The sequence below is a fragment of the Hyperoodon ampullatus genome (genome assembly GCF_949752795.1).
Source record: "Hyperoodon ampullatus genome assembly, chromosome: 7".
Taxonomy (NCBI): domain Eukaryota; kingdom Metazoa; phylum Chordata; class Mammalia; order Artiodactyla; family Ziphiidae; genus Hyperoodon; species Hyperoodon ampullatus.
In genome coordinates this window covers 23,452,031-23,524,119 of record NC_136920.1, presented here as the reverse complement: position 1 = coordinate 23,524,119, position 72,089 = coordinate 23,452,031, and positions in this window count along the sequence as shown.

Here is a 72,089-nt window from a genome sequence, read left to right as displayed (position 1 = left end):
CTAGAATACTTTCCTCAAAATGTATTTGGTCATGTTAGGTCAAATTTTTTAATCAGTAAAAATGAGGTTATCTTTAGGCCATTCAGGTGTTCTCATTGAGATGGAGCCGAATTCAGATTCTCTTGCACCACAAGGGCTGCATTAAGAAAGGTTAGATATCTAAACAAAACTGGATTTCTGTTAGGGAGAAGGAAGGGATCATTAGATGCTAGTTAAGCAAATAATTGTAACTACAAAGAAATATAGGCAGTATAATGCTCCTACCTCATAGACAAACTCACTAAGCAGTCTTAACTGTCTTTATAATAAATAAAATATCAAGTGACTTTGATTTTTCTGTAAACTTTTAAAGGTATATTCTTCCCTGAATATTTGAAGTTTTTAAAAACTTTGCTTCTATGATGGCATTTCTAATTAAATTTGGTGATACTGCCACAGTTGGGAAGAAAAGAAAGAAAATGATATTGTCTTTCTGCATAGAGGGAAGCTTTACTGTCTATCATGAAATATGCAGTCATAATACCTCTAAACGCTGTGTCTTTTTGTTTCCTACCCTCTTAGTATTCCTTGTTTTTCCTTGAAAGATTAGTAGCCAGGATGACATGGTCTAACCTACATGGAATAAACTGATTATTCTACTGCTGTTGAATTGAATATATCATACTTCTGGTAGATTAAACATTTTCAAACAAGTGGAAGGGTAGCTAGAAAAAAAAAAGCTATTGGATAGTGAGAAGTTCTATGAACAAAGGAGTAGACATATTCATTCACTGTTAAATACATCCCTCTAGGGATTTAATCCAATAGAGTTAAGGAAACAAAAACTAATGAACTTTTCCAGTGTTGCACAGCTAGTGAGAAGCCCATGTTGACTTTGTACCTTGTTTTGCCTTGTAAGGCTATGTTTTCTCCAAAAGGAACAATAACAAAAATTATTATTGCAAAGGAGTAGTCACTAATAAATTACTTTTGTATCATTCTTTAATAGTAGACCAAGAATTGTACTAAATACCCAATCATCTATGTGTAAAACAAGCTATTTTAAGTTCCCTGGAGCCAAAGCTCAAGGTGAGCATTTGTATTCAAGGGATTTATTAGGAGGAACCCCAAAGATAAATAGGTAAAAGGAGAAGCATGATAAAGAAGGGTAGGAAACCAAATAAGGCTATGGTTTGCCACAAAGCACCATGGAAAGCCTTTTCAACTGATTCCACTGGAAAATTCTGGAGTGCAATATTTGCTTCCAGAGTTGCCATGCCTTGAGGCTAGGGACCTACCTCTCTCACCCAACTTGTCAGTTTTTGTATGACGGGCTAAGGTCTGCACCCAAAGTACTTAAACTCTCTATGCCTGCAGGGCAAAGTGGCCCTAGAAGCTTGAGGGAAACCCAGAAGAAAAGAGTCACAGGTGTAGACCATTAATACAAGCTCAAGGAAGAGCTTACAGAAAGAGAAGAGGGATACAAGGGGATCTGGATAGAATATCTCCATTTTCCATTACATCAGTCTTATACAGAAGGAAGGATGTACGCATAGAATAATCAATCTAAAACTGTCCAAAAAGCTTGATTTAAAATAAACACTACAGGGCTTCCTTGGTGGCACAGTGGTTGACAGTCCACCTGCCGATGCAGCGAACACAGGTTTGTGCCCCGGTCCGGGAAGATCCCACATGCCACAGAGCGGCTGGGCCCGTGAGCCATGGCTGCTGGGCCTGCGCATCCAGAGCCTGTGCTCCGCAATGGGAGAGGCCACAACAGTGAGAGGCCCACGTACCACAAAAAAATAATAAATAAATAAATAAAATAAACACTACAGATGTGCTGATTCCTAGATTACTGAATACCTTATAGTTATTATCCATTCTGGGTTGATAATCTGTTGATAAAGGAAAAGCAGAATAAATATTTCTTCCTTTAGCAAATGGGTAAAAATTATATCCATTTGGGAGAGGAATAATATCTGGAGGGTCATTAAAACTGAATTGATTAAAACTTGTTTCTTCACCTTCAAGGGATTAGTTGAAGAACTGTAGTTGACAGCAATTAATAAGGAAAATGGATTTGGGGCCATCTTATGATGTAAAGTTGCTGTTTATATCCTATAGAATTACTTGAATTGCTGGAAATTGATAATGGGAGCTCATGTAGCCCTTTAAATTCATGGTTTGGCTTTCAAGTCATGCTGGAAGTAATGTCCCATGGTGTGCTGTTGTGAACATCGGCTGGTATACAATGATTGATGCCACACATCTACTTGGAGTTTTTTTAAGCAGTGGTTTAGCTTCAAGTTGAAAAAGAAAACCACATAAAGTTCCTTAATAAATATAGTGTGAGCTTGATTGAAACATATTGCTAATATTATTAAGTGCCCCAGAGAGTAACTGAAATATCATATTGTTGGTATTCACACTTCCATTTTTGTTGCACAGGGCATATAAAACACTTACAAGCACATTATTGTATGCAAAACATAATGCTCTTTCTGGAACTCTGGTTTTTATGGACTTCTATGGCTGAACAATTGATATTTACCTACTGAGATTGGCTTAGAAGACCCTAAAGCAGCAAAGAAGAAGATAAACTATGACTATTTGCCTATAATATGAGAGCAGCAAAATAGCTAAAGGCTTTTTAAAATATTCCTGGTATTAAACCAGCACAACTGTTTAAAAGTTCAACATTTCATTTCCATACTAAGCAACCTAGTTTCTCTCCGAGTCCTCTTTTGTAAAAAAGGTCCTAAGAGTTCTTTTGAGGAAAGTGTCTTCTGTTGTTACCATATACCTTGAAACTACTTCCTCTTTTTATCTGAGACTAATGAGTGTTATAAGTACTACCTGCATTCGCAGGTGCTAACTGGTGTTCAATTGTCTCAGATGGGCTGACACAGCCCTAACATAAAGAAGGATTTTAAACAGTGATAAAACTAAAGATGGTTCTCTTTGTTTGTGGATATGTAAGAAAACAGGTTCTTTTCTAATTCACTGTAATGTGAAGGTTTTCACATAAAGGGTTAAGCTCTCAGGTCCAAGAAGATTAATCAATCACTAGATTTGAACACCTAAGAGAAGATATGTCAGAATTTAAGCAGCTAGAGACAGAGTAAAGGACAATTCTTTTAATGGCAGAGAAAAATAACGTGGTCCAAAAATAAAACTGGCCATAGAAAGATGCATTTAAGAGAAAACAAGTGTTACTAATAAATAAATATTAACAAAACTCAAGGTAGTTTGGGAGTCTTTAGGGAACAGTGGTATACTGACTGTGTAAAAATTAAAACGGAATTCACATAGGCAGAAGAGTTCTGAAGGCATTTTTGGACGATGTAGTATTGTTAAGAAAGGTGAGGTGGTAGGATTTGCTTCTGGGGAACAATGAATAGACAGCCTTGGTAGAAGAGAATAAAACAGTCAGAGAGAAGCAGTGATGAGAGCAAGGCTGTGAAGGCAAGCTGGGCCGTATCTTTGAGGGCCCTGGGCCATGTTAAAGATTTTATTCCTAGGCAGTGAGAATCCATTGAACATGTCTGAGTAGAGGAGTGACAACTGCAGGCTTTTGCTCCACTCCATGCCAGAACAGAGACTATCAATTACCAAAGATTCTATCCTCTCCTGGAAAAATGGAAGGGTGATGGGAGAATTCCTATTGTAGGCAGAGACTGGGTGTAGAGAGGAATAGAAGGCTTTCTGAGTAGTCAATACTCCCAAAGGTTGCACAGCTTGTGCTCTTCTGTACATAAAAGGGAATAATTAGTCCCAGTGGGTGTTTCATCATAACATGTACTTTATGACTGGGTCTGTACAATGCCAGGCAACTGGTGAGCATTGTTTTATTGTTCTAACTGCTCATTTTAGTTCCTTGCAAACTAAGCTGAGGGCTAATGCTTCTACTAATGCAGCTGAGGGCATTTTTAGGTGGAATTTTCCATGTTAGCTTTCAAAATTATATAAAACAAGGGGTCTTTATTTAGCGTCTTCACATTCTAAGCACAGGGAGCTACTAATATATATATGTATATATATATATATATATATACATATATATATATATATATATATATATACATATATATATATATGAAAAAAACCTTCTTTTAAATGAGAAGGCAAAAACGAATGGCCTATTTAAGCCACAACATTAACCTTGCTTTTAGAACCTAGAATGATTTGTCTAGGTCAATGACATGCATTCAAATAATTGGAAATGCTATGTGAGAAAAGCAAACTAATATTCTGTAGTCAGGGCAGATAGGCTTTGAAGGCAGAAAAACCTAGGTTCATTTTTTGGTTCAATAATCATCAGCTGGGTGACCTAAGAAGTAACATCTCTGAGCTTTATTTTATGGATATCTTTCAGTAGAGAACTGATTAAATATTTTAAAGTGTATTCATACAAAATAAAACAATGCACCCATTAAAAATATAATATGGATGTCTATTTCCTGACATAGAATCATGGTATTTTTTTCTACAATATCTAGCAGAGTAAAACATGTTCACAATGTCACGTGTGTGTATCTGTGTGTATGTATACACATATAAAAGCATATATTTTATGCTTTTACACTGACATGTAAATTATTTCTCTTTTCTTATGGTGAGGTTTTGGATAATTTTGCTTTCTCATGTATAATTTTATGTTATTTTTTAAAATGTAAAAGACTTATATGTCTTTAAAATACATTAAAGCTTGTAAACAAAAAGACCAAAAAAAAAAAAAAAAAAGAGAGAACATGGACCAGGGAGCTTTTCCTATAGCATCTCATCTACAGGAGCACCAATAACACACAATGATCACTGAAGATACACAAAGTTATTATCCATCTTATCCAGTAATTTCAACTTTGCTGCCTGCCAGGCTGGGAGCCAGAAGTTTGGAAGGCTTGAATCTATGAAACAGAAGCTGTTTTTTCATAGGAACATTTTCATTGCAGCAAGCAGGTGTTATACAACTTATAATGTGAGGAGAGAATTAGGTTCAGAGCCACTAGGAGGCATGAGCAAAATTATATCATTGTTAAATGGTGGAGACAGGATGGACCCTAGGTCAATTTGATTTCAAAGACTGTGCTCTTTTGACAACACAGTAGAGCACAATTTGCTTTACTGTTGCCCAGTTTACAATCAAATAAGAAAAAGTAAGCAGGAATGGCTCTAGAATATATTTCGCTTAGGTGATCATATAGGTGTGATTCTGAGGAGTGATTTTTTTTGTCTCAAAATAACACCACCTCTGAATGTCATCAATATATCATTTGTTTTCTTCTCTTATGCAGAGAAAGATCTTAGAGCTGACAAGGAGTTTCTTTACAGTTGAAGTTAGAAACTTGCAAAATGAAGCAAACAGCCACTAAATTTTATGTATTCCTCCATCACAAAAATGTTTGAAAGCAGAGGTTAGAACTAGATTGGCTTAACTGTATTACAGATCCAGTAAGAATCTCAACAAAGAAACTGACACATAAGTAAAGGTATTGAGACAGTAAAAGAAAAAAAAAAAAAACCTGTAAATGGCTACACTTGTTGATGACCTGGCCCTTTTGGGATTGCACAGAAGTCTTCAAATGGCATTGAGTGGTGAAAACTGGGCCCTGATAACATTAACTGAATGAGCTTCCTGCTTGGAGATTTTATACATGTTCTGTATTTCATTCTCACAGAAACCCTGGGTACTAATTTTAGTGATTCTAATTTTAAGGATGAAGTTACAAAGGCTTTTGGAAGTTAAATAATTACTCCAATGTTTTCACATAATATCTAACTCTAAAGATAATATTCTTCCAGTGAACTAAGTTTTCTTACCCCATGAGACCTGATCTGCTTACTAATGGGTGGAAACAGTATATGAAGGTTCCCTCTCTTGAATGTGGTTCTATAACAGTACAAGTGTTATCAGAAGGGGGAGCACCAGAGTGGGTTCTTGTCTAACACTCGGAAATGAATTAAGGAGACACACACTGACAAAGCAAAAGAAGGGGTGCCTGGATGGAGAGCAGCAGGGTAGGGGAACCTAGAATTGCTCTGCCATGTGGCTTGCAGTCTCAGATTTCATGGTGGTAGGGTTAGCTTTCTGTGTTGTCTCTGGCCAATCATCTTGCTTGTGCCCATATTTAGGTTGACTCAGTGTCCTTCCTGGTGGCGGGAATATCTCTAAGCCAAGATAGATGCCAGAGCAGGGTTTCTGGGAGTTTGGTAGGACATTTTATGGGTTGGCATCCCTCCTTCCTTTGGGCCCCTCCTGAATACTCCCAGTTAGTTTTTGGCATTGTGTTCCTTATCAGTAACTCCTATTGTGAGTCAACTCATGCAAGTGGTTATTAATGCCTGGCCAAGGTGGGCGGTTTCAGTCAGATGTTCCCTAACACAAGAAGATAAAAAATGGCAGAGGCGGGCTTCCCTGGTGGCACAGGGGTTGAGAGTCTGCCTGCCAATGCAGGGGACACGGGTTTGTGCCCCAGTCCGGAAAGGTCCCACATACCGCGGAGTGGCTAGGCCCATGAGCCATGGCTGCTGAGCCTGCGTGTCCGGAGCCTGTGCTCCGCAATGGGAGAGGCCACAACAGTGAGAGGCCCGTGAACCGAAAAAAAAAAAAAAAAAAAAAAAAAAATGGCAGAGACTTCCAGCTTTTAGTTTGACAAAAGTAAACTTTTTCGTTGTATTTGATTTTGTTTTGATTTGTTTGATTTTTGTATTTTCCCTGGCGTAAATAAGAGGTAAACAAATCAGGAGATACTCTATTATACCTACCTTGATTTGGAGTTATTTTTTTAATGGACCAAAAAAGGAAATTAATGCTTTGAGGCATCACATAGTATGTTGCGATGTAAGTTCTCCATCGTGTTTATAGTTTTCTTATTATGGATATAAAAGCATGGGCCATGGTTCTGTAATGAGGAATCTACAGGGAATTCTTGAGTCTTATGTGAATAGTATTTAATATTATGAATATATCTAGCATTTTACTTTTGGTATATGTTAATTTTATTTCTTTTAACTTAAATAAGTGAGGAAGAAAAATTTGTGGTGGAAAAAGAGAAATATCTTTACTGTTAGCCTTCCAACCAAAGGAGCACTATTAATCGGAGGTGGTGGTGTTGGGAGAGGTGGCTCTTATAGTGAGAAGGCAAGTGGGAAAAGACAAAGGCCCTAGAAAATCCTCTACCTTCTCATGAACTGATTATGGACCAAAAATATTTGAGAATTTGTACCTAATACATGAGCTAATGATTTTAATGGGTAATACATGGAAGATGACTCTCTGGAATAAGAAAATTTATATAAACCACATGCAAAGCTACATAAGTCCAGTTCTCAATAACAACAAAGAAATATACAAACAAACCAACAACAGCAAACAGCAAAAACAAACAAAAAGCATCTTTTAACAGAAGAAAAATGAAAAATAAGAAGTCTAGTCTAAAAGAATGCTCTGAGACAATTGTCCCTGTGTGTCTCAGTGTGTATTTTTTAGTCCCAGTTTAGCTCTACTCTACGCTAAGATTGGAACATTATGGACTCTTCCAGTGCTTAACTACACTACCATTTTCTAATCCTGGCACTGGATGTTTCTGGATATGTTGCTGATTAAGAACCAGGCAAATACTGTGAGGCTCACTTGGTTTTCCATTTACTTCTAAATGTATCAGTCTTCTAGTAATGTTGCTTTTCATAGGTAAATGTCTATTCCCTCAAAGAGCCCATTTGCATACCTTTCAAATCTCATCAACCTAAAGTAATCATCATTTGATCATAAAATACCTTTCCAAGAGGTGAATGACACTGAGTAGTTTGTCATACAAAATGTACGGGAAATAAGCAGAGGTATGCAGTGTGTCTAAAAGACTTCTTTTTAAAAGAGTATTTTGGCTTCCATAGATTTCTCTACAATCTGCCCTTTAAAGAGGTATTTACAGCTTCTGGCTGTTATAATTTAAGTATTCTATCGCTAAATTCCTTTGTTTATGCACTACTTCATTTGCATGCATGATAGCACTCTCCAAAAACGCTCCTGAATGTGATAAAAGCACCCTAACACAATGCTGTTTCGAGGCTTGAATTTTTTTTTTTTTAACTTTGCATTATATCCTTCTGTCCAAGATTAAAGTCTGCAGTTTTAGACGTATCTACAATTTAAATATGTAGGTGCTTATTTGTAAAGAGAATACTAAAGATAAATAAATAAATGAAAAATTTAAAAACCTCACAGATATTTTTAAGGAATTAAGAGTGAACTAATATCTATTTGACAGTAAAATGAGAATACCTTATTTAGTATAACATAAAAATTCATGGGCATTAGGGTGAGACCAATACACGTCTGCATTTTGTATATTTTACTTACTAGAGCTATCACTTTGAATATGTTGAAAAAACTTTGGTCTACATCCTAATATGTAGTATAAGGATTATAATAGTTATTTCTCAGGTCTGTTAAATGTGTTATACATTATAAGGTACAAACAAGATACTTAACCCATGTTAGTTATCCTTCTAATTTAATGATTAGAAAAAGTGAATATTTTTTTTTACTATATTAGAATAAAAATAATTATGTGATGCCAAACTGTATAATGTACTCTTATTGGATAGCTACTCTCAATCTGATTATTAATTATGTTTGTTCTTCCAATTATAGCTTCATATCTTTTTGATTTCTAAAGGGAATGGCATTTTTACACAACATTGCCTAAAATATTGTGTTTAAGTAACTTCCTGGAAGTATGACATAGTTTGGTCAATGTTTTGCCATACCTGTTTACTTTTCTTTCTGAGCACAGATGTCAATTACATTTTCCAACCACCTCTATGGTTCTCATTTAGCAAGAGAGAATGTGCACAGCTGCCAGCTGTGGCCCCAAAATCTCTTACATGTAATTTTCTCTGCTCTTTTCCTATTTGTGTTGTCTGGGATAGACGTGACCTCAATGGTGATCCTTAAAGCCTGCTACAGAATATAGTGGAGACATATAATGGAAGTAACAAGGTGTAACAACCAGCTTGAAGATGACCTCCAATAATTTTCACATCCTGGTAATCAAGCTTCTCTGCAGTCCTTTCCCACATTGAATCAGGGCTGATCTGCGTGACACACAGGTGACTGCAGAAGTGATGTGTGGTTTTTTTTTTTTTTAACATTTTTATTGGAGTATAATTGCTTTATAATGTTGTATTAGTTTCTGCTGTACAACAAAGTGAATCAGCTGTATGTATACATATATCCTCTTACCCCCTCCCTCTTGCGTCTCCCTCCCATCCTCCATATCCCACCCCTCTAGGTGGTCACAAAGCACCGAGCTGATCTCCCTATGCTATGCGGCTGCTTCCCACTAGCTATCTATTTTACATTTGGTAGTGTATATATGTCATTGCTAAGCATTGCAGCTTTCACCTAACTTGCTTCTTCTGCCATGGGGATACCCAAGCAACCCCACGGAGAAGCCCATATGGAGAGAAATTAAGGTACCTGCCAATAGCCAGCATAGATTTGCCAGCTATGTCAATGAGTCCCTTGGAAGCTACAGCCGGTTTTCATCCTCAATCAAACCTACAGATGACTGCAACTATGGCAAATATCTGAGTCTTCATGAGAAACTCTGAGCCAGAACTGCCCAGACAAGCTGCTCCCAAATTTCTGGCCCACAGAAATTATAAGATACAATACATGTGTTGCTGTTGCTGTTGAAGCCACTTTAGTTTATGAATAACTTAAAGGTAAGAGTAACCTGTTATGTAGCAATAGATAATATCTGGCAACCTGAATAATAGATTTAAGAAGAGTCTCCCAATCAGGAACGGTTGCACCGGACTCAATTGAGCAAGGATAAATTTCCATTATGTAAGCAACTAAAATTTGCTTTAGCACTTTGCATTAGCTTAAATAATACAGCTAGCACCTAGAGTTTCTCAACCTCTGAACTGTGGACCTACTGACATTTTGCACAATGAATCTTTTCTGTAGGAGGATATCCTATATACTGTAGGATATTTAGCAGCATACTTGATCTCTGTCCACTGTATGTCAGTGGCAACCCCTTTTCCCAAGTGGTGACCATCAAAAATGGCTCCATAGATTGCCAAATATCCCCGGGGCACAAAATCACTTACAGTTGAAAACCACTGAGATAGAGAAAGGTTAGTATCCCTTTCAGTACTAAGCTAGTGTGATCTTGGTCAAGTCACCTAAACTTGTTTCCTTGTTTATAATACCAAAGTACATTAGATGAGTGAAATTACATTCTGAAACTGAACAAGTCTTGTTTAAAGCTCTCTTCTTTTTCCTAACATTTCAGTATCATAATATCACTGAGTAATACCACAGGATATATTTTTTTAAAAGAAACAATTGTCCTAGCTAATGCAATGGAACAAGAAAAGAAACAAAAGGTATACACATCTGGAAAAAGTAAAACTGTCTTTGCTCATAGATGATATGATATGATCAGCTATGTAGAAAATCTGAAAGAATTGACAGAAAACTCCTGTAACTAATAAGCAATTATAGTGAGGTTGAAGGATACAAGGTTAATATATAAAGATCAATGGGTTTCCTGTATATATAAGCATAGCTCAGGGATATTGCAGGTTTGATTTTACACTTCCACCAATAAAGCACGTATCAAAATAAAGTCACATAAATTTTTGTTTCCCAGTGCATATAAAAGTTGTTTAGCCATACTGTAGTCTATTAAATGTGCAATAGCATTATGTCACAAAAATAATGTGCATATCTTAGTTTAAAAATACTTTAGTGCTAAAAAGTGCTAACCATTATCTAAGCCTTCAGCAGGTCATAATCTTTGTGCTATTTCTTGCTCAGTGTTGATGGCTGCTGACTGATCAGAGTGGTGGTTACTGAGGGTTGGGATGCCTGTGTCAATTTCTAAAATCAGACAACAATGAAGTTTGCTGCCTCAATTGACTCTTCCTTTCACAAACAATTTCTCCACTGCATGCAATGCTATTTGACAGCATTTTACCCATGGTAGAACTTCTTTCAAAATTGGAGTAATTCTTCTCAAAACCTGCTTCTGCTTTATCTGCAAAGTTTATGTAATATCCTAAATATTTTGTTGTCAACAAAAGATTTCAACAAGAAATCAAGATTTCAACAATCTTGACAGTATCTTCACCAGGAGTAGATTCCATCTCCAGAAACCACTTTCTTTGCTCATCCATTAGAAACAACTCCTCATTCATTACAGTTTTATCATGAGATTGCGGCAATTCAGTCACATCTTCAGGCTCCACTTCTAATTCTAGTTCTCATGCTGTTTCTACCACATCTGCAGTTACTTACTCCATTGAATTCTTGAACCCCTCAAAGTCATCCAGGAAGGTTGGTTCTTCCCACCTCCTGTTAATATGTATATTGTGATTTCTTATCATGAATCTAGATGTACTTAATGCTAACTAGAATCGTGACTCCTTTCCAGAAGGTTTTCAATTTACTTTGCCCAGGTCTATCTATGGAAGCTATAGCCTTGAAAAATGTATTTCTTAAATAATAAAACTTGATAGTCAAAATTACTCATTGATCCATGGTCTGCAGAGTGAATACTGTGTTAGTAGGCATGAAAGCAACATTAATCCTGCGTACATCTCTATCAGAGCTCTTGGGTGATCGGCTGCATTGTCAATGAGTATATTTTTTTTAATTGGAGTATAATTGCTTTACAATGTTGTGTTAGTTTCTGCTGTACAATGAAGTGAATCAGAGTTTATTTTGAAAATAATTTTTTTTCCTGAGCAGTAGGTCTCAACAGTGGGCTTAAAACATTCAGTAAACCATGCTGTAAGCAGATACGCTGTCATTCAGGCTTTGTTGTTCCATTTCTAAAGCAGAGGCAAGAGAAATTTAGTATAATTCTTAAGGATCTTAGGATTTTCAGTGTGGAAAATGAGCATTGATTTCAACCTAAAGTCACCAGTTGCATTAGCCCCTAACAAAATAATCAGCCTGTCTTTTGGAGCTTTGAAGCTAGGCATTGACTTCTCCTCTCCAGCTATGAAAGTCCTAGACGGTATCTTCTTCCCATAGAAGGCTGTTTCATCTACATTGAAAATCTGTTGATTAATGCAGCTGCCTTCATTAATCGTCTGAGAGAGGTTTTCTGGATAACTTGCTGCAGCTTCCGCATCAGCACTTGCTGCTTTCCCTGCACTTTTATGTTATGGAGAGGGCTTCTTTCCTTAAACCACATGAACCAACCTCTGCTGGTTTCAAACTTTTCTCCTGCAGCTTCCTCACCTCTCTCGACCTTCATAGAACTGAAGAGAGTTAGGAACTTCATCTGGATTAGGTTTTGGCTAAGAGAATGTTGTGGCTGGTTTGATCTTCTATCCAGACAGTGAACACTTTCTCCACATCAGCAATAGGCTGATTCGTTTTCTTAACATATATATATTCACTGGAGCAGCACTTTTAATTCTCTTCAAGAACTTTTCCTTTGCATTTACAACTTGGCTGTTTGGCATAAGAGGTCTACTTTCAGTCTATCTAGGCTTTTCACATCTAAGCTTAATCATTTCTAGCTTTTGATTTAAAGTGGGAAATGTATGACACTTCCTTTCACTTGAACACTTAGGGGTCAGGTTGCAAGGTTATTAACTGGCCTAATTTCAATATTGCTATGTCTCAAGGAATAGGGAGGCCCAAGGAGAGGGAGAGAGATGGGGGAACAGTCGGTCAGTGGAGCAGTCAGAACACACACATTTATTAATTGAGTTTGCCATCCTATACAGCCTCAGTTAGTGGCTCCAAAACAATTACAATAGTAATTGTAAGACCACCTATAACAGATCACCATAACAAATATAATAATAATGAAGAAATTTGAAATATTGTGATAATTACCAAAATGTGAGAGACAGGAAGTAAGCAAATGCTGCTGGAAAAAATGGCACCAATAGACTTGCTCAATGCAGGTTTTCCATAGACCTTCAATCTGTAAAAAAAAAAAAAAAAAAAGCAATACCTGCAAAGCACAATAACGTGAAGTGCAATAAAACTTTTTTATTGCCTGTACCAGCAATAAATAAGTGGGATTTAAAATGAAAAACTCAATACAATTTATACTTGCACCCCTAAAAATGAAATAATAAGATATATGTCTAACAAAACAGGTACATTTTTTCATGAGGAAAACTGCAAAACTGATAAATCAAATCAAAGAAGAATCAAATAAATGGAGAAATATTCCATGTTTATGGATAGGAATACTCAATATTGTCAAGATGTGAGTTCTTCCCATCTTGATCTCTGGATTCCATGCAAGCCCAATCAGAATCCCAGAAAATTATCTTGTGGAATAAGAAAACTTATTCTAAAGTTTATATAGAGAGGTAAAAGACCCAGAATAGCCAACAAAATTGTAAAGGAGAAGAACAAAGTTGGATAACCGACACTACCGAATTGAATTGAAGACTTACTGCAATGCTGTCAAAATCAAGACAGTGTGCTACTGGCTAAAGAACAGATAAACAGACAAACAGTAGAATACAGTGCCTAGAAATAGAGCCACATAAATACAATCAACTGATTTTTGACAATAGAGCAAAGGCAATACGATGGAGAAAAGATAGTCTTTTCAACAAATGATGCTGAAACACCTAGAAAAATGCAAACAAAAAAATCTAGACACAGACCTTATACCCTTTACAAAAATTAATTCAAAATGGATCATAGACCTAAATGTAAAATGTAAAACTCTAAAACTCTTAGAAGATAGAAATTTTAGATGAACTTATGTTTGTCACCAACTTTTTAGATACAACACCAAAGGCATGATCCATGAAAGAAAAAAATGATAAGCTGGGTTTCAGTAAAATTAAAAAATTCTTCTCTGTGAAAGACACTTTCAAAGGAGTGAGAAGACAGGCCCCGACTGGGATAAAATATTTTCAAAACACATATCTGATAAAGGACTGGTATCCAAAACATCAAAAGAACTCTTAAAACTTAGCAATAAGAAGGCAAGCAACCCAATCCAAAAATGGACCAAACCCCTTAATAGACACATCACCGAAGAAGATGTACAGATAGAAAATAAACATATAAAAAGGTGCTCCACATCATTTGTTAGAAGGGAAATGCAAATTAAAATAAGAACATACCACTACACACCTGTTAGAATGGACAAAATCTGTAATACTCACAGTATCAAATGCTGGAGAGGATTTGTAGAAACAAATTCTCACTCATTACTGGTGGGAACGCAAACTGGTACAGCTACTATAGAAGACAGTTTTCCAGTTTCTTACAAAACTAAACATACTCTTACCACAGGATCCAGCAATCATGCTCCTTGGTATCTACCCAACAGAGTTGAAAACTTAGGTCCACACCTGCACAGAGATGTAATCATCAACACTTGGGAAAAATCAAGATTTCTTTCAGTAGATGAATGGATAAACACACTGTAGTAGCTCCAGACAATGGAATATTATTCAGCTATTAAAAGAAATGAACTATCAAGCCATGAAAAGACAGGGAGAAAACTTCTTTTTTTTCTTTTTTTTGGCCATGCCAAGCGGCATGTGGGATCTTACTTCCCAAACCTGGGATTGAACCTGTGCCCCCTGAATTGGGAACTTGGAATCTTAACCACTGGACTGCCAGGGAAGTCTCAGCAGGGAGAAAACTTAAATGCATATCACTAAGTGAAAGAAGCCAATCTGAGAAGTCTACATTTGGCATGATTCCAACTATGTGACCCGGAAACGGAAAAACTGTGAAGACATTAGAAAGATGCAAGGTTGCCAGAGATTAGGAGAAAAGAAAGGATGAATAGGCAGAGCACAGAAGATTTTCAAGGCACTGAAACTACTCTGTATGATACTGTAATAGTGGGTATATGTCATTATACATTTGTCTGAACCCTGAATGTACAAATCCACGAGTGAACCCTAGTGTAAACTATGGACATTGAGTAATAATAATGTGTCGATGCAGGTTCATAGGTTGTACAAATGTACCACTGTGGTGGGGATGTTGATAAGAACAGTCTGTGCATGAGTGAGGGCAGGGAGTATATGAGAAATCTCTGTACCTTCCTCTCAACTCTGTACCTTCCTTCACAGATTACATGTGTGTGTGTGTATATATATATATATATATAGAGAGAGAGAGAGAGAGATACATATATAGAAACACACAATGAAACAAAGAAAGCTATATATTTTTTAAGGCAAAAAAAAATATATATATATATGTATATTTTACCGTACATTAAAACATTAAACTTAATGTAAAATCGTTAAATCAAACATGGTAGAGGGTCCCAGTTCCTCTTTTGCTTTCTACCTTTGTGCCCTTCTCTCTCCTTTTTTTTTTTTTTTTTGCTATTTACCTTCCCCACCCTGATTACCTGATTAAATGTAAGGCTTGCAAAAACAGTTCTCAGAAAATAATTTTGCAATGGTTATAAGTGCTCTGAGCAAGGGACGTGGAAACAGCAATGGTCCACAACAACTTCTTTTGGTAAAGTAAAAACCAACCTAAGCCCATCCTTCAAAAAATCCGAAAACATTTCTAATGCTTCCGTTATGGTGCCACAGTTCAAAAGCCACACTGTGTTTATTAAAAAAAATATGACAATGACATAATATTTATTTCACCCCTCACGCAAGGATCAGTGAATGATCCCAATCTAATTTCCCATAATTCTATAAATCAACAAACTCATAGCACTAGCTAATACAAAATTCTTAAAAAGTTTTGTATTAACTTAAAATTCTTAAAAATTCTTAAAAGTTCTTTCCTTTTAATATTATTTTTCTCTTTTATTCTCTTATCAACTTGGTAGTTGTCTTACAATAGGGCTTATATCAATCATATTTCTCCGACTGATTCACTAAGAAACATTAGTCTCCCACATTTTTCAATCAACATAAAACATTCCAAAGGCATCAACCTCACGTCATTTCATGGGCCTAACTTTAGTTCTTGGCTCACACTTTGCTGAGGAATCAAGGAAAAATATTTACTGGAAAAAATATTCTTTGTGCATAGAGCAACTGATTTACTGTTGGAAGTAGACATCCATCCACATTCTATCTCAGAAAGAGTAGGAGAAAAGAATATAAATTTCAAGGAGTCAGCAAAAGGTATATGAAAGTCCAGAATCTTGGCAAGAGAGGCAGGAGATAGGTTAGAGAATAAATTTTCACATAGCACAAATATGAGAATCTTTGAGTGACTTTCTTCTACTTTCTCTAATTTTATTTCTAAAAGAATGGGGACTCTGCAGGAAGTACAGCACTGACTTCAAGAATAACTTATAAATCCCTCAGGGTACTATAGAAAAACTGATGTAACTATAGCTGAAGTAAAAGGAAAATCAGGAAATGAATCACCTTGTATGATTATAGTGTATTCTGATAAATTTGCTCTCTTTAGCTTCCTTCTGCATCATCACTTATTTTGATATCTATATCACATTTCTGCTGGAAGGTGCCTTACAAAAGAGCAAGGTGATTCAGTAATGGGAGATAAGATAACATAGCTATATCTTTGAGGGACTTTATACATAGGTAGTTTAATAAAAACTAACTGGCTTAGAGTAATTAACTATAATCAAAAATACATTTGATATGAATGGTCAGTCTGAAGTATAAAATAAATCCTACTGAAACTTCAAATCCTGACCTGACACTGTAACCAATAAGTAATATTAGTCAACTTTCTTAAATTCCACTGGTCTTAAATTCATAGTCTACGAAATGATAATTATACGCCTTAATAAATTTGATGTAAGTAATACAGTCTAATGTGAAGAACAATAAATGAATAAATCATTCACTAAATATGTATCAATTTAGTTTGTAACATTATATGCATTTTTTATACACTGCCCTCAATATACTTACTGTTAATATTGTCTCACCATGTCTACAAATAATACATAGTTAAGCGGTTACATGCCAAATTTGAAAGTTAATATTGTTCAAATATGTTTATTGGCTTCAAATATTTGTTACTGAAACCTGATTGGAAAAAGTAAAATTCTTTTGTTAAAGTAAATAATATTCATTTCTCTATTAATTTTAACATATGGGACAAAATTAATTTTTGTTTGGAAATTAATTTTTCAATAGATGGTTCTAATGAATTATTGGAACATTTTTCAAATAACAATATTTTTGAAAAGGAAATTAATTGGTGGGGGGCTGGGGTTTCAGGAGAAGCCAGATCCAATGTAATGAACTCTTAACATAATGCCAAACAAATTGTCACTATAAGTCTGACTCTTCAACACATTCAATTACTCAAATCATTTTGAATTTATTTATTAGACACAATTATTGTGTTCTTTCATCCAATCTTGCCTTCATTACAAAAATAATTACCTACTATTTGTCAGACACTGAGAGTTTATGGTGAATAAGATATAAACCTTACCCTAAGGGGCTCTAGTAATGGAGACAATAAAGACATACCATGAAATGTGAGAAATGACATTGTAAATGTGTGTACAAAGAAATATAGACCCAGAACCACTATATACCAATTAGAATGTCTAAAATTCAAAAAACGTGACAACAGTTGCTGGTGAAGATGTGGATGAACAAGAATTCTTGTTCATTTTGAAAGGGGATGCAAAATCATACAGCCACTTTGGAAGGCAATTTATCGATTTTTATAACATTAATAAGCATAGTCTTACTATACGATTCGGCAACAGTGCTTCTAGGTATATACACAGCAAACTTGTATCCTTATAATACTTGCACATGAACATTAATATGGTATAAATGGCAGCTTTATTCAAAATCTCTAAAAAATGGAAACCACTAAGATGTCCTTCAGTGGGTGACTGGATACACAAACTGGTATATCCAAACTTCAGAATATTCCTAAGCAGTAAAAATAAAGGGGGGAAATGAATAACTTTACAGTGAAGAAACCTGACAAACACTACCGATTCCTGATGATTAAGGCCAACATTAAAAGTGTTGTCATGTTGATTGCATGTACCCTTGATATGATGTGATAAAAATGACGTTTGAGTTCTGTAGTCTTTCTACTAAAAAATCCATATGTAGTCATGTAGAAAAACATCAGAAAAATCTTATTGAAGGGCATTCTACAAAGTATCTGATGTGCTCCTTAAAATTGTCAAATTCATCAAAAGCAAGAAAAGTCTGAGAAACTGTCACAACCAAGAGGAGCCTAAGGAGACATGACAATTAAATGTAATGTGTTCATATTTTGCTGATTACTTATTAAATAACTATTTGTGTTCTGGGGCAAAAAACACTTTTGTTTTATATCAATTCCATTTACTCTTATAATCACAAATGCACAACTGGAGGATTTCTGGCAATACCATCCATTTGTCCAGTGTATTCTGATATTATCCTTTGTGTATCTTTTGTGGTAGATTCACCACAGAGAGCAATGTTTTGCATCTATATTTGCATCTCTCCATGACCTCTATTTGGTTCTATCCATTGAAGGGATGAAGGATAAATTGTAGGCCATTGAGATTTTGTTAGCCAGAAATGGTTAACTGACACACATTGTAAAAATAATTATATACATTATAACTTTCCAAGTTAAAAATTTAATATTCTTTGCAGTGGTTTTAGAGTTACTTGCAAGACACTATCTAATGTAAAGACTGTTGATTTTCAGTGAAAGCCTCTGTTCATATGCTTTAAATAAAAAACCTACAGTTTTTTTTTTAAAAGGGCTCTGCATCATTATGTGTGAAATAGTCTTATAAAATAAATAGTAGTTCAAATATCCTGTTACACATTTGGTTAGGCAAATTGTATAAAGTATTTATTTCATTTCATGGGGAATCAAATGTGCCTTATGAGGTTTCTAAATAAAATGGTACGTATTTTTATTTAAATTTCAAATCAAAATATTTTTTTCTTTGTTTACCAAGAACTTAAAGTTTACTTAGCATCCAATCACTAGGTTGTTGTTTTATATGCTACCTCAGCATTTTGCAATATACTAAAATATATAACTTTTAAAAACTACCAATTTAAAATTTAAGGATAAAATCTCACTCATTTTCCTTAAACTCTCCTTTTATATCTAATGGTTATGCAACATTTTGTTTATATATTAACTTATTTTCAGATTAAAATTGGTAAAAATCATGTCAGAGCATAATTTCTAAATTTTATTTTATTTTATTTATTTTTAGTTTTTAGCATTTGCTTTTTGAAAGGGAAATTTTATTTCCCTTTGAAACATCAAGATTTGCTGTGATCACGGCTTTGAACCATTGTTGCTGATAAAGAGTGTTTAAACTCTTAAATAAAAAATAATGCCTGTTTTTGACTTTATTATCATCAGAACTTTAGAAAATCTCTAATTAGCTGAGAACCTTTTCATTCCTTCTGAAATAAAGAGGCAATATTTCATGTCACCTTTAGAGTCCTTATAGAATGAAATCATTAATAATCAATGTCCACATTTTAAATCATCACTTAAAAACTAGGGATGATAATGGTAAGAGCAAAAGCAGTGGAGATATCCATGAGAATATAGAACAGAAATGGTTGATCAACTATATAAATATGTGGCTTAAATCTGCCTCACATGTATAAAGACATATATCAAGGACATGTTTGTAAAAGTAGCTTCATTAGTTACATTTCTTGGAAAATTATTCTGATGGGTTGGGTAAATGTGTGGAGTGAGGAGAAGATAGTAAAAACTGCTATTACATGAAGTAGAAAGGGAAAATATTGGATCCTCTCCAACCACCATCTGCTGTCAGTTTCAACTTCATCTATAAAACATATTTAAACAGCTAGGCAATATGAAAGTTATATAAAACCAAGCTTGTTATCCTCAGTGTACTTCCGTTATTTATCCATAAAGTGGCGTGATAAAAATATAATCTTCTAGTATTGCTTGGAGGCTAAAATGAGTTATTATATGGAAAGGGCTTAGAAGAACATTTGTCATATAGAAAACTAGTATATTACCATGTGTTGTCCTACTCAACTCTCCTTGGAATTACTTCTCCATAGTGTAGCTCCACTCTCTAAAGAAGAAAAACATGAAGTTCAATCTTGAGAGAAAGGCTAAAACCGTGCAATATTCCCAGTAATTCAAAGTGCTCTCTGCCCCAATGGTAAATATTATGAAGAACTTAATAATATGTCTCCACTGTAGCATGCATATATCTACCTAGGCAATAAATGCCCCTTTCAATTGTGTGAACAATTTTGCAGTCCTGCATACATGTATAATAATACTAGACTTATTTTCTGCCAAACTTGAATACTTAGTGTTTCTATATAGCTATAGTTTGCAGTATAAATATTGTCCATCATCAATTTCTTTCTCAGTTGCAAAACACTAAAACTTTCTCTAATTCTAGATGGTAGTTATATAATTCTATATTATAGTTACCAGTTTTAGATAGTTATATCCCGAGGAGAAAAGAATAAAGAGACAAAAATAATGAATGGAAAGTACTAAACAACTCATAGCAATTCAAACTTAAGCAGAAAGACATACAGGAGAAATAATTTATAGGAGACATTTTTCTTGTAAGACATGTATCATTATAAGTTAAGCAGTATTCTGGTCATCCAAAATTAACTCCCTATCTTAGCTAAATATTGAATTTTTTTAGAGTTTAAGAAAATTTGAATATACCTCATATCATATCAGAATTATGAAAAATTTTTAAAAATAAATTTTCCCTCTTCCCATCAAATCTTGGTTAAGTCACCTTACTTTCTCAGTATCAGTTTATCTAGAAAGTGCAAGTTTTGTACAAGTTTAAAGCTTTGGACTTCTCTAATTTTGGACTTCTCTAATTTTATGTAATAATAATTTAGAGTCTATTTTAAGGAGCCAAGGTAAACAATAAGAACAATGAACATTCAACTATATGCACAATCTTGACATCACTACTAATTGCTTAATTGGATTTCAAGTGAAGTACACAAACAAAATTATTTTAATTTTGTAGCATTTTGATGGAATGAGACATTTAGTAATCACTTTCATTAATAAATTTATGTACGTACAACTATGTTGGGATGACTACATTCTATACCTAGTAAATTATGGCAATATCAGAAGCATGGTTTGGATTCAACCTGTCGTATCATTCAGTTGGTGGAGGTGATACAGACGAATATATCTAGGCTTTCGAATATAATTGATATGCTTTTTTGTGTGTGTGTGGTACGCAGGCCTCTCACTGTTGTGGCCTCTCCCGTTGCGGAGCACAGGCTCTGGATGCGCAGGCTCAGCAGCCATGTCTCATGGGCCCAGCTGCTCTGCAGCATGTGGGATCTTCCTGGACCGGGGCATGAACCCATATCCCCTGCATCGGCAGGCGGACTCTCAACCACTGCGCCACGAGGGAAGCCCTGATATGCTTTTAAACCTTGACTCTGCCACTTCCTAAATGTCATCTTGGGTAGGTATATCCTAACTCTGAATTTAATTTTTCCTGAAGCTAAAATGGAAATAATAGTAATCTTATTAGTTGAGGATTAAAAGGGATAAAATATTTAGTTCTGGCTCATGACAGCTCTTCAAAATATATTTACTTGTCTGCACTTAGAATTATTACAGAGTATGAGAGAATTATTATGCATTGGCTTCCATTTCCCCTGTGCCGTTCTTATGAAGTCATTTTTTAAAAAGATAAATAAAGCTATTCATCAATTGTAAGATACTGCTCCAATTGAATATACTATTTAAGAGACATAATCCCATGTAGAGTCAAAATTCTTTTACCAAATATCTGCTTAATGGGACTCATCTACCTTTCCCTGAAGAACATTATTTGCTCATTCATTTACCACTGCATTACTGTACAAATGGTTAAACTAGTCAAGCTATTATTTGATGATATAGATGATTGCATAATATACTATTGTTGTAAAAAATTGAGATCCAATAAGAATTAGAATAGGTGTCCATCACTTGTTCAGAACAAAGAAACATTTTTTCCCTCTGCTGCTATCTACATCGTCATGTGGATTTCTGTTTTAAATTGATTGAGCCACAAACGAATACTTCCCTCAGCCTTCAAAATTGCAGATTATTAGATCTGAGGTTCAGAAATAATTGCTTGAAGAGAGAGAATTTAGTTTGTCATCTATTCAATTCCATATTTTTATGACAGCCTGTTTACTTTGGTTTAGAATCAAGATATGCCTATTACCTCTGCCATCACTGTCTTTCACTTAATATGTGTGGCTGAGGATAAGAACTATCAAGAATGCAACAAAAAGGAAGAGAACCTAAACTTCTGAGTTTATTGACCTACACACTTTTCATAGATGAATGAGACAAGAATGAGTTCTGGCCACATAGCACAGGGAGATTAGCTCCGTGCTTTGTGGCCACCTAGAGGGGTGGGATAGGGAGGGTGGGAGGGAGATACAAGAGGAAGGACATATGGAGATATATGTATATGTATATCTGATTCACTTTGTTATAAAGCAGAAACTAACACACCATTGTAAAGCAATTATACTCCAATAAAGATGTTAAAAAAAATAGAATGAGTTCTGAAAATATATGCAATGAATGGAGAAACAAGAAAATAAAGAGAAAAAAAAAAAGATATTTCATTAGATTTTCAGAGACCATAGTCTATGTGGAAAGAACTACAGAAAAAAAAATTTCATCAATGGCATTTTTTACACTGGCAGTGAGGAACACAAATGAAAGTTTGAAACCTCGGGGAATATTTTTTCAGTTAATGCTCTATGGAGATAATGGGGCATTGCTTAGTACCTCCTGGTTGCAATTATGGGAATATTCTTCAAGAAATTTGGATCACTGATGTTGTCAAAATTGAACTTCATGGGCTCTTTCTAACATTACCTCTCTACTCATTATTCTCTAAATATACTAAGGTCTCTGGCCTCATATATTCAAGCTTGCAACTAAGTTGCATCAAATCACCAGAAGCAATTAAGAAATTGATCTAGCTACCCCGAACCCTAAAAGGATAAATTGTATGTCAAAAAAACAGATCACTTATTTACACTGACAAATAACTTGTGTGATGAGTTGGAAAGAAGTGTCACTTAGATAAATACACATTCCATTTGTGGTAGGAAAGCCTACTTGGAAACAAAATAGTAACAGAAAATTGCATTACAAGTAAGAGAGTTTGATGCATAAATATTCAGAATCAATGCTTGATAGTCATCAAGAGTAAAATCAAACTATTACCACCTGATATACTTGTCTCACCAATAAAATGTACCTCACTGAGTGTCTTAGAATTAGGTGACAATACACCCCAGTTTACCCAGGAAAGTCCTGCTTTATATATTTTTGTCCCAGAAAAGCTTTCACTCTCAAATCTTCTCCTGTTTGAATGCTTAAAATGTTTCATCTTTGTAGAGCTTTGACAAAATGTAATAAATTATGACTCTATATAGTTCTTTTTGTTTATAGAGATCAGGGGATCCAAACAGTTCTGTAAACCTTTTTTAAATAATAATATCTTGTTTATTAAGTATTTGAGTTTCACAAGAGAAATATGTTCCATGGGGGAAGAAATGGTCAACAGATAGATGTGCAAGATCTAACTGATCAGCCAATATTCATGTATACAATACCTAGGATGTTACAAGTTAGAAAGTATAAACCTCAAGAAAATAATAACAATGAAGGTCATATATATATTGTGGATTACAATTTAGTGTCTTTCTCAGTCCCATTATAGTCTGTCTCTATAGAAGAGAACGGAATTTTAAAAAACTATTCCTTGTGAATTTTCTTCTCCATTAACATTCTTGAGCTCACCTTCTCAGTGTTATTTTCTGCCTCCTCTTTATATACAAAAATATTTTTCTTCCTAAGTACTTAGTCCATATATCCAAATGTCTTGTGAAGACCTCTTACTGCATATCTGACAGATACCTAAACTCAACATGCTCAAATCCAATTAGTTATCTTAAGGATTGTATCCATTAATTTTGAAAAATATATAAAAAAACTATATATGTTGGTTGTGGAGGCCTCCCTAAACATATAGTGAAAAAAAATTAAAAACATAAAATAAACTCAGGAAGCAGAGAAAGTAGGGCTAAAATTAAATTAAATAGACATGACATATTTGCATGAAATAGATAGTTGGAGAGGCACAGAAGAAGAGATACTCTGCAGTGAGAACTACCATGTAGTGCTAAGCTCAGTAAACTGAGGAAGAATTATGAGCAGCTCAATAAAAACAGAATTAAAAAAAAAAGCTATTACAGATATAAAAGCAAAACATACTGAAACATGTAATTTAATAAAACATTTTGAAAATTAAAAGAAGACTTAAATAGAAGTTTGAAAGAGTGCACTACAACCCACAAAAAGGTAACAACAGTTAACAAGATTAGTTGCATAAAATTATCAGACATCTAACATAAATATTTTGTGCAACTGGATAGAATAAATTATATTATTTTATACAGAAAAGGTGGAATTACCTTATAATAAGGTAAATGTGTATGCACCAAATTATATCAATACTTACAAATTAAAAATAAACTACAGCAATAGAAGGATAATAAAAATATAATATTTACCATATAATTTAAGTCATCTTTTTCAGGTCATGAATGACCAAATGGACAAAAATAAATAAAAAATATGAGCCCTGGAACATAATTCTTTACATTGATCTAATTAAAACATTTTGACAATAGCTTCCCATATACAGAGACTATAGACTTTTTTCAAATATGCATGTAGTATTCATAAAAATCAATTCGATATATTAAACACCAAATAAAACTTTAATAAATTCCAAAACAAAGTTAATACCCAGAAACATTTAGTAATTGCAATCAAATACAACTAAAAATTAATAGAAAGAAAACAACCCAGGATATAGATCCAGGTGATTCAAAATTACTACCATACTTAAATAAACAAACAAACAAAACAGATAATTCCAATGAAATCCAAGACATAGTTAAAAAAAGGAAGTTTCCAAAATAGTTATAGTCTAGGTTACAATTCACCCAAAACTTGTCATAAAGACCATACACACAGGGAAAATAAATAAAATTGAACAAACACATCTGTGAATAATAATGCAAAAAGTCAAAATAAATACTGAAAAATACAATTCAGCATCATAGTGAAGAAGATCAGATGTCTCTGTGAGAATAATTACAGGAATGCAAGGATGATTCAATGTAAATAGATCTTTTAATGTATATAATTCATTATCACTTTTATATGTCAAAAGCAAAAATTCATCCTAGAAGAGAAACTTATGGTCATTTCCAGTAATACTTACATATATTTGATAAAATTTTATTAATTGTAATAAAAATATTCTATTGACGTTAAAAATACATGGTTAAAAATTCTTCATAAATTGAGGATAGATGGTTATGTTCTTAACTATTTATATACACCTATCATTAGGCAGGGTACTTTTTCCAGTAAAACATTATAAATGCATACTTATTTTATCCTATACCAAAATAAATTCCAAATGGAACAAAGTTTTAACTAATGTAAAATGTCACTAAAAATAGGTCAATTTTGGCACTGATGTTAGACAATTACTAAGATAAAATATTAAGTGAATAGAAGTAGCTGCAGAACCACTTATATAGTATGTTACCAATCACATATTTAAAAAAACACTCAATAGATATACTTAATAATGATACTTATAAACTGATACATAGAATATTTCTGAACACATTCAAAGATTCAGACTCAGTGGTTGCTAAGGAATAAGGGTAGGCATGAGGCCAATAAATTGACCTTTTCATTATATATATTTCTTCATCTCATGAAATTTGACCACACCTTGCCTTATAATTCAATATTTATCTTAATGTGTTCTTTTTGTATGCACTGAATAAATGAGAAATAAAATTATAAAAATGTAAAATGGCACTCTTATTTAATTTTTTCACAAATTAAACACAGTCTTTGCTTCCAGCATATACCAAGTGATCACTTCAAAAGCCACTCAACTGAAAAGTGGTACCTGGGAAGGATTACGCAAAGCACATACACACACACAGGCATGCATACATGTGTATGTGCATTTCACCTTCTCTCTCAACCAATTAACCAGTATGCATTATCCTACAAGTATATGTGGTGAAATTTTCTTGAATTTGCATGTTTTCTTTATAAAAATTATTTAAAATGTCATTCCAAATGTAAATGGCCTGGTTATCAAATTTCACAATAGACCAAAATTAGTAAACATTAAGTATTATAGAAAAGTTGGAAACAATATTGTTTTTGAAATAAATGAGAGAACCTAAAATCAGGGGAACAAAAACCTAAAGAAATTTGAGCATCATCAGATATAAAGTGGTAAAAATAAAAGAAATTAGAGTTTAGGGTGTTACCATTACCATGTTCGGAGTAAGACAGAAAAGTACTTTCAGTGCACTAGGACAACAAAAGTTGCTAGAACAGCACTCTGCAACATCAGGGTTCATTTAAAGTCTTATAAACAGCTTTGTTATAAACAGCTTTGTTATAAAAGGGAAAACCAGCAGAGTGAATAAAGCAGGATTTTTTTTTCTATTTTCCTCCTTTTATAAACAAAAGGTAGAAAATTATACACACCTTTTTTCAACTAGTGAAAAAGAAGAGCACGACGATCTCCAAACATCTGTCCATGTGACACACCACTCTGTCCTAAGAATGATGATCTTCTTTTAATCTCTTACTTGAAACTGAGAAGCTGCAAAGACATTACCACACTCACTTTCACAAAGGAAACTTCATGGTTTTTTGCAGGTAAAGTGCTATATTTGTGAAGTATTTCACAATTGATCCCAAATATTCCCCCTGCCACACACATACACATCAGCTATTTTTATTGTGTGAAAATCAATGATGCCAAAATATTTACAAGTAAATATAAAGCTTTATAAGAGAAACAAATATTGTGTTGAAAAACTAAAGAAATAGTTCTTTAAAATGAAGTGTTAATAAATGAAGATGTGTATATATCTTCCCCATATTAGAAACATATCTTGACTCCCTCATTTCCTATGGGCAAAAAAAAGTCCATATTTGTTTAAAATGGCCTCCAAGGCCTTTCACATTCTGGCCCCATCTATATTTCTAGTATGATCCTTGTTTTTTCCTTTCTTCTTATAAAGAGAATTCTGTTGTTTTTCCTTACATATGTCATGTTTTTTACAAGCTGCTCCCTTTTCCTGGAATATACTGTTTTTGTCTTGTTGGTTTGTGTGTGTGTGTGTGTTTGTACAAAATGATTTATTTTATTTATCAACAACATGGGGTTAGAAAACCCCAGCTGTAGGTGATCTTTTAGGACTAGAACCAGTCTCAGGTCATTTATGTATCTCTGCTCCCTCTCTGGTCCCTGGGAGCTCACTGTTGCTCAAGCCCCGGGCCGTGGGGCAGGTGATGGGCTCACCTCACCATCTCCCTGCTCACGGAAGGGGCAAAATGTGCCTCGGTCCCTCGCCCGGGTGCCAATCCCCAGGTCCCTTGGGAGAAGAGTGCATTCTCAGCCCAGCAGGGACTACACCTAGGGAGCAGGGAGGCCAAGACAGCTGTTGTTGGCACACCACGTCAGAGCTGAGGAGAAGCTGCATGGTAAACCCCTTCAAAGGACCGGACCCCTTCCCGAAAGTTCAACCTAACCCACGGTAGGTTAAGCACAGCCACAGACCGGCAAAGCCCCGAAAATACCTGCTGCCGGCGGGCCGACGGGTTGGTGTGAAGGAAGTGTGGCAGGAGCCTCAAGCCAGCGGTGCCAGAGGCAGGAAGGGCTGCCGGAGGCAAAGTGCTGGGGCCCATCACCTAGGAGGCCACGTTCACGTAGGCCTGTCTGCGGGCAGGAGCCCCGCGGGGTGGCTGGAGGCGTAGGTAACTGGGCAGGTGAGCACGCGCGAGGGCTGTCAGGCGGGAATGGAGAGCTCCAGCTGTGGCCCCCTCCTCCCAGGATCCTTCTCCACGTCATTACGTCACGCAGCCCGCACGCTACGCCGGATGTGCACGGCCGCTCAGCACGTTTATCCTATTGTTCAGCGCCGCGAGGCAGTGCTCACCGTGCCCCGCTTGGAGTGGGCAAACGGGTTACCACTGCCTGGCAGCGAGCTGTAGCAGGCTACATGGTGCATGTCCCTCCTGCAGCCAGCGTCGTCATTGCTGTTTCCGTCATGTACAGCTTGTCCAGGAGTGTAGCTATGCCGTCCCAGGCCCCGCAAAGGTAAGGCTCGACTTCAAGGCCCACGGCTCAGTTAAAACCCCATTCCGGAGAGGCCACATCAGTGAGAGGCCCACGTACTGCAAAAAAAAAAAAAATTCCGAGCTCAGAAAAACAGCCTCAGAGCATAATTACATGCCCTTCTCTTGACTGTCATGTGGTAATTTGTATACAATTATGCAAAAAGTACACATCACATTGAATTGATTTCCTGCATTGTTGGATTATCTCCTTCAGTGGATGGAGAGGAAATATTCTAATTCAAAGCATAAAGATTTTGTTGTTAAAGCAGTTCTGTTCCAAATATTTATCAGCCACTTGCTGGTTACGTGCTTTAGATAATTTAATCATTGTGGATCCTCTTTCTACCTCTGTAAAATATCATCAAATTCATGAGGATTAAAAAACAATACATGTAAAATGCTCAGGCCAGTGTCTGACTTTTCAGTAAACGGTAATTGTCAGGTCATTCTCTCCTCGGGAATAAGAAATGTTTTATTAATTTATGTGTCCTTGACACATCCTTGGCACATAGAGGTGCACAATCAATATTGAATGATTATTGGCATGTTGATGTTACTCTGTCACAAACTCATTGCATTACCAGATGCTGGACACCGGAGACACCTGGATATTTGCTGTTTGAACTCCTTTAACCCACTTGATTTTATGTTATGCTGAGTTGAGATTCATGACATCTCATACTGTGAATGAGGCAAGGTTTATGCCAAGATATACAGTGTCAAAACACTGTTACTGGGGCTTCCCTGGTGGCGCAGTGCTTGAGAGTCCGCCTGCCGATGCAGGGGACATGGGTTCGTGCCCTGATCCGGGAAGATCCCACATGCCGTGGAGCAGCTGGGCCCATGAGCCATGGCCACTGAGCCTGTGAGTCCGGAGCCTGTGCTCCCCAACTGGAGAGGCCACAACAGCGAGAGGCCCGCATACCACCAAAAAAAAAAAAAAAAAAACCACTGTTGCTCTTCTCAATTTCAATATTACACTAGCTTTTCTGACCTGAATTTAAAACAATTTTCAGACAAGAAAATATCGAAAGAATTCAGATACTCTCAATCCTTCTGCAAATAGCTTTTGTATTTTTCAATACCTGGTGTGAAGCAACGTGCAAATCTTTTAGAAAATTGTATGCACTTTTCCAACACCATAGGAAAACATTTGGGTGGTGCCTACATCAGAGGATGTAAAGGTAAACGCATAAACTGGCCATTCCATTTTACTAGTATGTGTATGGATTGGAAAGTAGATTTGATATCACTAGGGATTTGTTGAGTAAAATGATAAGAAACAAACACAAAAGCTATAATTAACCCTTTTAATTAACCCTCATTAACCAATGAATGCATTGCCATTCTGGGAAGGAAGGCATATCAATATTTCATTTACCTACCTTCCTTTGGAATCCCCCTCTTTATTCCTATCTTGGAAATCTTAACGTGGACACTTGAATTTTCTTGACCTTCTTCAGTTTCGAATTGCTTTATCAAGGGATTTTTTCCCTCTTTGGGAAATTTTTCAGTTATTCAAAGTCAGTAGCAAAGTAGAAATCTTATTTTACCAGCAGTCCTATATATGTATGCATGTGTGTACATACATGTGTATGTGTGGTATATATATCCAAATATAATGTCTTGATCTGAGAATTTTATATTGACTTCCTTTTCTATGTCTTTTTTCTATGACTTTATTTTCTATGTCACAGCTTGTAATTTGTAGGATGGTGTATGTGAGTGTTATTATTTTTAAATAGAAATATGTTTGAAAAACACTGGTGTTAGATTCTATAGTTAGCACCTCTCTAATCACTGTCCATATGGTGCTGATGCATTGAAATATCTATTGTAATCTTTAGGGAAAGAATTTAATGTGACCCCAACATCATATATTTAGGCACCTTTGGGGATATAAGACCACCAATACTTCCTCTTTTGGAGAATGCTGCTCTTTACCTTTGGCCATACTTACCTGTGAATGTGCTTCATTTTTCATGTTAACCAGTTCTAGTGCTTGTCTTTCAAAGTCTGTGCAGAGAAAAAAAAAATCAAACAACAAAACATAACTGAAAGGATATGTTCCTTTTTGTGCGTTTATTGAGTTTCTTCATTTCTCCTCTCCCTCTCAGTCCCCCTTAGCCCTACCCTTTCCAGTCCTTCCCTCTCCCCACCCCTCCACCTTCTCTCTTCTCTTTTATTCTCTCTTCTCTCTCTTCTCTAACCTTCTCTCCCTCTTCTCCTCCCCTCCCCCCTCCTCCTCCTCCTCTCTCTCTCTCTTTCCCTTTCTCTCTTTCTCTCTTCTTCTTTATTTCTTTATTTATGGGAAAATATAGTGTAATGATTCATAGCATAGTCACTGGAGTTAGCTTGCCTGGGATTGAATCTTACTTTTATCCATTTCTATTTGTGTGACTTTTTGCCTCAATATCATTATTTATTTAATCTATAAGTCAGGATGTTAATACTACTTACCTGATAAGGATATTTAGAGACCTGAAATTACAAGGTCACTGAGATTAGAACAAGGTTGTCTCACAGTATGTGCACGGCATGTACACATTTTATTAGGACAGTTAACATTAGCCTTTTTTCGTTCTTTTATAACCTGAGTTCCTTCTCTCTTTTAGAAAGTTCTAGAATGGGTTTCTTACTGCTTCTTTGTAAGATAAGCATAATTGGGTCGCAAGGCTTCTTAACATACAGTGATATACGATAAAATAAAATAAATATTATGGTGAGCATTCATTAAGCCTGACAATTGGGAATATTGCCTAACAATATTGGGAGAAAAACAAAAAATCTCATTATGACAAACAAACCTCTGTTAAGTATTTGAATCTAAAAATGTAAACATAAAAGAACTAGAAAATATAGAAAGAGATAGAGATATTTAATTAAATTGTGGTGAAGTCTTTGCTAAACATACATAAAAAGTTCAATGTTTATACATTTGACTACATTAAATATAAATCATCTGATTATAAAATTAATTACCAAGATAAAAGACCAAAACTGGAGAGGGGTGCAAGCACACACTAAAAAGGCTTTTCATGTTTGAAAGCTCTATTTTAAAAAGAAGCTGAAAAACCCAATAGATAGACAGGCTTAAATTAGTCTATTATAAAAGAAGATATACAAAAACCCAATAAGCTAATAAAAGCATTCCCAACATCACTAAGAGTCAAAGAAATGCCAGTTCAATCCTGGAGGTAGTATTTTTTCACATAAGACTGGAAAAGTTTTTTTGCTGGTAAAGTTCTTACCTAGTTTTAGCAACAATATGCATGGGCTATGGATGCTTTCATATCCTATTTTTGAGAACCTTAACAGGTAAAAACATTGGGAAGGTAATTTAGCAATGTATCAGTAAATTGAGAAGTTCATCTCCTTTCAACTGAACAAACTCTCTGTGAATTTATTATAAGAATCTAATTAGGGATATGCATAAAGGGGTGGCTGAAAGCATGTTCATCATGGCATTGTTGATAATAAAAGTTAGAAATGACAAATATCCAGTAATATATATTTAAATACATAAATCTCTTCATGAATCCATTAAAATAATGATGTGGGATAATACTATTGGCATCTGAAAATGTCTACAAAAGGGAAAAAGTATGTTGTAAAGAGGTATCTATAGAAAGAGTTCAAGTATGTAAAATTAAATAAATATGTGCATAGAAATCTCATAGTAGAAGCTGCATATTACACGTACTGGATATACTGGTAACAGTTGTTTAATTTCTACTGGAATTCTTTATTTTCCAGTTTTTCCAACAATGTACATTTTTCATTTGCAAATCAGAATTTTAAAAGTCTCTGTTTGTCCTATTAAGCCTAAGAGTGGGAGGTGATTTAATAAATGGGAACAAAAGTTGATATGCTCACCAGGAAGACTTGACTATTACTGGTGATTCTGCCACTTATTAACATTAAGACTTTGAACATTTACTTAGCATATCTAAACCTCAATTATAAAATAAACCCTGACTTTATTGCATAAAATATGTGTTAGTTCACTCTTCCCTTCTTTTATTTGCACAATGAATTGATTACCTCTGTAATATTCATTCATGGGCAGTGGATTTTTAAAAATATTGCTGGATATACAGTGGTCACAAGGAACAACATGCACAATGTTTTCTAAAGATTGTTTGAGAGGAAGTTATACATGTACCGAGTTTTACAAATTTCTAATAAGATGGTTTATAAGGTTACATACGTTTTTTGTTCTCTCTCTTATATTTCTCCACCATTTATTTTTGATGTAATCTCATCTGGGAAAACGTCATTTTTCAATGCATTTTCACTTTTTAATCTGTGTCATTTCAGAAGTTATATATGTGTTATTTACAGACATATACATTTATCTATTCCAGATTTAACACACTTAATTGGCATATGCCATGTGCATTTCTGACTATTTCTGAATATTTCTTTTATGAAAGATTACTTAGCTAGACAACAGAGTTCTTTCCCCAAAAAGAGAAATGAAAACATTTACATTTGAATTTTATAACCAGCCACATGCATTATGCATCCCTTATGACAAAACAAACTTGGACCAAAGATGTTTAAGCTCTCTCTAGGGCTTTAACTCAATTTCAGTCTAATAATCTTTGTATGTATAGCCTCTTCGAGCACTTTGAAAAAAAAGAACAACTTTTTGTACAGTATTCAATTCTTCTGGAATTTTAATACTTGACTTATTTATCAGTGAATTGTTGATTTCATTGACCAACTAAGTTCTTGGGCCTTCTTCACCTAAATATTGTTGAAGATAATGTTTTATAGTCTACACTAAGAATTGTTAACTCAAATATTTACATTGCCAAGCAGGAAAAATATATTTTCATACTGAACAATGGAAGTACTTGAGAATTCAAATATATGTATCGAGAGAGAGAGAAGTCAAAAGAGAATTGGAGAAGACAAAAGACACGTCTCCTTAAAGGCTTTCTGAAAAATTTTGTAATAATGTGTGCAGAGCATACCCACACACCTTGCAGGCTAGATTATTCAATCTATGCATATAGGTTTCAGTGTCTTATTACACATTATCTGTGGAGTTACCTGGAAAGGTATCTACCTATACCTATGCCACCCTCTTTTCTGGAAAATAGTTGCTTACTAGTACGTAGCTCGGGAAATAAGGAAGGACCACTTTTGTGTTTCTTCTGCTCCAAGGTTATCATATAGCCACTGCCATGTTTTCCTGTGTTGCTGATTTTTAAATTGCTTAAAGAAAACTAAATATATATATGTGTGTGTGTGTGTGTGTGTGTGTATATATATATATATATATATATATATATATATATAACTCCAATAAAATTAACTCCTATCGGATTCCTAAAGACTAATCTTTAAAACTTATACTTTTTCACAAAAAAATCCTTAATGGTTCCTGGCTTATTATACAGCTCAAAATCCTTAACACTTAGGCAGGCTTTAAACAATCTGATCTTAATTTCTGACTACCACTCTTCTCAGCATGAAGCATTCATTTGGAATCTTTGATTCTGAATCTTCTAGAATGCACCCTTGGCTCTCTTCTCTTTCCTGGATTTTTCCAAGTCAGACATTCTTGTGGTTTCCCCCTCAACTATTTCCTCCCAGTAAGCCCAGATTTGTACCATGTGTTTTCTGACTCTTGTGGGCTTCTGCCCTATATTCACATGTTATTTCCGTAACAACTAGTATACGGTTGCTAAGTGGATGCTAAACTTGCCTTTCATTCATGGTCCTTTTTGGCTCTTTAGAACAGAGTCTGAATGGTGTGTGATTCACTGAAGAATATTGATTGGTCAGCCTCTAGACTGTTTATCCAGAATGAACCAATCAGGCACTGATGCACATGTAGTTTGTGCAGAACTATGGTAGCATATGCTTTCTGAATTACTCATTTCTGAGTAATTCTCACCTTCTTGAATTTAGTATTAATGGATTAATACTCTCCCTGTATGGAGTCCAGGCTCTTTGATGCCAGGAACCTTATCTTACACTTCTTATAATGGAATTCCTTCAATTCCTTTAATGCTTACATAAATACATGGATACATATATACAAACACAAACTCCTGTAATAACTCAGACCCTCTTCTCCTATTCACCAATCTTGTAAAAAATAGAGATGTAAGAAGGAAGGAGAGAAAGGCAGTAATCGTAAAGCATAGTGGAGTAAAAATGGGCAAGGTTTGGAGTATAAAAAGAATTAACTTTTTACTCTCTTCTGTCATTTGCGAGTTTAGTAACCTTGTGCATGTTACTTAGCCCTTCCCTGTAAATATCATTATTCTAATCTCTAACTGGGAGAGAGTGGCCTCTAACTATAAAGGATTGTTATTGCTGGATCATATGATAGTTCTATTTTCAGTTTTTTGAGAAACCTCCATAATGTTTTCCACAGTAGCTGTACCAATTTACATTCTCACCAACAGTGTACTAGGGCTCCTTTTTCTCCATATCCTCACCAACATTTGTTATTTGTAGATTTTTTGATGATAGCCATTTTGACTGATGTGAGGTGATATCCTGTGCTTTTAATTTGCATTTCTCTGATGATTAGTGGTGTCGAGCATCTTTTCATGTACTTGTTGGCCATCTGTATATCTTCTTCGAAAATTATTGATTCAGGTCTTCTGCCCATTTTTTTATTGAGTTTTTTTTATATTGAGTTGCATGAGCTGTTTCTATATTTTGGATGTTAACAATTTATTGGTCATGTCATTTGCAAATATTTTCTCCCATTCAGTAGGTTGTCTTTTCGTTTTGTTGATGGTTTACTTTACTATGCAAAAGCTTTTAACTTTAAGTTCCCTTTATGTATTTTTGCTTTTATTTCCTTTGCCTTAGGAAACAGATTCAAAAAATATTGCTATGATTTATGTCAAAGAGTATTTTGCCTATGTTTTCTTCTATGAGGTTTATGATTTCTGGTCTTACATTTAGGTCTTTAATCTACTTTGAGTTTATTTCTGTATATGGTGTGAGAAAATGTTCTAATTTCATTATTTTCCACTCCTGTGTATCTATCTGAAGAAAATGAAAACACTAATTCAAAAAGATACATGCACACCAATGTTCATGCAACATTATTTATAATAGCCATGATATAGAAGCAACATAAGTGTCCATCAACAGATGAACAAATAAAGAAGATGTGATATATATACACACCTATGTGTATATATATACATATATACATGCGTGTGTATATATACATATGTATACATATTTATATCTACCACCCCCCACACACAATTGAATATCACTTGGCCATAAAAAAGGATGAAATTGTGCCATTTGCAACCACATGGATTGACCTAGAGGGTGTTATGCTTAGTGAAGTATTTCAGACAGAGGAAGGTAAATACTGTATACTATCACTGTATGTGGAATTAAAAAAAAAAAAAGAATGAATATAAAAAAACAGAAATAGAGCCACAGATATAGAGAACAAACTGATGGTTACCAGCGGGGAGAGGGAAGGAGGGAGAGGCAAGATAGGGGTAGAGGATTAAGAAGTACAAACTCCTATGTGTAAAATAAATAAGCTACAAGGTATATTGTATAGCACAGGGAATACAGCTAATATTTTACAATAACTTTAAATGGAGTATATAAATCAATAAATAAAAATATTGAATCACTATATTGTACACTTGAAACTAATATAATATTGTAAATCAACTATACTTCAATTAAAAATAAATAAAAAGCATTATTGTGAAGACTAAATAATAATGTATAAGTCACCTTGAATATCTGTTTCAAGCACGCCTTGATTCTTTTTTTCAGAACCCAGTTTTATAATCTATAAAATAGGCATAATATGCACTGCACAGATATGTCAGAGAGAAAAATAAAATAATGTAATAATGTCTTTGGAAGAGTTAAAATGTAGTTGTTTAATAAAATTTAGCTCATTTTTCCCATATAGCAAAATCTTAAGTCATTGTTATATCCTAATGACAGATAGGTATTAAAACTAAGTTAGTTTGATTATAAAGTCTCCTTTTCAAAATCTAGGGGAATGTTTTTACATTACAGAGGTCTAAATACAGTTGTTAATTGGAACTTTCTGGTAAAGATGTTATTTCACATTTCTGTAAAGTCAACACCTAACAGAATAAAATTAAGCCTGAGTTACCACCAAAATACCCACATATAAAATAGTGAAACTGAGGAATTATTTCCATATGTCTTTTTAAATTACATTCACAGAATATTTCCTGGGCATATTTATTAGATAAAATAATATTTGGAGAGTGGCAGTTATAAAATGTCAATTCTTGGTGTCAAATCATTCCATCATAAATTTCATGTGCCTAATTTTGTCACTTTTCACTTCTGGAATGCTCCTCTCAAATCTCAGAAATGGGAAATTTTATTAAGTTTATAATGATAGAAATATTTATTTTAATACCATCCTGGCCAAAAAAATCAACCTGTGTTTATAGAACCAGAATCTTAATGTCGGAAGGGATGTTTGAGTTCTTTCTGTCTAATTCCTTTATTTTACAGTTGACAAAAATTGTAATTCAGATAGATTTAGTATCAAGATCATGCAGGTATTAGATTTTGCATTACTCTTTTCATTGTTTATTTCCTCCCATAATAATACCTGAAAATTTTAAAAAAGACGTTAAAACATAAAAAAACAAGATATTACAATAGCAAAAATATGTTTTCAATTACTGTAAGATTAATAGAAACCCATTATAAGGAGAGCCGCCTTAAGTGTGTAAAGTATTTTACAGAATGTATGTAGACATGAAACAAGAAATTTCTATTATTTTTTGCAAGTATTTACAGCTGTTTATTTTATGGTCAACCTAGATACAGGCAGGATTTTAATCAAATAGTGATACTCTGACTCACTGAGAGCCAATAGAGAAAACAAACACACACACAAGCACCTGCTCCTGAGCCACCGCACACTGGAATACTCTCTAGAACATGGAGAAAATAAAAATACATGTGGTAATTTCTGTGAATCCTATCCAGATGTTGATTGTACAATAATTATGTCATCCACAAATAACTGCTGTCTTAATATTGTCTTCTGTGCGTGTGTAAAGGTGTGTAAGAAGCCTCTTGCCTTCAGAAATGATTGAGTCAGAACCCAAAATTCAAGCCTATTCAAAATCCCTGTTTTTCCCATTATACTGCACTCCCGCTGTGAATAGGTGAGCACAGCTCCCCCCCCCCACGCCCTTCCCCGCTAAAAAACACTCCTCCATTGTCTTTGACTATACTGGGTTTTGCATCTTTCTTCTCCTGTATGCCAGTTCTGGTTAGTGTCTTACATACCTACTCTGTTTCAAGCTGTGTCCTATATCACCCATTAAATTTACTTCAGCAGCAGCTATATTTCCACTTCAGCTCATCCCCTTAAACATGCACTCTGGTATATAATACAGAAAAAAGATTAAATCGATATTGGGTTTTTAAAATGTTTAAGAGGACTTGCCAATTATGCTCAAGGCAAAGCTTCTAGCAACAATTCCCAAAACCACAGCCTTGAACTAGTCTGAAGAGGAAACAGCTGGAGCTTCCAGCAGGCTGAGAACATATCACTTCACTCCGTTCTCACTCCTGCTTCAAGAACATGACTTTGCAACTCTGGTTACTGTCCTTACGGTGAGAAAGATAAAGCTTCTCGCCCCTTCTTGCTATTACAAGCCATAAAATTTTGCCTAGCTGTAGGGAGACGGGAAAGGAGGGAGTGCAGATTTCTCAGTGTACGTAAGATGAGATGGTCTTTGTGGAGTAGTAGGACCCCTGTGATGAGGAACTTCCAAACCTAGTTTAGCTCTCCAATGTGAGCAGTCTTACTCAATGAAACTGTTCATCCTTTATGTTACTTATTGTTATTTTCAGTTGTCTATGGGCTAAAATATGTGTTCTCTTAAATATTTTTAAAATAGAGGAAATTGCAGAGATTAACATAACAAACACGATAACCAATCTACTCAACTTTAACAACTATTTCCCTCATTTTCCTGAGTAGGTGGATGATTTTATAAATTCCGTCACTGTTCCATTGTTTATCTTAGGAGGAGGTGAAAGACAAAGACACTTAATATACATCTGAAATATTCATGATGGCCGCATGAGTTTTTAAATTTTATTAAAATATTTTAAATTTATTATTTTTATCCAGGTAATCTTTCCATGTAGGTTTAAAGAGTCAAATAGTAAAAATTATCAGACTTATAATGAAAAAAACACAGTCCCCTATTTCACCATTCCCAATTTCTAATCCCATTTCCCTATACTACTTCTTGATTTTTCAGGTTTAGATATTATATATTTTGATAGCTAATTTCATGTGTCAACTTGGCTAGACCATGGTATCCAGATATTTGGTCAAACATTATTCTACATGTTTCTCTGAAGGTATTTGTCTGAAGAGATTAACATTTAAATCAGATTTTGAGTAAAGCAGATCACCCTCCATAATGTGGGTGAAACTTATCCAATCAGTTGAAATCTTTAATAAAAAAAGACTGACCTCCCCATGTGAGAATTAATTCTCCCAGCAGACTGCCTTTGGACTTGAACTGCAGCTCTTTTCTGGGTCTCCAGCCTGCTGGCCTACCCTGCAGATTTCGAACTTGCCAAGCTTCCACAATTATGTGAGCTATTTTTTTTCAAATACATCTCAATCTCTTTCTCTGTCTCTCTGTCTCTATCTCTGTCTCTCACTCTCTCTCTCCCTCCCTCCCTCCGTCTCTATCTAAGTATATATATATATATATATATTCATCCTGTTTGTTCTGTTTCTTTGAAAATCCTATATATATATATATAGATAGATATACATAGATATATAGACTTCCAAATTTAGAAGATGAAGCTGTAACTTTTCTTGTTTTTTACCACTTCCTCTTCCTCATTTTTGTAATATAATATCCCAATTTTTACTTAAATCCATATTTTTCATGAATGAATTTTTGGACTGTATAGTTATTGTTCACAGTTGCACCACATAATGGACATAAACATGTTTTCATTCTTATACAATATTTTGTTTTTCCTGATAATTATTGCGTCAGTTCTTTGCTTGCTTGTTTTTCTAAATTTTCTATTAATGTCTTGAGATACTTCTCAATATGGTCATACATCACTTCCTCTGAAAACTGAATGTGGTTACTGTTGATTCTCTCAACATGGCCAGAATGGTATACACATATTCTGCTTATCTGAATCTCAGGTTTAAAATTCCAGATCTGGACCTGGTACAGCTGGTGGGTTAAGTCCAAGTCATTTGTTTGTGTATGTGTTCTAGGCCTTGGTAAAACAGATACCCCGCTTTACATCTTCTCTTGTGAGAGGGAGACTTTGTTTTATGTGACTGGGGATTTCCACAATATTAGAAGGGGCTTCAGTTTCTGAGCAGCCAAAATAATTGTAAATGGCCACTACATCCTGATACTGCCTTATTTTTAGGAAGCTACTTGTCCTTCATAATCAACTGCATTAATTCATCAAGATTCACACATAGAAGCAGCATAGATAAGTGAAAAGAAATTGGGAGATAAGATTTTAATCCCATCTCTAATATTTGTAGAGTAGGAATTGATCTAAATGATTATACATAATGAAAGATTGCTATTGTTAGTGAAAGTCAAGGTCAAATTTTAGTTTTCACTTAGAAAGTCACCAGTTAGATACTTTTTAAAATTACCAGTATTTTACAAACTTTCATATGAAGGTTATACTCCAAAAAACTAGGCCAAAATCTCATTAGAGTATCTTGAAATAGTGAATTTTTAGCATTTCATCTCCAATACCAGTCATTTATACAAGGGGAAAATGTATGGGCAAAATGAAGGAAATAATGAAGAGATGGGAATTAAAAGATTATTTATTTTTGGTATTCAAACTGACTGAGTTTTGAAAGTTCTGAGTGGAGTTAGATTAGATTCCAAAATGTACACCCATCCATCAGGTACCCGCCCTCAGCGGCCATGGCTCACGGGCCCAGCTGCTCCGCAGCATGTGGGATCTTCCCGGACCGGGGCACGAACCCGTGTCCCCTGCATCGGCAGGCGTACCCTCAACCACTGCGCCACCAGGGAAACCCTCACCCATATTTTTAATACATTACTCAGTCTTAAATTTCTCAGAGACTCCCATACATAAATGAATGAATAAGATGGTTACATGATAATAGCCTTAATTTAGGAATAGAGAAAATGTTTTGTTCACTGAGGAATTTGAGCATTATTTATAATGTGCTCTTCATAAATTTCAATTGTTTCAAATTTGATTATTCTCATTAGTCAAAAAGTTTTATTTCTTCATAATGTTAGCCAAAAGAATTGTCTAAAAATCAAAAGAGAGCATTTGGGCTCCATATTTACCTATCTGTTTATTATTAAAATGTATAATAAGAAAATTAATATTGATAGAAAATAATAAAAAATAGAGATGTGTTGATTTACTTCAGGTTACCTATTACTTATTTAAGAGTTAGAAGTCAGATTAGAATTTTTCATTTATGTTTTGGGTATTGGATTGAAACAGTTGAATACAGGGAGAAATTATACTTCGGACGTTAGTGAAGAAGTAATTTGTGCACATACCACTCTTTCCCTTTGAAAAAACATGGTGTACTTCACGAGATGAAATGAGTCAGTTTTCTTTTTGTGAGTATACCTCAAACTGAATTTTTAGGAAGAAAAATACCTTAATCACTAACAGAAACTGCAGAAATAAATTATTGACTTGTAGAGTGCATTCATTCACTCACCCAACAAATATTTTGGACTTTAATTATATGCTGTGAAAAATGCATGCATAATACTCCGCTTAATCTACTATAATTTAATATCATACACAAAAGCATAGTATATGATACCAGTTTGACTATCTTAGGGAATATTTTGAGCAGGTGCTCCTTCCTTGCAAAACAGAAATCCTAATTATTTTTTCTGCAAAGGAAACTAGAGGTGTCCATGATAACCCATTATAGGTTTTGGTGTGCATGTGTATTCAATTTTGGAGGAAGTCTTCTATGAATAGGTAATATTTCTTATACCTAGGAAACAAGTTCAGATTGAAAAAACAGCATGGTGCAGTGATAGTTTATTAAATTCTAAGTGATGAGGGCCACATATTGTAGATGAAGGACAACTCCTAAAAAGTGATTACCTTGTGAGGGAGAGATCTTTGAGAAAAATACTTACATTCACTCAAGTATGTCACAGTGTTACATAAGTGCTGCAGTTTGTATTGACAGCATCTGTTCCTTGTCCTGGCGCAGAGGGTGTCAAACTAGGTGTAAATTCAAAAATGCAAATTTTATTGCTTACTTTCAAAGCTAAATTTTCACATGATATCTCAAACCATGAATAAATTCTACAGATTTACACTTTCTTCCCTCTGATCATTAATCCTCTTTATTCGTGGAAAATATGCTTGGCTCTATATGTATATATACTTTTAATTTCCATTTTGCTAAAGTACTGAACAGAGATACATTTGTAATTCTAATAGTGACGATGATGGCAGTGATCACGATGATGATAATGATAAAGAAAAATGATTTTGAGGATAACTATTATAATGATGATGCTATTTCTGATAGCACTTCCAAGGTCTTTCTTGTGTCTGCATTGTTTGAAGAGAAGCTGAGAGGAAAAAATCCTTTAGTATTATCAGACGATGGTGGAGAATTAGAATATCAGGAAGAAGACACTCTCGTAAATATACTTTATATCCATTCTTTTCATTTTCACTGTCATCATTAATTCTACTCATTGTTTGATTCATTCATTCATCCATTCAATATACACTATTTAGGCACAAATGAGATGCTAGAATAACATAGAAAGCAAACATAGTCATAGCTATTATCTTCGTGGACCCTTAATCTAGTGCAACATGTAGAGGTTCGTTCCATACAACTAACTGAGAAGGTTCAACTGTGTTAGATACTATGAATGAAAGTGACATGATGCTTCTAAAGCTTGTAAAAGAGGATTCTGATAAATATGGGCAAGGGATTAAATAAAGTGTAGGAGTTAAGAGAAAAGAGGAGAAAAAAAGTATTACAGGCACAGAGGTCAGAGGAAGCATGATGTGAATAATAGCAATTGAAAGTCATTTGTCTGAATTAGATAAAGCCAGGGGAGAGTGGTTCTCCATATGGCTAGAAAAGTAGGTAGAACCATACCAAGCAGAGCCCTATTGTCTTATGTTATGTGAAAGGGAAAGTGATCAAACTAGTACCCTGATAGGATTTGCATTTTGAAAAGGGCACTCTGACTTGACTGCAGTCTGAAGAATTAATTGGAAGTGGACAAACTTATTCTATGACAAATTACAGAATTAATTTTTGTTTTTAACCTGGGATTTGGCATGGCCAGCTAACTACCCTGTTTTAATAAGAAAGAAATTAAAGTCAGAGAGAGAAAATAACGTTTATACTTAGTGTCAGAACTTGATTTAAAACAAACAAAACTTAGATTATTAATTTCAAATATGTCCTTTCCATGAGATTCAGACATGTATTGATTAAATTTACTAGCCAAACTTGCTTCGCTCTGCTCTTGGATCATCTGTGTCGCCTTTTATTTTACTGTTCTTCTGTAGTTTCCTTTTTTTCCCACCACCTCTTGCTCGTCCTCTCCACTGCTAAACAAAAATATCATCTTGCCATTCTGAACTATAAAGAAATTTGAGTCACGCTAAGGCTCTTCTTGCACATTTCCATTACATAATAACTTATTCATAAACATAATATTTTTCTAATAAACTGCATGTTTTCTGAGGAAGAGGCAATAAGTTGATCTGTTTTCCTTCCACTGTTTCTGATTTGATGTATGCAATAGCTGTATAAACAGAGATGATACTTTGAAAATTGTCAATATTCTTTGAGTCCATTACTGTATATTACTGTATATTTTTGAAAATGTTACTATCTAAATTAAGCTTTTTGTAATTAATTAATAACAAAAAATAAGTACCCATAGTTTTATTAGTGAAAAATTCACCTAATACTAAGATATACATGGCCAAATATGGAAATCCTAGAGGGAAGAGGTAGGATCTACAGGTTCAGTAAGTCCCTTTTGGGGTCAGAAAGGTTAACCTATATGGTCATATATATTTTTGACCATTTCATAATTTTGAGAGAATTATAATACAGCCGCAAAATTTAATTATTCTAAAAACCCAAATAAATTTTTAAAATATGAGTGAAGTTATACTGTGAATCTAATTAAAACTCTTCAATGAATTCTCAAAACGTGTACTTAAAATAAAATACAAATACAAATTCCTGCTACTTATTAAATGACCCTACATGATGAAGTCATGCATCAGCCTCTCATCTCATGTCTTGTGCCTCTTCCCTCAGTCACTGTGCATCAACCACTGGGTCTTTTCTCAATTCCTCAAACGTTATAAGCTCATCTCTGCCTCAGGGCCTTTGCACTTACTCTTTCCTACTCTCAAGCTTTCTTCCTACACAGCCACATGGATCTGATTTCTTGTCATCATTCAGATCTCAGCTGAGATACGAATTGCTCAGGGAAGCCTTCTCTGACCACTGCTCTACTTCCAGTCACCCTCTCTCGCATTCTACAGTTATATACTCTTCCCAGGACTTCTTATTTGAAATCATCATATTTATGCATTTGCTTATTATCTGTCTTCTCCTATGAATAGAAGTTCCATGAAAACAGAAGTGTTTCATGTAAAATACTTCATGTAAAATACTGCACCAGACAGTATTTTACTTCCAGAGAACAGAATATCACCTGTCACTTGGAAATTACTCAGTGAGTATTTTTTTAGATAAGGGAATGATTGTATGAGCAACTAAAAAAAATCACAGCATTCTGAGGCCTCTGCTGTATCTCTACACCAAAGCATCTGTAGGCACACAGGATTCCAGATCTTTCTTTCATTGATAGAATTCATAACACCTACATTACTTTTCAATTTATTATTAGATGTGTTCAGAGAGAAATATACAGGATTTTATGGCATTGCCTGAAAAAGAAAAAAAATCAAAGAGCTCAAAATAATACCTACTTTCCTCTGATGGTAGTTAAATTTATATCAACATACTTTAGAAAATCTGACTATTAAGCAATCAATGCCTTTACAGAAGTACAAAGTGCAGCTGTTAAAAATAATGTGACTTTGGGGACTTCCCTGGCAGTCCAGTGGTTAGGACTTTGCCTTCCAATGCAGGGGCTGAGGGTTCAATCCCTGGTTGGGGAGCTAAGATCCCACATGCCTCGTGGCCAAAAAACCAAAACATAAAACGGAAGCAGTGTTGTAACAAATTCAATAAAAGCTTTAAAAATGGTCCACATAAAAAAATATCTTAAAATAATGTGACTTTGCATAATGTGACTTTTGGATTTAGAACTGTAAAGGAGAGAGTGAGAGAGTTAAATACTGAGAGAATAACTCAAGCTACCTGCTGTCTATGTCACATACATATTCTGTGTTTGATCATAATAGTTTAAAAAAAGTGGACATGAAGTTTTCCCAGAAATCAAATTAAGTCAGACAGTCTATTCATCCTCTTCTGGTGATCCAGATCTTCAGATGAACCCAGTAGTACTCTAAGTGAATAGTCACCAGACACCTGCTGGGCAATCCTTATAACACTGTGCTTGGTTAACATGACAATAGTAAACGTATATATAGCATTCATTATGTCCCAGTTACTGTTCTGTGCACTTCACATATATTAACAAGTTTAATCTTCATAAGAGCTCTTCAGTATAACAGTTATTGTCTCCATTTAACAGACAAGACTAAGGGACTTGCCTAACATAAATCTTGTTAGAGCCAAAATTTGAACATAAGCAGTCTATTTAGAGATCCAGACCCTTGACCACTGTACTGCACCACCTCTTACACAATCCTCTTCTGTCTGAAAATCAATCACGTGTGTGTAAAATCAAGTCAAATACAGCTAATAGATCTGGGGAACTTTAAAGTCAGATATAGAACACTGGAACATTGAGAAATAGAGAATAAGAAGACTGTAAACTTTTAAATGATTCAAAGAAATTTAATTGAATTTCAAAGAGATTATCTTAGTTCAGGCTGCTGTAACAAAAATACCATAGAGTGGGTGACTTATAATCAACAGAAATTCAATTCTCACAGTTCCTGCATGCTAGGAAGTCCACTATCAAGGCACCAATAGATTTGGTGTCTGGTGAGGATACACATCCTGTGTCCTCACATGGAGGAAGGGATAAAGAAGCTCTTCTATAAGGGCCTTAATCTCATTCATGGGGGCTCCACCCCCATGACCATTTACCTCCCAAAGACTCTACCTCTGAATATCCTTACATTGGGGATTAGGTTTCAAAGTGTTAATTTTAGGAGGGACACAAACATTCAGTCTAGAACAGGAATAGATTTTGGTTGCTTTCTCTCTAAGTTTGCCCAATATAACCTAGACTTATAAACAAATTTGTTAATTTCTGCAAAAGAGAGCATGTAACTTTAAGGTAACTATTAACTCTGCTGCACCTGTTACTTTAGATAAACACCTCATTCATAAATTCCAAACTGTTTTAATTACAGTACTGTGGTCTAAACACATTTATGAAACTACTACTTTTGAAGAAATTGTGATTTACTTTACTTGATTTTATACATATTTACAAACACTTTGCCCAGAAAAAAAAATCTGCTTCTCTTGAAGATGTATTCAAAATCTCATAGTGGCATGTGAAAAAAATATATATATAAAGGTATAGATACCAGCTCCAGCTATGCTACCTACAACAAATGAAACTTTTACCAAAATACTTAGCTTAATTTGGACTCTTATTTCCTTATATTTAACCATAAAGTACAATACGCTTAGCTTTCATCTGTTCAGTAATTTTCTGGGGAATTTTCCTTATTCTATTCTTTTGATTCTGATGGTTCTTGTACTAATGAGACCCCTACATCTCACAACATATAGACCTTACTAAGGCAATTGAATTATTTCGATCTTTATCTCTTTCTGTTAACTCTCTAGGAAGTTTTATCTGTTGGGATACACCCAGGGCAAGAAGACAGCTAGAAATAAGTAATTTGTAGCACTGTAGAATAAGGTGCAGTAGGCCCTAATACTATGATCTCTAAAGATATCCTATATCCTGTCTTTCTCAAAGACTGAGTGCTTCCTCCAGTACTGTATCTTTCCACAAAGTCACTGTATTTATGCATAAGTCAGTTAGGACACTTTCTGCTACTTATTGTCAAAGAAACTAAATGATACTTGGGAAATAATTCCTATCCTAGTGACCATCAGACAAATTTGTAGTGTAATCTGTAAAATATTGTTAATATTTGTACCAGGGAACTTATTTTTATAAAGTTGAACCATTAGAGTAATTGGGTACATTTCATTCACAGATATAAAGTAATGAGATTGAATAGTGCTAAAACTAATTAAATATATATATAAATGTAGATATAAAATTCTCAGCAACTAGCTATATGACACCAAAAAAGTTAAAACATTTTTGTCTGTCTCCTTTCTCATATCTTGAAAACTTCAGTTTTTGTCATTTTATCTAACTGGGCAGTGGTGAGAATAAAATGTGAATTCCTTGAACACGTGAAAAAAACAAAATTAGTTAATATTAGTATTGTTGCTCTTATTATTATAATTATGTTCTTAAATCAGTCCCTAGCCATTAAATACCCAGGATGGGGTCAGTAAGTTGAACTTGTAGTGTCTGAAGTCTTTGCTAAATCACTTTTAATTAACTTAAATAATTAGAGAGAAAAAACAAAAACAAAGAACATTTGAATGATTTATAAATTCCAGGTAATGAGACATATCTTTCTCACCAAAGATTCTGTTTTGATTATTTGACATAATCACTGGTTCCTAGCAGTTTCAGGCATGTAGTACTAACTACAGTCACTAAAACTTTGTCCTATGGTACCTCCATGATCTAACTTTAAAGGTGGTACTTTGCTCAAGGAAATGGGTTAATTTATGTTCACATATGTATCGATTACTTACTTAGGAACTTAGAGTGTATGCTTCTTATTGCTACATTTTGACTTGCCATGTCTTTGCCATTTCTGTTTCTTTATTCTTGAAATAAAAGTTTAAGCCTCCTATTTTTTCTAAGTATACATAGTTATAAAAGAGCACTGCAAGATAAGATTTTTCATATGTTGAGTTAACACCATTAGATACTGCAATGAAAACAGGTGAGCCAGCATTAATCATAGAATCATACAGCTGGAAGGGAACTCCAAAGGTGACATAGTTAATTCTCTTGACTCCATGTAGACTGCCTTGAAATTAACTTAGACAAATAGGTGCCCGTCCAAGAACTTAAAGGTCAAATGGCATCATGAATGTATGAATACCCATAGCCAAGTGGAGTATGAACTGATAATTTTGATAATTAAAGTACAATATCTTCATATTGATTCAGTCATCCAAATATATGAATATTTTCATTTGGACAGCAGTGTAGTTTAACAGGAGAAAGTGATTTGAAGTATGAAAGGCTATATTAGAATATTTTTTTTGAGAATAGAAAGAGAGACTATATATAAATGCCTATACTAAAATGTTATACTGCTGTATAACGGAACACCACAAAACTTAATAACTTACAACAAAACGACAATTTATTGCTCATTACACGACTTGGATAGGGCTCAGTGGGGATGGATTATCTCTATTCCATGTGACATTGTCTGGGGCATGTTGACTTGAATTGTAGGATAGAAGATAGCCTCACTCAAATGTCTGGGCACAACAGATGGGATTGCTGAATTAGTAGGAGCATGCTAAAGCTCAGTGTCTTTGTGGCCTCTGCAGAAGGAAAGTCTTAACATCTTACATGGAGGCTTACTATCAAAATGACAAAAATGGAAGACCATACCTTTTAAAACCCAGGGATGGAACTCTCTTGAATGTCATATCTGTTGTATTTTATTGGTTCAACAAGTCATAAGGCCAATGGTCATTCATAAGTAGAATACCTCTCTTAGGCAGGCAGTCCTGGGAAGGGTCAAATTTCTAGGATCCAATCTCAGTAAAATCTACCTTAATAAGTTATGCCTCTGTCATGTAAAAAATCTACCCACCCCCTTCCAGCACCTCCCCAAAACTTATCCCATTATAACATTAGACATGAAGTCCATAGCTTGTGATCTGCATCAGGACTGGATTTGGATGAGGTTTTCTGGGTGCAAGTCCAGTTCCTCTAGAGAACTGATAATTTAAAAAACTAGTTATCTGTACCTAGTATTGTTCATGAGACAGGGGCAGGACAATAGAGACACTCTTTTTCAAAGAGAGGAAGAATAGGCAGCACATAGCTCCATAGCAGTTCTAAAATTCAGCCATCGCTTGCTTTCACAGCCTCCAATCCTGCAGACAGGAAATGTTCTTTGAATATAACCCAGTTTTGGCCTGTGAGAATGAATCACTAATGCATGGCTAACCTCAGCCTTTGGCTTTATCCTCTGAGCTATTAGACTTGCTCTCTGAGATGCCATTCCTTTATCATAAGAAATAACTTCTGTTTGCTGTTGAGTAGCTTTTTCTTCCTGATATACTAAACAGTTGGTGGCCAGAAGCCTCTTTTTACTTTGAAATGTCTTAATCTCCTTTAGTCGAAGCTAGTACAAGTACTCTAATAACTTTGTATTAAGTTAATGCATCAAATTATAATTCGTTTCATTAGGTAAAAGCCATATCTACCATGTCTTTAAGACCAGCCCTTCTCAACTTTGGGCTGCAAGCCATGTTTCTACGGGAGGTTGCCCTTAATATTCTTAGAAGACGTTTTTTTTCATGCTGGGAGAATGCAGTATAAAACTCATTAAGTCTTTCTGAGGTTTTAAAAAGAGGTCTTACAGAGGAACCCTTGATTTGATCCTTTTCTGGCAGTGCCCTGCATTTGATCTTCGCCTGAGGCTATTTCTGTCTTTGAGGCTGGGGATTAGAAAAATATTTACTTTCCCATCTAGAAAATCCTAAAATGGAAATATTTCCCCTAAATTCTGTTTCAACACTGAATATTTCCTCCTTTAGCTCATAACTCTTTTCTTATGTTTTCTCACGCACAGGTAGTCAAGTCAGTCGGCACTTTTGACATTCTGCATAGATCTCTCCTTAGTCGGATACATTTTGTACATTTTATGCTAGCTCAGCAGTTTTACCAGTTTCCCATGGATACATAGCACTGGATTTCCTTCCTTCAGCTTCCCAGTGCAAGCCACCTTATCGCTTCTCCAGTCTCAATCAATGGGCTTTTTACTGCCTATCCAGCCTGTTGCAATCACCTGGGTCTAAGCCAATACCACATATTTTAAGTTTCTGTTATGCAGGTCTCCATTTCCAGGACTCAAAGTCGGTCTCATATATTTATTTCTGAGTAAATAACAACCAAATACTTAGTTACTTAAAACCACTATAATTTAACATTTCCAACAATTGAAAGTAAGACTCTGATGGTTATGTCTTCTGCTCAATTTTGTGTTGTCTGTGGTCACTTACCTGTTTAGTGACTGGTGCATTTAACTAGGAGCAGAGTTGATGTTGGAATATGTAAGATGGCCTTAATCGCATATATAATACTTCAGCTTGGGTAGATGGAACTGACCGGGGCTCTCTCTACATATTCTTTCACTGTTCAGTAGTAGAGCTTCTTTACATGGGAAGCCAGATTCCAAAAGAGTTATAGTGGAAGCTGCTAGTCCTCTGGAGACAAAGTCCAGATCTGGCAGAGTGTCATCTTCACTGCATTCTATTGATAAAAGATAGCCACAAGGTGAGCTTAAATTCTAGAGGAAGATACTACATCCACCTATTGATGGGTTTGAGGTATGTACATGCAGAGACTGAGGAATCCTTAGAAGTCATCTTTAAACATAAACTATCACTTACCAGTATAATTCTGGACATATACAGTGGGTGATTAACAAATGTCAGTTACCTTTCAGTCATACCCCCATGTGATGTATATGTTACTCTTCTTTTATAATGAATGTATTTATTAAACAGTAATTTATAAAATAAAATGAATTTTACTCTCACTATAGTAATCATATTCAGTTTTAAATTTCTCCTTTTTAAATAAAGAAGGAATATCTTCAATGACATGATTTTGGAGAGATTAAGTAGTATTCTGATTACAAAGATGCTCCTGGATTTTGCAATTACAAGGTCATTGTTGCACCTGACCTTTTATATGTCCTGAAGCCTTTTTCATTATGCTGAAAAGTAAAGAAGGATGAGAGCTAGTAGAATCTGTGAATAAGAGCTATTCAAACTTTAATACTTAAAGTAATATAGGATGTGGAGGAGAGAGACTATTGTGAGGGAGGTCTCTTTCCATTCCCTCAGCTTTATCTACTTACATGTAAGGAATTTAAATTTAATGATTTAGAACTTATGTGAGCTTCCCACTCTCTTTGTTCATTCTTTGATTATATGACTTGTTACAGCCAATAAAGATATGTGCTGTGTAGGTGAGATGGAGTCATCTAAGTAATGATGTAGGTGAGATGAAGTCATCATCTATATTTTATAGGGATATAAGTAATGCAGATAAGATAGAATTTTAAACTAATACCTTATGGCCTGATTTTTACACTTTTCTTTTTAAACAGGGAAGTTTTGTTTTGTTTTGTTTTTTTCCCTAACAGTTCTCTCAGAGTATAGGCCAAGCAATTTCTGGATGAATACATTCAGGAATATTGACATCTTGTTAAATTTCTGTCAGGCTTCAAGGAATGAGTTTAAAGGTCCTGGAAGTACTAATGGTTAGGAAACTCAGGCTGACATATTGGCTATGACAAAAGAAGCTCTATGCACAGTGTCAGCAGTAGTGGCAGTAACTGGTTCGGGCAGGGTGGTCTCTACCACCGGGTGATAAGACACTTTTATCTTTATGAGTTTCAGAGGCATTTCAGAAAGTACTTTCAGAGTTCTGTGTTGGCAATACTGAGAAAGAGAACATCAAACGTGTTTTCAGGAATGACAGCTGACATCCCCTCTGCTCACCAAAAGCTCCACAGGGAGCAGGGGAGAGTTTTGTGTTTTTGTCATTTTCCCTACTTGCTGCCCTCAGTCTACACAGTAGTGTTCACAGGGTGAAGAGGAAAGAGAAGGGAGTAAAAGGGATCCTAGGGTAGGGACAAGGGTAGTGGTACATGCCAACCAGAGTCTTCAGTGAATCCAACTCATGTGCATAGATCAGAAGCAGCTTAGAATGATGATAAGAGATCATGCATTTTAGGTTATTGGAGAGCAAATACTGAAAGAACATTCCTGTAGAATTAGGGTGAACCAAACAATGAGGCTTTAGGTACAGCATTGAAAGGAAAGAGAACTTTCACAAACTAGCCTCTGGGTTTATATCAGTGATATGTGAAACCACAAAGGGAAGGATCAGTGTGGGAGGCAAAGGGAGTGGGGAGTGGACTCTGTCAAACTATTAAAAATACAATGGAAATTGCACAGGTGGCTTGGGGAGGGGAGTCAGTGGAATCCAGGGCAAAATGGCGCTTCTAAACTTCTCAGTGGGATGTGAATCCTCGAACATCTTGGGGGTGGTAAAGGTCATAAACAGAAAACCTGCTGCACCTCCTGAATTTTCACGGATTTCAATGATTTGGTTCCAATCCAGAAACTGTCTCGAGACAATAAAAAGCCTGCTGAATGGGAACTGAGAAACACAGCTAAACTCTCAGCGAGCTACTTCGACGGTACCAGAGGTTCTCACACACAGTGACAGCTAGCAGCGTCCAAAGTGCTGACATGACGACATAGAGATGTGATAAAGAGAAACACCGTCGGCATTTTCTACCCCTGGGCAGAACCAGTCGGTCTTGTCTTAGGATCTTGTAGCACTTTGTTCCTCTTCCTGGTACCAGACAGCTGCATAACTTAAATGCAGTGAGGGGCAGAGTCAAGATGGCTTACTAGGAGGATGTGGAATTTGCGTCTCCTCACAACCAGGGCACCTAACAGTCACCGGTGAGGGACCACGGACACCTAAGGGGACGGGAGGAACCCGCAGCGACTGGATAGGACATGGAGAGTGGAGGGAGTGAAGGAGGATGAGAAGTGGAGGCACCCCTGAGGGGTAGCTGGGGGAGGGGAAGGGATCCCATGCCGGAAACGGGAAATTGGGGAACCATTGGGAGGGCACAGGATCGAAAGGGAGCGTGGCCAGGTTTCCCCTGCCCACTTGGGCCCCCAGGAACCTGCTGAGATCCTGGGCCTGATCCTCTGCCCACCGAAGCCCCCTCCAGCCACGCCGGTCCTGAGGGAGTGGGAGGGAGGGAAGGGGGAGCAAAAGTAAAGGCCAGACCTTCAAGACCTGCACCCCTGAGGTGTGACTGGTGGAGGGGAGGAGTTCCTACACCCAGCCGGACCCACCCACGGTTAGGGGTCCAGCGGGGAGTGGGGAGGCCCTGGGGGAGATGGTGGGGGAAGGACACGAAGGAACAGAAGGGAACAGGACCAGGGCTTTCCCTGTCCACTTAGGCACCCTGGAGCCAGTTGGGCTCTGCCCTCCAAGCCTCCCTGCTGCCATGCAGAGCCCAAACCACACCCCACACCCCCACCCAGGGCCCTACCTCTACCCTCGGAGACCGTCTCTGAGAACTCCTCCAACACAATGGGCCTAACCCTGACCACACACACTCACTCAGGGCCTCACCTCCACACTCCACACTCTAGAGGCCCTCCTTTCCATGTGCTGCCTCTCCCCTTCTTTTCAGGTCCTAAGCAGAGGCCCCGCCCCTCACTCAAACGTCACCCCCCACCTGCCTAGGTCCTGGCCCACCCTGAACCCTGCCCCTGCCTAAGTTCCACCCTGCCTAAACTACGCCCCCACAGCCAAGGGTTTTTTTTTTTTTTTTTTCCTCTTTTAGATTAGGGTTCTGTTTTACCTTGTTGATTCATTATTGTTGATTCTCTTATATTTCTTTTTTCCTAATCTTTTATTTTTCTGATTTTATTTTATTCTTTATACTTTGTTATTGTTCTCTCCTTTAGGCTTTTTCCCCCCACCCCCTTTTTTTTTCTTCTTTTTCCTGTTGTGGTTTTATTTTACCTTGCTGCAGTTGTTACAATTATAGTTTTATTTTTCCTAATACATTTTTTATCCTAATTTTATTTGGTTTTTTATTCTTTGATATTATACTGCTCCTTTTCTTCGTTCTTTCTTCCATTTTTTTTTTTTTTAACTATACCACGAAGCTTGTGGGATCTTGGTTCCCAGGCCAGAGGTAGGGCCTGTGCTCCTGTGGTGGGAGCTCTGAGTCCAAACCGCTGGACTAACAGAGAACCTCAATTCAGGGAATATCAATTGGAGTGAGGCCTCCCAGAGGTCCTCATCTCAGAACCAAGACCCAGCTCTATCCAACTGCCTGGAAATTCCAGTGCTGGATGTCTCAGGCCAAACAACCAATAAGGTAGGAATACAGCACCACCCATCAAAAAAAAAAAAAAAAAAAAAAGGACAAAAAATATATTACAGATAAAGGAGCAAGGTAAAAACCTACAAGACCAAATAAATGAAGATGAAATAGCCAACCTACCTAAAAAATAATTCAGAGTAATGACAGTAAAGATGATCCAAAATCTCAGAAACAGAATGGAGAAAACACAAGAAACATGTAACAAGGATCTAGAAGAACTAAAGAACAAACAAACAGGGATGAACAACACAATAAATAAAATTAAAAATACCCTAGAAGAAATCAATAGTAGAATGACTGAGGCAGAAGAACGGATAAGTGACCTGGAAGATAAAATGGTGGAAATAACTGCCAGGGAGCAGAATAAAGAAAAAAGAATGAAAAGAATTGAGGACAGTCTCAGAGTCTTCTGGAACAACATTAAATGCATCAACATTTGAATTATAGGGGTCCCAGAAGAAGAAGAGAAAAAGAAAGAGTCTGAGAAAATATTTGAAAAGATTATAGTTGAAAACTTCCCTAACATGGGAAAGGAAATAGTCAATCAAGTTCAGGAAGCACAAAGAGTACCATACAGGATAAACCCAAAGAGAACATGCCAAGACACATATTAAAGTATCAAAAATTAAATACAAAGAAAAAATATTAAAAGCAGCAAGGGGAAAACAACAACATACAAGAGAATCCCTATGAGGTTAACAGCTGATCTTTCAACAGAAATTCGGCAAAGGAGAAGGGAGTGGCAGGACATATTTAAAGTGATGAAAGGCAAAAGTCTACAACCAAGAGTGCTCTACCCAGCAAGGCCCTCATTCAGATTCAATGGAGAAGGCCATTATGACAAACCCACCACAAATGTCATTCTCAATGGTGAAAAACTGAAACCATTTCCTCTAAGATCAGGAAGAAGACAAGGTTGCGCACTCTCACCACTATTATTCAATATAGTTTTGGAAGTTTTAGCCACAGCAGTCAGAGAAGAAAAAAGCAATAAAAGGAATCCAAATTGGAAAAGAAGTAGTAAAACTGTCACTGTTTGCAGATGACATGATACTATACATAGAGAATCCTAAAGATGCTACTAGAAAATTACTAGAGCTAATCAATGAATTTCGTAGAGTAGCAGGATACAAAATTAATGCACAGAAATCTCTTGCAGTCCTGTTCACTATGGGTGAAAAATCTGAAAGAGAAATAAAGGAAACACACTCATTTACCATTGCAACAAAAAGAATAAAATACCTATGAATAAATCTACCTAAGGGGCAAAAGACCTGTATGCAGAAAACTTTAAGACACTGATAAAATAAATTAAAGATGATACAAACAGACGGAAAGATATACTATGTTCTTGGATTGGAGGAATCAGTATTGTGAAAATGACTATACTACCCAAAGCAATCTACAAATTCAAGGCATTCCCTATCAAACTACCAATGGCATTTTTCACAGAACTAGAACAAAAATTTTCACAATTTGTATGGAAACACAAAAGACCCCGAATAGCCAAAGCAATCTTGAGAAGGAAAAATGGAGCTGGAGGAATCCGGCTCCCTGACTTCACACTATACTACAAAGCTACAGTAATCAAGACATATGGTACTGGCACAAAAATAGAAATATAGATCAATGGAACAGGATAGAAAGCCCAGAGATAAACTCACACATATATGGTCACCTTATCTTTTAAAGGAAGCAAGAGTATACAATGGAGAAAAGACAACCTCTTCAATAAGTGGTGCTGGGAAAACTGGACTGCTACATGTAAAAGAATGACATTAGAACACTTCCTAATACCATACACAAAAATAAACTCCAAATGGATTAAAGACCTAAATATAAGGCCAGATACTATAAAACTCTTAGAGGAAAACAAAGGGAGAACACTGTATGATATGAATCACATCAAGAACCTTTTTGACCCACCTCCTAGAGAAATAGAAATAGAAAAATAAACAAATGGGACCTAATGAAATTTAAAAGCTTTTGCCCAGCAAAGGAAACCATAAACAATACAAACAGGCAACCCTCAGAATGGGAGAAATATTTGCAAATGATGCAACTGACAAAGGATTAATCTCCAAAATATACAAGCAGCAAATGCAGCTCAGTATCAAAAAAACAAACAACCCAATCTGAAAATGGGCAGAACACCTGAATAGGCATTTCTACAAAGAAGATATACAGATTGCCAATAAACATGAAAGGATGCTCAACGTCACTAATCATTAGAGAAATGCAAATCAAAACTACAATGAGGTATCACCTCACAGCAGTAGATTGGCCATTATCAAAAAAGCTAGAAACCATAAATGCTGGAAAGGGTGTGGTGAAAAGGGAAACCTCCTACACTGTTGGTGGGAATGTAAATTGATACAACCACTATGGAGAACAGCATGGAGGTTCCTTAAAAAACTAAAAGTAGAACTACCATATGACACAGCAGTCCCACTACTGGGCATATACCCTGAGAAAACCATAAGAGTCATGTACCACAAAATTAATTACAGCACTATTTACAATAGCCAGGAGGACATGGAAGCAACCTAAGTGTCCATCAACAGGTGAATGTATAAAGAAGATGTGCACTTATATACAATGGAATATTACTCAGCCATAAAAAGAAATGAAACTGAGTTATTTGTAGCGGGGTGGATGGACCTAGAGTGCCTAGAGTGTGTCTTACAGAGTGAAATAAGTCAGAAAGAGAAAAACAAGTACCATATGCTAACATATATATATATATATATATATATATATATATATATATATATATATATATATATATTTATGAAATCTAAAAACAAGAAATGGTTCTGATGAACCTAGGGGCAAGACAGGAATAAAGATGCAGACGTAGAGAATGGACTTGAGGACACAAGGAGGGGGAAGGATAAGCTGGGACACAGAGAGTAGCATTGACATATATACACTACCAAATGTAAAATATATAGCTAGTGGGAAGCAGCTGCATAGCACATGGTGATCAGCTTGGTGCTTTGTGACCACCTAGAGAGGTAGGATAAGGAGGGCGGGAGGGAGAAGCAAGAGGGAGGGGATATAGGGTATAAGTATACATATAGCTGATTCACTTTGTTAGACATCAGAAAGTAACACAACAATGTAAAGCAATTATATTCCGATAAAGATGTTAAAAAACAATACAATGCATGGTTATTAAGAAAAAAGCAAAGAGAAATTTGGGGAATGCTGAAAAATAAAGTCATGTGATGGCTCTTACGTTTTATTCAGGCAACATATTAAGCTCTTCCTTTATGTCAGATACTGTACTGGGGAAAAAAAGAAAAGGGCTCTAAATTTTTAGGTAATCACAGTTCATATTATCAAAATAGGCATTCCATCAAATAATTATAATTCTGTATTCAGAAAACTAAAACATAATGAATTATAAATTACCTCCATCCTTAGTTAACATCAGTGCACAACATCTTCCTGTTATGTTTTTTACTGGAAGAGACTATATTTGCAAATGTAAAAATATCAGTAAAAAAATTAATTTATCCAATATTGGTGAAGTTTTATCTTCTAGTATAGGCAATATCCCAAACTTCCTTTCCTTTGTTATTTGTGGGATAAAGTTGTTGAAAGTCATCCGTGAAGTTTCTTCACTCTGAGACCAATTTCTTTTTAAAATTTTCCTATTCATGTTATGCATCTCTACTTATAAATAACTTACCTCCACCAGGCCTATGTTTTTTAGTTCATTACACATAAGTGTAAGTCTGCTGTCCATATTATACACTTGAATTTCCAGAAACTTTCCTTTCCATTCTTAGGTCAAGTTGCTAATTCAGAAACATATACAATTAAAGGCACAAAGAATGAATATCATTTTAAAGAACACAGATAACAAATGTTGGAGAGGATGTAGAGCAAAGGGAATCCTCATACTCTGTTGGTGGGAAGGTAAATTGGTGTCACCACTGTGGAAAACTGTATGGAGACTCCTCAAATAACTAAAAATAGAACAACCATATGACCCAGTGATTTCACTCCTGGGTATATATCCAAAAAAATCGAAAACACTAATTTGAAAAGGTACATGCACCCCAATGTTTATAGCAGCACTATTTATAATAACCAGGACATTGAAGCAACCTAAATGTACATCAACAGATGAATGGATAAAGAATATGTGGTATATATATATATATATATATATATATATATATATATATATACACACACACACACACACACAATGGAACACTACTCAGTCATAAAAAAGGAGGAAATAATGCCACTTGCAGCAACATGGATAGGCCTGGAGGGCATTATACTAAGAGAGGTAGGTCAGACAGAAAAAGACAAATACTGTATGATATCATTCATATGTGGAATATAAAATATACAACAAGCTAGTGAATATAACAAAAAAAGAAGCAGACTCACAGAGAACAATCTAGTGGTTCCCAGTAGGGAGCTGGGGGCCATATAGTTGTGGGGTGGTAGGAGGTACAAACTATTGATTGTAAGATAGGCTACAGGGATGTATTGTAGAACACAGGGAATATAGCCTGTATTCTGTAATAACTGTAAATGGAAAGTATCCTTTAAAAATTGTGTAAAAATGTTTTTATAAAATAGAATTAAAAAGGGCAGAAGAAAAAACAAGGTAAGTTATATAATAACAATTTAGCATTTATATTCACTATGTAATATGCTAAAAAATTCACATGTGTCATCCTATCTAATATTTCCAACAACCTGTGAGTTCAATATTAATTTTCAGTTTTATGTATAAGGAAATGGAAGTTAGATGAGATAAAGCAACTTGACCACTATTAAAGATTCAATAAGTGGTGAATTGAATTTAAGAACTTACTCACTATCTCATGAATAGTTACTTATTTTGCCAAGCTTAAAATTCTGTCATGTAAAATTGAGAGTATAAGAAAGGATTTTCAATGCATTGAAGAACAGTATTTGGCATTCATGAAATTTTTTTTTTTTAAAGATATGTAATGCTTGGATCTCCAGCAGCAGCACAATTTAGGTCAATGAAGAGAAGTAGTTCGGCCTTCCAAACCAAAATGTTCAATTGAAGCTAGTAAGAACTATTCATTTAAAAATAAAAGTATATTATATTTCTGCTTCCAGGAATATGGAGCAGATGTACTGTTCCCTATTCCTCTTTCTAAATAGTTTTTAGTTTTAGCTTAACTAAAAGCTGTGGACAGTATTTTTTTTTTTAAAGAGGAAGAAAGGTGAAGAGAAGAAGGAAGACCAGCTACAAACTTCAGGACCCAAATATCAACATGGGATTTCTCTTTGCTTCACATCACAAACTTGTAGTTTAAAAAGCTGGCAACCTGGAAATACCAATGGACACAGACAAACATGGCCCCAACAAATACCTGCTCTCTCTAGCCAGAAAGGGAAGAGATTTCAGACCACAAGTGCTCAACTACAGCCAAAGAGCACAGAAAAATCTATGACTCCTCTAAGATTCCAGAAAGTTTACTTTGCCTTTGGGTAAAACCAATTAACAAACACACATGGCCTAAGTCTGCCCCCATCCACAGCTCTTAAAGACTCCCCAGTCCTTCCTTTCAGTGCAGTTGAGTTGAGACTGCATTGTAGTCTTTCTGCTCTACTGCAATAACCATGATGTGTTCCTTGCCAATTGAACTTTGGTGCGGTCTTTGCTTCAACACTGGCTAACCATGCTGTCTCATAACATACTAAAAATTGTTTAGGTTTAGAACAAAAAGCACACATTATACCAAGAACCAGGAAGATCTGAAGAGAATGAAAAAAGGCAATTAATAAATGCCAGGAGCAAGATGATAGAAATATTAGAATTATCAATACATATTTTTTATCATCTTTATTGGAGATAATTGCTTTACAATGTTGTGTTAGTTTGGAATATTTATTACTCAGCCATAAAAAGAAATGAAATTGAGTTTTTTGTAGTGAGGTGGGTGGACCTAGAGTCTGTCATACAGAGTGAAGTAAGTCAGAAAGAGAAAAACAAATATTGATACATATTTTAAAGTAACCATGGAAAACAGTTTCAATGGACAATAAAGAACATACTTGAAGCAAAAAATAAATACAAACAAATAGAAAGTTCCAGCAAATGAATAGAAATTATCAGCAAAGAAAGAAAATACATAAAGATAAATCTAAAGGAAACTTTAGAACTGAAAAATACAATAATCAAAATAAAAATTTAGTGGATAGTCTTAGCAGAATGGAGATATAGTACTTCTACATATGTTAGAATCATTGTGTTATTGGTACTTATTTATTTTACCAAATGCATAAAAGAGGAATACTATAACTGGCCTATCAAAGTAATCAGAATTTATTGAAATGAAAATGAATTATTGGGGAAGTAGGCACCTAAATGAACTTGCTCTATTCAATTGTATTGATGAAGATTTTTAATTTGCCAAAACTACTATTTTAAGTTTATATAATTGTCAAAGTGCATTGGCATGTACTGTGTTAAACATTTTATGTTTATCACTGTAATGTTTCACAAAGTATGGGACACATAGAGTTGTTGTTATAGGATATAACTAGGTGGTCTGTGGTCTTAACATTAAATAACACTGAGTCACAGACAGAAAAAGTTGCTCCTTTCCATTTCTCTTTCTGACCTTCTTATCTCATCAAAGAGAACATCTACCACAATTTCTTTATAATCTCTCCCTCTTTTAACAAAAATAAAGACTCAGGCTCAGAATCTTCAGCTGACATGGTATTTAGGTAGGATTTTGTAGCATTGCTTTGCTTTCAAAGTGTTTGTTTTTTGATTGCTGTTTATGAAAAACATCCTTGTTTTCCATTGTAATAGTGATATAGTTTTCTTTTAGAAAATAACCTTTAATTTTTTAAAGATTCAGTTAAAAGAAAAGTAATAAGCAATAAGACTTCATATGAAATGAGAACACAGCAAAATTCATGATGGTGTTATGCTAATGCAGAATTTTAATTATTATGCATTAACTCATTGGGTTTCCCTTTAACTGTGAGATTTATGTCTCAGTTTCACAAGTGTGGGAACTGAAGCTAAGTGATTTATTCCAGGTTCTACAGAGAGTTATAGATAGCTCCTACGTCTTATAGATTCAGCTTTTCAGCTAGTGCCCCTTCTTTTACAATGCCTTCAGAAGTGAATATATCAGATTTCTCCTCCAAAGTAATTCTAGCCCAGGTTTTGAGGCTCATTTTCTCTGACACTGATAAAATGACTGTGGGGATTTTCAACCTGTAACAAATAGACTGCCAGATATTTCTTCAACAAAGATGGGTTTGTTCAGGTTTAGTAGAGAATTGCAGTCCAGGGTCTGCAACCATGATGAGCTACATGCAAGTCCCAGAAAGGCAAGGGAAGGAGAATGCTTTTATAGAGAGGAGAAGGAAGTTGGGAGAGCTATAGTAAACAAAGAGTCCATGGCTTCTCATTGGCTGAGTCCTTTCCCTGAAAGAAGAGGAGTCTTTTTTCTTCCTTTTGGGCTCTACTTTTTAACTCTATTTAATTGGGGTTTCTATTTATTAATTTTTTATGGAGCCTTAAGTTTTTCCCTCTAGTAAAAAAAAATGCAAATTAGTAATAATCACTAAACTGGGATTATAAAAAATGGAAATAAGATTATTTATAATCCCTTTAAAGGACACCTCAGATGAACTTATTATGTTGATTGTAGCAATGCAGATCACTTGCATGTCAGGCAAATAAGGGATCCTCATGTTATTGCTTCTGATGTCATCCATTTGTAAAGATTATAACTCAGAAAATTTTTTTAAATGAAGACGCTATTAAAGGGAAGCCCTAAATAAATCTAAAACTTTGCATTTAATTAATGACTCAGTGAAGTTTACAAGATTGAAAAGCATTGGCTAGATGGGTTAGGAGAGAGAGCAAAGGTATATATTTGCATAAGTTTTGCTGTAGAATTGAATTAGATGTTACATCTTGAAGTTCAGGGGAAAAAAATCACAGCTGTAGCTATGACTAGGGAATTGAAATGGATAGCTTTTATTATTCAAAGAAGTAGATGGTGATATTAATCAAAAGAAACCAAAGGGAATGCATTTCACTTATTTGATGAGCATATTTGGACAAATTTGAATGTACACAATGAAAACAGCCATAAAACATTTCAATTCCCTTCCTCCTAGCTCTGTTGATACATAAATCATTTTTGGTTAAAATACTCGTTTAAGGTATTAAAGTCTTTTAGGTTTTTTTCTAAGTAACTATAGAATTATATAAAAATACTTTTTTTTTTTTTTTCCGGTACGCGGGCCTCACACCGCTGTGGCCTCTCCCGTTGCGGAGCACAGGCTCCGGATGCACAGGCTCAGTGGCCGTGGCTCACGGGCCCAGCCGCTCCACAGCATGTGGGATCTTCCCAGACTGGGGCACGAACCCGTGTCCCCTGCATCGGCAGGCAGACTCTCAACCACTGTGCCACCAGGGACGCCCCAAAAATACATTTTTAATGGATTGACATTTACCAAAATTCCAGATCATATCTCCTGAGACTAGTGTTTTGGATTCTTTTTTAGAAAGTCATAAAGGCAAAAAAAAAAAAAAAGATAATTATTTTTTCATCAAAATTTGTTTAGATGCATTGCTTCAAAATGACTAAATCTCTGCTCACATGAGGAAAATGACTAACATATTGTCCCAATTAAGGACAAAGAAAGAAAGAAAATTAGTTATTAGATTTAAGTAACTAGAGTAAAGATTTCCCGAATTTAATCTTTTCACCTCTTGTGGTGTACTTAGGATGCATGCTATATTATCAACTTCTGAATGTATGGACTATAAAAGCTATGAGATATAGTTTGGGGTAAGTTTTGTAAATGAGTATTGGTAAAACCCTTTTTCATGGTGGAGTAAATTCATTAGGAAGTGTAGTGGATCTACTTTATTTAGAGGTCTGTAGTTACTAACTACATTGCTACATAATGTGCCCATATAACATCTATATAATATATATGAGACTCTAAGCCATTAAAATCAAATTAATGTTGACCACTGGCACTTTGTAAATCTTAAGGCAATTCTCATAGAACAAGTGTTTAGCAGACTAGCAAAGATGTGTGGACAGTTGAAGTCTTTCCCAACGAATATCATGATATAGATGTGATCAGTCCAATTTTCAGAAGCATTCTCAGTTAAGGCAATTAAATGGAGAAAATTAATTGCCTCAGTTAAGGCAACTCAATGGATTAAGTTTTTCTAAGAGTTCACTCCCCAAATAATGTTTCTACTACCTTAATTATGATATTTCTGAGGAACTCTGATCTGCTCTGTTATGTATCCTGTGTGCAAGCTTACTATGTTCTGATGTCAGGCAGTATTTCAGAGCAAAGCAAGGATAGAATTAGAATAAGGATTTTCAGCACATAAAATCAATGTTCTTATAATAACCAAGTTTGGGGCATATTAGCCAATTTTGCCCCAAGACAAGTATGTCAGAAAACTTACAAGTCACATGAAAATGACTAGTAGTCAGTTTGAATAATCAGGCCAGAAGACCCAAATGAGCTGTGTCACCCACAGCTTTAATTCAAAATCCCTCTTATTATCACTATTTCAACAAATAATAATTTTAAGTTTTTGCATCAATCCCAATAATAAAAATTGGGACACCAAAAGAGTCATTTTTCTAATGAAATGTTATGGGGAATCTCTGATATGATCTGTAATTGATTATAGGTGCCCACTTATGGTTCAACAAGACAGACAGTGAGAGTTAAACTGCATAAAATCTAGCCCCATGCATAGAAATATACCACAGAAGGCTACAATTTTACATTTTAAGAGATTGCTAGTGAATCTTACCTAGAGTTAAGAAAAATGACTGGATTACCATAAAAATATGAAGTATTTTTCAGCTCTTTTATAAAATCCTCCTGAAGTGTTGGGAGCTTTAAAATAAAGGATCAAATTAGAAGACAGTTGTCTTTGTTGCAGAAAAAAAGAAATGTTCAGAAACAGGTATGTAATAGATTATAAAACTTCATCTACAAAACATTTATTATATTGTCTATGTTAAAAGATGTTAGATTAAACATTGATGTGAATAAGTTACAATGTGGAAAAACTTTGTAGTAGTAACATTATCATTTGACATATTTGTATTTTACTTTGTGATAGTAACACCTACATGTCAGTATTGTGGCTTCGTTTATATTGACCAGCCCTACCTAAAAAGAAGACAAAATTATTAAAGAAGAGAGCTAATTTTTGCACTTTATTTAAGAGAGAAGTGGTACCACATTAACAGGAAGACAGATGGAAAGTCATTTTTTGAAAACAATAGAGGTCTATGGGATAAAGGATGGGAAATTCATATTTTTAAAATTTATTTGAGATAGCTAAAGAGGGTATCAAACATTGTTTTTTTCTTTAGATTGGTTATATGTTAAATACCTGTTTTGGGTAAAGATATCCTGACATTATTTGTATATGTAATGTAAAGACATATGTTGACAGTATAGTGTTGAACAACACAAGTTTGTAGCAATCTCCACATTCCCTAAATATTATTTCATGAAGAAAAGAACAGAATCCAAGAATTTTCAGCTAAGGATTTGAACTTACCTTTTGCTGATAAGTAATTGACTCATCTACAAGTATTTGAAAAAAAAAAAGAGGGAAATAAAATAGTAATAGCTTTTAATAATCAAGAAATTATATATGTAACTCATATTAAACTTGATTATTCAGAGATAAAGAGCATAGAAAAGGAGGACCCAAAGTTCACAATTTCAGTTTTATGTTTTTGATCTTCTATTATGCTTGGCAATGTGTTCTTTGCATCTGTCAAGAATCTCATCCCCTGCAGTACTGTGCTGTTATGCTTGAAGAGGTCTAAGTAAGCCCTTTAAGAATATGTAGTACTGTTTTCAGTGTGCCAAATTTATTTTTGGAAAGGTCACAAACCAGAAAAATAAGAAAAATTGAAAAATGTAAAAGTAAATTTTCCATTATCTTTTATATAAGATAAGGGTATAAACTTGAATTGTTTAGTATGTGTATAATATAAGCATAATATCACTATTCTCTTATTTTTGTGTAGCTCTTACTTGAGCATTGTCAATACCATTTCACCTATCCATGGCCTGTCTCCTTTCCTGTAGCCTGTGTCTCTTATAGACCTTCATACTTCTTTGAATTTTATAGTTACCACTTTCTTTTTAAAAATATTGTGATTATACATGAGTCTTAAATAAAGTACTCTTTGTTTTTACTTGTATTATATCTTTATATAAATGGCATCATACTGTAGGTTATATTCTGTGACTTTTTCTTCAATAGTATCTTTATAAGATTTCTGTTATTGCTTCTGGTTGTAACCCATTTTTCACTAGTATACAATATTCCATCAAACAATTTGGTTAATTTACTTTTAAATTTGCTTATTGTGTTCATGTTTGTTATTAAAATTATCTGCTTTAATAAACTGTGCTTCTAAAACCCATCTAGTGCCTGTTTGTTGGTGTTCACATGCAAGAATTCCCACGATATATGTATAAGAAGAGATAGTGATGAATTATAGGATATATTGTTGCTCAGTTTAATAAGATGATGTCATATTGTTTTCCATAGTATTCTTCCAATTTGCCTATCATCCGTGTTATGTAAGAGTTCCCATTGATTTACAATATTCTCCCTAATTGGAACTTCATTTCCTCATTGGTGACCTTCAAGTTGGTATAAAATGGTGGTTATTATGGTCTTAATTTGTATTTCCTTTATAACAAATGAGGTTGAAATCTTTTCACTAGTTAGTTCATTATTCATGCTTCATTTTTGTAAAATTTCCATCCAGGTCTTTAACTGTTTTTCTATTAAGAGCTTTATCATTTTCTTGGTGATTTATAGATATCCTTTATGTGTTTAGTATGTTACATTTTTTGTTAGTTATATAGTGTTACAAATATCTTTCCCCATATTTTATTCAATCTTTTCACTTCCTTTATGGTTGTAGCATGATAAAAATCTTAATTTTTATTAAATTGGATTTACGAATCTTTTTGTTTGTGTTTAGCTTTTATTGTCTATTCTTATAAATGAATTTGTTACTAAATATGATAAAATCATACCTCTATAATTTCTTCTAAATGGTAAATTATTACTTTTACATTTGTCTTTAGTCTGTTTTACTTTTTTCTTGAAAGTTGTCAGGTAGGAACACAAAATCGTATTTTTCCTATAGAAATAAATAATTTTCTCATCTTCATTAATTGAACATTTACTCCTTGATCCAGTAATCTGCAAAGTCACCTGCATTAAATAATAGGTTTCCATATATAACTGCATCTTTCTCTGCATCCTCTCATCCACTTCCTTCATTATTTTTTGTGTATCAGTACTACACTTGTTAATATTCCTGTTTTATATAAAGGCGAAGTAACTGTTTTTTTCTTTTATTGATTGTGTTTGGCTGGTTTTTTAATTAAATATATTTCTCATCAGATAATAAGTATTCAAAAATTCAACAATATTTGATATTTGATATTCATAAACATCACAGGGGGTATGGTCAACTCATTACTACCAATGTGAAGAAATGAACCATAATCAGTACTGGAAAAGCTCTCTTGTGACCCTCCAGTTTTATTTTCCCATACTGAAACACAAAAGCAACCATTATCTTAACAACATAAATTAATCCACCTGATTTTGAAATCCAAGTATGTCGGATAACATTTATTATTGTGTATGGATTTCTTCCTCAAAATTATGTTTGTGAGACTTATCCATGTTGTGTGTAGGAGCAGGCTGTTCCTAATTATGACTATATAGTATTTAATTTAAGTAGAAGAGCATATTTATATATTCTACTGTTCATAGACATTTTGGCTGTATTGAGTTTGGGGCTATTGCATATAGCACTGCCATGAGCATTTTTAAACATGCCTTTTCGTGCATCTATTCACGCATTTCTTTTGGGTGCATCCTTATTACTTTAGTGATATTTTGAGTTCATTAGTTTTTTTTTTTTCAAGTATAGGACTGCTGACAGCAATTTTTTCACTTTTTGTCAGCCTAGGTATATCATCATTTTGCCACAATTTTGAGAGATATTTTCATTGTATATAGAATTCTAAGTTGTGAGTTGTTTTCTTTCAGATTTTCTAAGATTTTTTCTCTATATTCTGATTTCCATTTTTTCTATTGTTGTAAGTCTTACATATCTGTGTATTCTGATTTCCATTATTTCCATTGTTGTAAGTCTTATTGTTGATCCTTTAAAGTAATGTGTCTTTTTCTCTGAATACTTTTAAGAAATTCTTTTTGTCTTTGATTTTCAGCAGATTTGCCATGATGGGTCTAGGTGTGATTTTCTTTTGTATATATTCTGTTTGGCATCCATAGTGGTTTTAAATCTTTCGCATGATATTTGACCAGTATTGAAAAATTCTTTTTTATTTTATCTTCAAATATTTTCCAGCCTCATTCTCTTTCTCCTCATCTTCTTGGATCTAGCTGCATTTATGTTAATATATTCTTCATGTTCCGTATGTCTCTTGCTTCTTTTTTAATCTTTTATTGTTTTTCTTTCAAGCTTCAGATTATTTTCTATTGTCCTGTCTTCCGGGATATGTATACATTGCTGTATTTTACCTGACATTAAATCCTTTTGAGTTTTTAGTTTCAGTGATTGTGTTTTTAGTACAGAATTCCCATTTGCTTCTTTTTTTTTTGCAAATCTCTGCTTAGATTCTCAAAGATTTTAATATTTTCACAATGTATTCTATTGCGCTTTTTTCCTTTGTAAATTGCTCCTGCATCTTGGTATGCTTGATTAACAAGTGTTAACTGAATAGTAGACATTGCCTATGAAAACTGAAGGGAACATCTAAGGCCCCGAATGGATTTCTGTTTGTCCTGGTAGAATTTACTTTTGGATTTGACAGACAAATTATGGCAGTTCCCTCACTTCAATCTGAGTTTGATCTGATTCCAAGCTGGTTTTTAGGCTTAATGTTGGCATTTATGCATATGTTGCTTGCTTTCAAGAGTCCTAAAGGAAAGCTTGAAATGTTTACTAGGCCTCCTGAATTATAGTTTTTTATTCATGCAGCATTAACAGAAGGTCAGAAGCCCTGTCAGTTTCTCAGATTTATAGCCTACTCAGCTTCTAACCTCTCACCTGCTGTTTAAAGATTAGCAAATAGGAAAAGAAAAGCTATCCAGAACATACAGAGATCTGCTCAATATGTATCCCCTCTCCCCAGGATGTTTACCTGTCAGATCCTTGCCATCTTAGTTCTCTGATGCTACAAAGTACTCATTATTTCAATTTCTCTAATTTTTCTAATGGTCCTCAGTGGGGAGATTCATCATAAATAATCTATCCAACTTTATCAAGAAGTGGAAGATTTGACTCCAATATAAATTTGAGAATCAACTTTTAAAACTATAAAGTCCTGTAGAATATTATTTGGAATTGCATTAAAACTATAAATCAGTAAATAATAACAGTGTTATAACCTTTAATCTTTATGTTCATCAACATGATCTGACTCCTCAATTATTGGTCTCTTACCATTTACTAATAATATTTTATAGTTTTCCACATAGAAGTCTTAGAGATTTTTTTTTATTATTTAATGCAAGGCACTCTATATTCTCAGACACTATTTAAATTATGACTTCTTTTAAATGACATTTTCTAGTTGTTTGGTGCAGCTAACTTATCCTCACTGATCTTAGACCAGCCACCTTATGAAACTTTTTTATCTTTTAAAAATGTGTAATGTAGATTATTTTGTCTATATCTATGTGTATAAAAATATTATTTCTACATAATTAGGTTACTTTTAATATATTGGTGCTATAATTTTTACATGCTTTAATTACAGTGACACACCCATAATTATGAATTATGTATCATAATATAATGTTTACATTTGTCCATTATCCCAACTTATAAAAAAATATTTTTCAGTCTTTTACTGAATCCATTAGTGTCTTCAACATTACATCAGCTACTTTTTGAATAATAAAAGTACTATAAAGTACATCCTGTGGTCCTCCATTGGAGATGTTTGATATACAGCAGTGTTTAAATTCATGCATGATGCTATCACTTGAAAATTTATCCAAAGTGCCTTAAGTACCCATTTACATGTCTTAAAACAATTATCTTGAATAGTTTTATATACATATTCATTATTTCATGTTGTTAACAACTTGAATTAGGATGGTGCATTTATTGTAAAGTTGATGAGCCAAAATTGATACATTGTTATTAACTAAAGTCCATAGTTTACATTCGGGTTCACTCTTTGTGTTGTATTGGGTTGACCAAAAAGTTGAAGGCAAATATATAATAATCATCACAGTATCATATAGAATAGTTTCACTGCCTTACAAAGCCCCTGTGCTCCATCCTTCCCTCCCACCCTCCCTCTCTCCCTGAATCCTTGGCAACCACTAATCTTTTCATTGTAACCATAGTTTTGCCTTTTCTAGAAAGTAATATAGTGGGAATCATACGGCATGTAACCTTTTCAAATTTGACTTTATCTTATCAGCCAGCATGCATTTAAGTTTCTACTGTGGCTTTTATCCTACCATGTCACTTTTTTATTGCTGAATAATATTTTATTGTAGGGATGTACCACAGTTTATCCATTCACCTACTGATGGACATCTTGTTTTTTTCCATGTTTCGGCAACTATAAATAAAGCTGCTAAAAACATTAGTACGTTTTTGAGTGTATGTTAGTTTTCAACTAATTTGGGTAAGTTAGAAGAAACATGATTGCTGGATCATTTGATAAGAGTATGTTTAGTTTTGTAAGAAAGTGTCAAACTGTCTTCCAAAGAGGCTGTACCATTTTGCATTCGCACCAGCAATGACTGAGAATTCCTGTAGCTCCACATGCTCACCAGCATTTGGTATTTACAGTGTTCTGGATTTTAACTATCTAAAATCTGTAGTGGTACCTTGTTTTAATTTGCAGTTCCCTAATTTTATATGATGTTGAGATATTTTTCATATGCATATTTGCAATCTTCATGTTTTCTTTGATGAGATATCTGTTCAGATCTTTGGTCCATTTAAAATTTTTAATAGATTTTTTTTTTATTGTTGGGTTTTATGAGTTCTTTTAAAAGTTCTATATTTTTGGTAATAGTCTTATTTCAGACATATGTTTTGCTAATATTTTCTTCCAGTCTGTGGCTTGTACTTTAATTCTCATAAAATGCTGTGATCTTTTAATGTCATATATGAACTTTATCATTGTTATCATTTTATACCAGTCATTTTTTTCTATGTTTACCTTTTTATTCACTATTTCTTGTTTCCCTTCAGACTGCCCTTCTGGAACTTTTTCCCCTTTTTTCATGAATTCTTTAGAATCTATTGTCATAGAATCTACTTGTGATAATCTGTCTTAATTTTGCTTATCTGAAAGTGATTTTTCTTTTACCAAAATTCTCTTTTTCAAACACATTAATACACATTTAAACACATTAATTTGAAAAAATTACTTTGAATTTCTCTGCCCAGGGTTCTAAATGCAGCTGTTTCTGGAGGTTAATGGCATTTCCTTTTTCTGTCTCTAAATCTCATGTGAGTTCTTCTCATTGATAAAAATCTAATCCAGAAGCATCTAGGGAAGGTAATTCTTCACAGTGTAGTTCTTTTGTTTCTCCCATGCTGTGCCAAGGCTATCTTAGAAGCAAATGATAAAGCAACATATAAACCAGTACACATTGTAAGGTTGTCTCACTGCATAGGTGACATTTGAGCAAAGCCTTGAATAATTTAAAGAATTAAATCATTAAATTATATGGAGAAAGAGCTTTCTGAACATGATGCCAGGGCTGGAGATGGGAGCAGTCCTAGTGTGTTCTAAGCAAAAAGTTAAGTACATAGTCTTTGTGGCAGGAACAGAGTAAGCAAGGGCAAAAAGAGTAGCAAACTTGTTCAAAGAGATGATGGGGATCAGAGCATGCAGACCCTTCTGTGCTTTATTTTGCCTTTTAGTAAGATGGGAAGCTATTGAAAGGCTTTGAGTAGAGGAGAACCACTATTGAAATAATAATTTTCCCTTCATTTGTAAACAAATAATACTTTATCTTCACATATGATTAAAGAATAAGTTGTCAAAAACAAGTGTAAATCTCAAAGCAGGTATTAAAGTTTTTGGTAAACAAAAAGTACAGTGTTTATTGTATTCAAGTATATTCTTGGATTCTTTTTCTCCTCAGTAAATGATGTATAAGCTCATGTGTGGCATCAACCCTGTCTTACTGACTTGCTATATAAAAAGTGATAATACAGGTATCCCCCACTTTTTGAACGTTAGCTTATGCCACTTCAATTTTATGAAAGACTTAAATTAATACCTGTTTTTGCTAACTGGAAGAAATTGTAAGAGGATTTTAGCTTTTAAGAAAAAAAGTAAGGAAAGGGAAAATTGCCTTCAGTGTTTGTTCTACAGCGATCTGTTATAGAGGCAGTGTGCACCCCAAGCCTGAGTGTGGCACCACCAAGCCCCTTCCCCGGGACCTACACTCAGCATCTCAGCACCAAGCCACCATAGCTTTGAACTCTGTGAGCATCTGTGCTTTATCTTGATTTATTTTGTGCATCCCTTAGCAAGATGTGTTCTAAGGTAATTGCTTCTTCCCTTTATGCCATTTCGGCTCACTGAAGGTCTCATAGGTATGCTCGACTTTTGGATAGAGGGAGAAACCTATAATGGTAATAAAAATGATGATATGATGATGATGATGGCGATGATAGTAGTAATATCCATGTATCACTACTACCACATACTGGTTACTGATTTCCTATGTTATGTATATATCAACATCTATATCTAAATCTATCTCTTTCTCTATATTGAGTTCAACTGGCTCATAATAAGGAATCAGTAACCAGTATGCCATAGTAAATAACAATCATATGTATGTATACACACACACACACATATATATATATGTGTGTGTGTGTCATAAATCACAAACACACCCAATTTTAAGACTGTAAGTCAATATGGCATATATACTATTTCTGCTTTCATAAGTGAAGTAATAAAATAACATATCCGATAGATGGTGGACTTACAACAAGACAACCTCCATTCTGCCTCCTGAGTTACACATGATTACAATAAATTTTCGTCATTTACCTCCTTCAACAGGCTCCACATCTTACATTTCCCCCTGACATTACAACTCCACATTATGTAGGCCAGATAAAAGATTCTTTCTGGAAATACTGGAAATCTCATCAGCATGTTTACATACTCATCCCAGAGGATATGCTTCTTTGCCTAAAATTTAAAAATAATAATATATACCACTTGGCTAATGGAGATACAATCCGAAAGCTTTGCATTTCTGTAGAGTAAGTTTTCATTTTAATAGCATTCTGCTTATTAAATAAACACTTTTCTGTACCTTTCATCTAAACATGTTATCATAAGT